Source organism: Euprymna scolopes, chromosome 25 (genome assembly GCF_053919585.1).
Source record: "Euprymna scolopes isolate OS-2025 chromosome 25, ASM5391958v1, whole genome shotgun sequence".
NCBI lineage: Eukaryota > Metazoa > Mollusca > Cephalopoda > Sepiida > Sepiolidae > Euprymna > Euprymna scolopes.
This window is the reverse complement of record NC_136506.1, coordinates 85,339,833-85,411,921: the sequence shown is the minus strand read 5'-3', so window position 1 is coordinate 85,411,921 and position 72,089 is coordinate 85,339,833. Positions and strand designations below refer to the sequence as shown.

The 72,089-nt window shown below is 34.8% G+C and overlaps 2 protein-coding genes across 2 annotated transcripts in view; one reads left to right on the top strand and one right to left on the bottom strand.

Moving 5' to 3' along the window:
* Positions 1 to 7,011, top strand: part of LOC145247476 (uncharacterized) — a 66,105-nt gene extending 59,094 nt beyond the window's left edge. The window contains exon 6 of the mRNA XM_080109274.1: positions 5,281 to 7,011. Coding sequence (XP_079965400.1) covers positions 5,281 to 6,570 — 1,290 coding nt within the window. The 3' untranslated portion in view covers positions 6,571 to 7,011. The remainder of the gene's footprint in view (positions 1 to 5,280) is intronic.
* A 24,894-nt stretch (positions 7,012 to 31,905) lies between these two features.
* LOC145247475 (sodium-dependent glucose transporter 1A-like) lies at positions 31,906 to 71,836 on the bottom strand. The gene is made up of 4 exons (XM_080109273.1): positions 71,697 to 71,836; positions 54,070 to 54,327; positions 48,040 to 48,325; positions 31,906 to 41,653 (listed from the first exon to the last, which is right to left on the bottom strand). The coding sequence occupies exons 2-4, from the start codon at positions 54,292 to 54,294 to the stop codon at positions 40,569 to 40,571; spliced, it is 1,596 nt and encodes a 531-aa protein (XP_079965399.1). The 5' UTR covers positions 54,295 to 54,327; positions 71,697 to 71,836; the 3' UTR covers positions 31,906 to 40,568.
* Between the last annotated feature and the right edge of the window lie 253 nt (positions 71,837 to 72,089).

Sequence of the window (72,089 nt, the reverse complement as noted above, 5' to 3'; positions counted from 1 at the left end):
TAATATATATATACTAGCAGGACCCATGAAAATTCCATGTAATAATAAAAAATATTTAAATCAATAAATATATTTTGACAGAGCCGATATTTTTCTGGATAAGACTACTCAACGATTGGTACTAATGTATTTCTTTCATTCAAAGAGTATAAAAATGTTTAGACAAAAACTTATTTTTTTTATTTCGCATATATTTTGAAAATACTAGGCGCTGTATGTTTTTTTTTTACATGGCCATCACCACTTATCAATGCCAAGAGGCCACTCGAGGATAAGGGTTAAAGAGTGTACAGTAGTCAATTGGACAATATAGTAACCGTTAGTAATGGAGATTCGGCAAATTTGTTAACTTATATGGAACGGCTCATCAAAAACTTGTCTCCCCTAATCGGGATATACATGCTGACTGGGTACTACATGTAAATCTGAGTTGTTCATTCATATAAAAAAAAATAACAAAAACATTTACGTCTTTATAAAATATATCTTAGTATAATTTAACTAACAGGGAGGATCCATTACATAACTAAATATAAGATAGATAGCTGATATAATTCTATAGATAAAAGAGTTATCTACTCCTGATATGGGAAGTACCTGGGGAGTTATCTGCTCCTGATATTATATATAGAGACCAGGTGGCAGCAGCTATTTGCTTTTTGAGTGGAACTCAACAATGAACTCTTGTACAACGTCTTCCTTACTGTAGCCAAGATCATTCAGCTACTACAAACGAATATAACCTTTTTGTGGTGCATATCAATATCCAATATCTTAACTGTTAAAATATTATTTTATTAAATATTTTGCCATTATATGATATAATCGCATTGAAACACCAGTTTTTCTTAGATCACCAAAGTTAAGCAACATGGAGCCTGGCCAGTACAAGATGGGTAATCATTTGGAAATATTTAACATTGTAAAGATCTCATATTCCAAAAATCATGTGTGTTTGGGTAGTAACTGTTTTATTTAGCTAGTAAATGAAAATATTTAGTTGTACACTGCTGGTTATTAAATGACAAAATAGTTTTCTAACGAATGATAAAAAATATAAAAATTGAATAGTTTTTTTTGTATAGTTTTCCAAGACTATATATATTTGTACCCAGAGGGTTCACAGGGTGTATATATTAGGTCGAATATTAAAAATGATTGTTTGCCTTAGATTAAAGTATGACAGGTTTTTGGCCTGCCCGACCCTGAACGCTTTATTAACTTGTGCCAATAAAAATACATGAATACAACAGAACTTTATTCTGATAATGCTTATGTCTTTTTGGTCAGTGCGACGCTTGGCAACAAATCAAATATTTGAAGTATTGCCGCTAAAACTATGCAACTATTTTTTCAAAATTACTTTTTTGTCTTTATATGTATATATTAGTGTTGAGATGATTAATCGGAATCAGAATCGGCAAATTCGGAGCTTTTTAGGGTATCGGTATCGGAATCAGGAAAATTTGAGCCTATTTTCCGATGCCGAAACCGATTCTTTTACTTATCCATTTTATTTGATTTTCGTTTTGTAAAACATCGTCCACTGCTTGTAGTAATAATAAAATAATAAATATTTCTTGATTTAAACTTCCAGTAGGACTAAAATCTCTAGATCACCACCTCACAAGTGTGTTTTTACATTTAAGATGTGTTTTTACAATAATCGTGAAAAAAAAAATTATAGTAAAATATCTAGAGATTTATAAAGAATCTGAATCTGAATCGGTAATTGTATCGGAATCGGAAAAAATATTATATATATGTATATATATGTATATATAGTCATCTGCATGTAGTAGTTTCGCTGTTTCACAGCTCATCAGTGAGGCTAGACAAGCAACTACCTCAAGCCAGGATCGAAACCCGACCACCCAAATGACAGTCGGAGCTTCTAACCATTGCACTATTCAGCTGCTGCTATGCGGGCAATGAATTAACAATGTTTTGACATTGTCCAAATACCTAAGCTCAATTTGTTTACACAAAGAGTACCGCTTCATACGCTAATAGTAATTTGTATATCACTTTCAAATATGCTCAACCCAAGATAGGGAGCATTATATATATATATATATATATATATATATATATATATATATATATATATATATATTAGTCATCCACATATAGTACTGTTTCACTTTCACAGCTCATCAGTGTGACTAGACAAGCAACTACCTCAAGCCAAGATCGAAACCCGACCACCCAAATGACAGTCGGAGCTTCTAACTGTTGTGCTATTTGACTGCTGCTATGCTGACAGTGAATTAACAATGTTTTGACATTGTCCAAATACCTAAGCTCAATTTGTTTACACAAAGAGTACCGCTTCATATGCTAATGGTAATTTTTATATATATATATATATTGCTCTATATCTTTTGATGTTTTGTTTTTTTTAGTTTTCGATTTTTGTTGTCCTCTTTTTTTTTTTTTAGTAAGGAACCTCATATTTTGAACGTGAGCAATTATATGCATCGTCTGGATGCAAGAGCTTCTTTCCTAGAACTGCCCACCTGTGGAACTAGAGGATAAAACTACCAACTATCAACTAAATGGTTGTAGGTTTGATCCCTGGTTCGGGATGGGTATTAATCTAGCTGCACTAAGGAGCTGTGATACAATGGAACAGTATGCTTGTAGATGGCCAACGCTGGTTGAGTATATATGGTGTAATATAGAGATCTAGTATTCACAAATCTACACATTAAATTAGGCTGTATTTTGGCAATAACGCATTGAATATTGTCTCCAAAGTGGTCTATTGTGTTTGGTTTATCAGTGTCGACTTTACATATCCACAAATCGCAAAGTTAAGGTGGCCAGTTAACAGTTTTATTTTGTGAAATTATTCGTTCATCAGATGTTTATCTTAGTGAATTACTCTTATTGCATGTTATGTAGCATGAAATAAAATGATAAATTGCCAAACTAAGTTGAACTCAAAGTATCCGATAGCTGCCAAATCTGCAATTAAAAAAGACAATTGTGAAGTTAAAGTTCGCCGTTTCTAAAATAAAAATACCCTATTCTTTTTCTCTTACAGTGATACTGAAATAAGTGGGCGGTGTCTACGTTTCTTGGTTGTGTGTTTCCTTCAGTTGTTATCCAATGCAACTTGTAATGTTGAATCAAGTATTTTCAAATAAATTCCTGTTGAGCCGTCCTCGTCCTCTTAAATAATTTAACCCCATCCAAGGTCCACCATTACTGATCATGTAGTTTGACCATCTACCTAACAATTAACCCTTATCCTAGAATGGCCTCTTAGCCTTGATAAGTGATGACCTCCCAAGTAAAAATAAATACAAGTGAATTACAGTTTCTAAGGCGATAACTAACGTTCTATTCGTTGTGTGACACGTGGCTCTATCCTGCTGAAACCAAATGATGAATTGCGAAACTGTTTTACAGACCTGGGTCATCCTGACATGTACTAATGTGACCCTGGTCAAAATTCATACGAACTAACTGCTGGGGACGCACCCCTGGAATAATGAATTAATCCATGATGTCACTTCCATCCATGACGTGACTTCCGGGTAACGTGGACCGGCAGTCAGTGACGGACACACGGAGAGTATGGTCGTCACTAACTAGTCCAGCAGTTGAGCAAAGATATTGCTCAATTTACTTCTTTTTTTTTTTTCATGTGTTTTCGTTAATACATATTTATTTAACTCTTACTGTGTTCTCCCTCGTTAATTAACACTAACTTAATTGCTGCTTACTTAGGGTCTCTTTAATAATTACGGATCGCCACACTATTTGAGAACCATTGCTGCAACCATTAAGCTACACGACTTGCCAGCGAGAAAATCCTGGACTAAAAATAACCTTCGATATTGATTATAACATATTTAGCAACTCTATGGCTTTTTTTTTTCTTTTTAGCATTTTTTCTGCTTTTTTTTTAAACTTTTATATTGTATGTCCTCATTTATTACGAATAGATGTTAGATTATTGTTGTTACTTTGTGTGGGGGGTGGGGATCTGAGACATTGTTTTTTTTGTTTTGTTTTTTTTTCAAGTTATTCATTATTATGGCGAAACCCGTGCCAAGGTTTGTACAAAGGTATTTTTGTACGAACTGTGCCGTCAGCTCATAATAATAATAATAATCATAATAATAATAATAATCATAATAATAATAATAAATGATAATAATAATAATAATAATAAATAATAATAATAATGATAATAATAATAATAATCATAAATGATAATAATAATCAATAATAATAATAATAATAATAATGATAATAATAATAATAATAATAAATGATAATAATAATAATAATAATAATAATAATAATAATAATAATAATAATAATAATAATAATAATAAATGATGGCTATCAATATCAATTTCAATGTTTTGTGACAATACTAGTTCACTATCTGCGCGTCGCGTCGCCCATCATCGGTTTTGGATTCCTGCCCAACTTGACCGTTTTCCAATATTTTTGTCCAGCTATTCCCTCCCCTTAACCCCAACCCTTCTCTTATTTACTATACAAAGTTAGAAAAAAAAAAAAAAAACAATGTGGCTATTCATCCTGCCACGGTTGTGCGATTCTTTTTATCGACAAAAAAAAAAAATAATAATGACCGCATGAAACTGCTAAAATTGCCTTCGTCTGCGGATACAACGTAAGGATTATAATAATAATTTGCCAGGTGAAAGAGAGTTCTTTCTTTTTTTCTACATTTATTTTTATATCTTTAATTAAAAAGCTGGCATAATGGTTAGAATATTTGCTAATGAGTCAGGAGACCGAGGTTCAATCAGTTGTCTCCAGATTTCTCCAGCCAGCCTGCACCTTGAACCAGACCCCAAGAACGTTTGCTCAACAAGAGCAGCAGCAGCAACCCCTGCCTTTGACTGAAGGAAGCAAGATGAAAAAAAAATCTTCAATGACTCACATACAAGTCTTCTTCATCTTAAGCACACATTCCTACACACTAGCGAGAGTCAAGCAAACAGAAACGAATTGCTACTCACAGCTATACATGCACTAACAAGAAAAAGGTAAACCAACGCACACACACATACACAATGCCACGCTGCCAAATACTCAAGTGCGTATATTACTTACATACGCATATCATTCATACAAAAAAGCTATAATGGCCGAAAGAATCGTTACAATTGCCTTCATATAACACTGTTATCATTATTCTAAACCTGCAGAAATTGTTATGGTTTTAGCAAGATGTAAAATCTTCACTGTGATATGCTATTGATTCTAAATATTTTCTGTTCTACATTTCAGGTGGAATATTACCATAATCCTTCACCAAATTCTGCCTCGTTCGACTATTCCAAAGAGTTTTGGATGCCAGCTCATTCCAAATCGGTGGTCATGGATGGCACTGCAGCCTATGGAGGATGGGTGGCCACTACGTCAAGTCTTGTTCATATTTACGACTCACTGGCTGGCTATGGACTGCAGCAACTTTTAAAAGAGAAAACATCTAGAACAATGCTTGACCGTCCGACTTACGAACATGGGCCAGAATGGTATGGACTCGGAATGGACGTAGAAGACAACGGCCTTTCTTGGAGCCATACTGGTGCCATGGAAGGGACATCTTGCACAGTCATGCATGAGAAGTCTGGTCTCACATGGGCATTGTATTTTAACGCGTGGTCAAAAGATATGGATTTAAACGGACTGGTTAAATATGCAATTAGTACTGTGTCGTCTTTGCCCTTGAGACAAGAGTCAATAAACTTGCCACATAAATATCTAAGTGTTATCAGCGAAGATCAAACCCAAGGGATTACAGTCATGTTACCGCTTATATACTTAAAAGAACACGTCCGTTTGATGAGCGAGGCTGGGTATAATGCCCAGTGGATTAACTGCTGTAAATGGAATGCTGAAAACCATTTTAATATTATCTGGAATCAAGATAATGAACACGGATCTTTCCACATCATGATCAACATAAAAAGCAATCGCTTTGAGGAAACTAACCAAAGACAATCAGAAAATGGGTATTTTATTAAGCATTTAGAAAACTATTCCATTGCGGATGAAGTATACTTTGCTATTGTTTTTAAAAAACAGCCCAACGTCGTCCAGAAAGTTTTCCATCATCAAAATCCTGAAGAACATCTTTGTCGGCTGGACAAGATGCAGGAGCACGGCTTTCACTTGGTGATACAATCTTTGACTTCTGTTAACGGTTCCTTGGTTGTCTCATCCGTGTACGAAAAAGCAGAACTCTCAGAGAAAACCGTTTCTTGGACTGCTATAACGGTGGACAATTTCCTCTTTGAACTAAACAAGCAGATACAAAACAATTCAAGTTTGGTGTATGTTAAATTCTTTAACGATGGTGAGGACCCTCTTGTGAGCGCTATCTGGAATTCAAAGACTAACAATAATTACTGGCAGAGGAATGGCGTTTCTCGTTATGGCTTCCTCTACGAATTAAAGCTGTGTGCAGTAAGAAACCGAAAAATGGACTACCTAAGTGCATACGTTGAGGATGGAGCGGTCAACTTTGCAGCCTTCTGGCCATGCAAGACTGACAGTACAAAGAGCTCATCTTGAAATGAGTGATCCTGCTAGTAATAGATATTTGATTAAATATTTATTACTAACGGGATCACCCGAAGTGGCTCGGGATTGAATGATGATCAACGAATATTTCGCACGCCCATATTTTTATTGTCATCGAAATTAGTTAAATCACCTATTTATCAATCAAATCGATTGATTGCCTGCTCTGGGGACCCATTGTGGTGCACTTGGAGGAAACTTCACATGCCCCTCTGCAGTGACTTAGTCTGCAATACATTGATATCTACATTGCACTGTAGAGAACAATGACTTGAATCAAAGTTTAAAATACAAAAGTCAAGTATCATGGTGCAATTGTGCTTTAAACAGAAACATTCATTTTGAATGCTCCCCCATCATATCAAGGAACCTACTGTTGATTTTATATGTCAGGTATTTTGGCTTGTGTGGTAATAAAACTTTTCAAACGCACTTGTGCTGTTAGGCTGTGTAAGGTGTTAACTTTAGTAAACATCGCCTGTTTTTTCATTCATCAGATTATTTTGATTATCGATTATCGATACTTATCGAAGACATTCCAATACACAACCTATCTAAGAACACTGCCAGGCACAACAAGTACCTTCGTGTGAAATTTCATAAAATTTGACCCAGTCATTTTCGAGTCCATAGGAAATGAACTCACAGACACACAAACACACATGCAAGCACACAAACACACACACAAACACACACGCACAAACACATAAACACACACATAAACACACACACAGACAAAGTTCCTTTTATATAGTACTAGAGGGTATACTGTGGTGACTGAATGCTAAAATGCAAATGGTTATAATTGCTAATACTTGTTTCCTTCTCCTTTTCTAGGAACTCGCTTTCTTTGTCACTCCTCCTAGCTAGTAATTTTGACATGGACGTTTGAGCTTAAAAGTATTTTCGGCCAATCAAAATGTTTCCAAAACTCAAAAAAGTTACACGTATACGTGAATGTAGTAAGTCAGTGCGAATTTAGAAATTCCTAACTCTTGTTTCCTTATTTTATTATTTAGTCCTCATATTCCATAAACGATATTTCTGACAAAGAAAGTAGAATTGCTGTTTTCTGGTTCAGAATCTATTCCACCGAACAGTGGCAAGTTTTGACCTTGAAGTAGTATTTTCTTCTTTCTTTTTTTTAGATTCTTACATTAAATGGCTTTGTGTTTTGTTTGGAGCGATTTTCATAAAAAATATCAGTTTTAGAGAGATCATTCAACAGCCGGTTTAACGAAATCAAACTCCACTCAATTCAACACTTTGGCTGCAATGGCAAGGTGAAAGAACTCAGATTCACTGTCCTTTCATCACCCACACACATATATACACACACTAACAAGCACAAAGGTAAACGCACGCACACACACACACACACACACACACACACACACACACACACACTGCCAAATACTACTATTCACTCAACTTTTTGACCAAAACACATGTTTGTATAAATAACTGAAAAATAACTTTTGCATTATTATTTTTTATATAAAAATGTTTTCTTATAAACTTTTTTTTTCTTTACAAAGGAGTCACCACGTATCAATGCCAGGAGGTCATTCGAGAATAAGGGTTCATGGGTAAACATAAGTAGTGGAAATTTTGTAAATCGGATTACTTCGGGGGATGGTTCATCAGGAACTTTTTTTTTTTTTTTTTTAATTTTCACCCCAAACAAGACACATTGCCACTTTGGTGTAGGGGGCTACTATCAGGGGAGACAGCTACTGGGGCACTATGAAGGGATTTGGGCAGCAAGATGTTGGTTCACGTTGCACTTGAACTTATGCATGTCAGTACAGTTGGGGAAGCAGTGACCTGGAATGGAATTCCAAAGTCTAGCGGTTCTGGGGGAAGAAACTACCGGAGTAGAAAGATCTTTTACATCTAGGGATCTCTACAGTGTGGGGGTGGGATTTTGCAGCTTGTCGGGTCTGTTGAGGGTGTTCACGTCATGGGGCACAAGTGCTTGCAGTTCATCAGAGCATTCACCATTAAAATACTTGTAGAACAGGCAGAGGGATGCAACGTTTCGTCGATGGGACAGAGGCTGAAGCTTAGATGCCAGTTCAGGGCCTATCAGATTTGCGACTCTCTTTTGAACCCTGTCAAGGAGCGAGAGACTAGTAGCCGATGCACCAGCCCAAATATGACAGCAATACTCCATACATGGGCGAATGGTTGCCTTATAGAGGTACAGGATACTTTCGGGTATTAGTAGTTTTCTAGCACGGTAGAGAGAGCCTACCTTCCTCGCAGCGGCCCTGGCAATGCCCTCGATGTAATTGTTCCAACTCATGTTTCCTGTAAACGTTAGGCCAAGGAGCTTGAAAGACGTACTCTCAGATAAAGAGTCGTTGGCCATTGCTATAGGTGGTAGAGAAGGTTTCTTGTAATTATTGAATGAAACCAGTTTAGTCTTGGCGGCATTGAACGTGACCATCCATTTTTGTCCCCATTCCACTACTGATTGAAGGTCATCCTCTAGTGTTTCTGCCATTACTTTAGATATATGTTCATTTGTTTTCCTGTCGTGCCTGCTATAGAGCGTGATGTCATCAGCATATATACCCATCTCAGAGGTAATTTTGTCGGGGAGGTCATTTATGAATATCAGGAACAGTAGAGGTCCAAGGATAGATCCCTGGGGCACTCCCGCATTTATATCATATTGTTTAGATGTCCGACGTTGGACTTGAAGATAATCAGACTGTAGTCAGCTAGAAAGCAGGCAAATGGAAGAGAGTTCCACAGGCGTGCAGTTCTAAGAAAGAAGTTTTGTGCATTGGAATCTATGTTTAGGTTTAAGCACAGATAAAGGGTGGGGGAAATTTATTATAGTGGTTTTGGCTAGACGAGTGTTTTTTGTGAACGTATGATGAGCGGGGGAGGGAACATAGATTGAAGCTCAGACGAGCATTTGCCATGAAAATAATAATAAAGTAGAGACAGGCTCACAACATCTCTTCTGTGGGAAAAAGGTTGCAGGGAAGAGAAAAAGGCATCCCCCAATAAGCTACGAAGTCTATTTTGAACTTTGTCAAAGCAGGATAGCCGTATTTCTCAATTTTTTATTCATAAAACTGAATTTATGTTTTAAGCAGCGTTGCTATCTTCTCTTAATGTTTCATTTTTATTTTATAAAGCATGTCTCTTATATATAATATATATTAGGTTATTAGTTGGTTGGATGACCGCGTCCCTTGTCAAGACATAGTAGGTTCATTTAACAGTCGGATTTTGGAGCGGTTTGCTTGATCTGTGTTGGTTAATAAGAGAAATTCTTGTGTGTGGGGCGTTTGCTCAGTTGGTAGAGTGTTTGCCTCGCATGCAAGAGGCTCGGATTTTGAATCCTGAGTTCGGATGTGTCTAACTGATGAGCCCAACTGAGGGTGAAACTCGAGTCTTGGACTTCCGGTTTGTTGACTATCGACGTTGTTTGCCTGTGGAATTTATTATATATATATATATATATATATATATAATGTAAATTATAAATTATAACTAATGATGGGGTATTATCACCATAAGTTTCTTTCATTTCATCAAAAGTCTCCTGTGGTGTGCGTCCTTTCAAATACAAAAACCGGATCACTGCTCGACATTCAACAGGCTCCATTTCACACCTGACTCAGTTCAAACACCTGTAAAACAGAAACCACAATTAGTTCACAGCTGTAATTTGTCACATAACTTGTACAGATATAAATCATTGCACATACAAAATTTCAGCTAGATCAGACAACTGGAAGTGGGTCAGGGGCATTACTTATTGCACGCCCCTCGTATATGTATATATATATATATATATACATATATATATATATATATATATATATATATATATATATATATATATATATATATGAATTATAAATAATTATTTGAATACTTATAGACACTAGTGTTTCATGCTTACGCAATCATCAGTGCAGGAGATGACAACATTAGTCAAAGGATTTGGACACCGCAATGAAGCCACCTTTGAGTTCATTAGCAAGGAACATAGCCCAGAGCCACTGTTCATCATCACGAAATAAAGAGAAAGTTTAACATTAATAATGCTTAACGTTTAATACGGACGATCTTAGGGTGATCAAGTAACAGCAAGTCACGATCTCGTACATAAGGCTGACCGACTTTTTCAATTTCCAGACAGTGTTCAACTCTAAAAATTTTTTTTAATTAAATGGGCGACAAAATATATATATATTTCTGTAGAAATATATTTTCTTATAATATATATCAATCCTTATTTAAGAAGCTCGATGTAATTACAGAGCAATATAGAGAATAAATGACAAAAAGTTATATTCCAAAATTCATGATGTTGACCATCTTATAATTTATTCCTTTAATTCAGTTGACTTATACAATTGAAGGAATAAATTATAAGATGGTCAACATCATGAATTTTGAAATATAACTTTTTGTCATTTATTCTCTTTCTCTCTCTCTCTCTCTCTCTCTCTCTCTATATATATATATATATATATATATATATATATATATATAAGACGAGGGGTGTGAAATAAGTAATGCCCCTGACCCACTTCCCATAGCAGTAGAGCAACGAAACTTACCACAGTTATTAGTCTTTCTCTACATAGGAACCACCCAGAGTTATGCATTTCTCCCATCATTTGATGCAGCTCTGGAGACCGTTTTTGTAGAACACCTCAGGTTGGTCCTTCCTCCAACCACAACGTGACTTCAGAAATCAAGGCTGCATCATCTGGGAAACGCTTTCCTTTCAAAAACAACTTCATGGCTGGGAAGAGGTGAAAGTCAGAGGGCGCAAGATCAGTAGAGTAGGGAGGATGGGGTAGGATTTCATAACCACACGCCCGTGCTTCTGATCTGGCGACATACGAGTTGTGGACCGGAGCGTTGTCTTGCAGGAGGATGGTACCTTTGTTGATCTTGCCCCGCCTCTTGATTTTGATAGCTTCCCTTAATTTCCTCAAAAGTGAAGCATAATAGGCTCTTGTAATTGTGGTACCCTTTGCCAGAAAATCTGTCATCACTTCTCCGTCCTGGTCCCAGAAGACTGTGAGCATGATCTTGCCAGCAGAGGGCCGCACCCTTGCCTTCTTTGGAGGTGGTGAGTCCAAGTGCTTCCACTGCATTGACTGAGCTTTGGTCTCTGGATCATAGTGATGGACCCAGGTTTCATCCTGTGTAATCAGTCTTTTGAAAAACTTTGACTCATCTTCTTGGCACATCTCCAAATTCATCCTCGAGCACTCGACGTGTTCTCGCTTCTGGAATGGTATGAGCAACCTGGGAATCCATCTGGCATACACCTTATGCATATGCAAATGGTCATGAATGATAGTTTCCACAGACCCTGTACTAATCTTGATATCTTGGGCTATTTGGCGAATAGTAATGCGCCGATCTTCCAAAATGGCAGCCTCAACTTGACAGACATGTGTTTCATCAATGGCAGAATCGGCCAGGTCTGGGAGCTGTTTCCACAGACTTCTGGCCATGTTTAAATTCACGATGCCAGCGTTTTACAAGGTCATATGATGGGGTATTATCACCATAACTTTCTTTCATTTCATCAAAAGTCTCCTATGGTGTGCCTCCTTTCAAATACAAAAACCGGATCACTGCTCGACATTCCACAGGTTCCATTTCACACCTGACTCAGTTTAAACACCTGTAAAACAGAAACCACAATTAGTTCAGAGCTGTAATTTGTCACATAACCCGTAGAGATATAAATCATTGCACATGCAAAATTTCAGCTACATCAGACAACTGGAAGTGGGTCAGGGGCATTACTTATTGCACGCCCCTCGTATGTATATATATATACATATATATATATATATATATATATATATATATAAATTATAAATAATTATTTTAATACTGATAGATACTAGTGCTTCATGCTTATGCAATCATCAGTGCAGGAGATGACAGCATTAGAGTGATCAAGGAACAGCAAGTCACGATCTTGTACACAACTGACTGACTTTTTCAATTTCCAGTGTTCAACTCTAAAAATTTTTATTAATTAAATGGGCAACTATATATATATAAATACACACACACACACACACACACACACACATATATATATATATATATATATATATATATATATATATATATATATATATATCTGTTCATTTTATTCCTTCAATAAAACAATGACTTTTATACCTCATATTAAATGTCAGTGTGGCTCTTGGCTATACACAAAATGACTATCATTCCCCAAAATGACCTCTGTTAAAGCCAATATTGTAACAAAGTTGCTGATATGTATTGACCAGCAGCGGCATCTCACGTATGCAAATAACTAAGCCATCACATGAGGTGACATCATAGCGATGAAAAAGGAAGGAAAGAAAAGCAAGAGAGAAAAAAGCATGTAGAAGTGACAGCAACTTTGAAGTGTATGCTTTTTAACCATGTGACAGCATGATAACACTTTCAAGCATATGTCGGTATGACAGGAACTTTTAAAATAAGATGGAATCCAAACTTTTAACAAAAATTGTTGGACGAGCATGTGTTGTGGAGCGAGCTGAAGATATAGCAGCTGGTTTTAGCTTCAGACTGGGAAACTGTTAATTGATCCAGAGAAGGAAAAGCTGGGATGCGACCATATTGTTGCTGGATGGGAAATGTATGTCAGTGGTTTTGTGTTGAAACGACCGTTAAGAAATGCCTTTCTTTCAACTTAAAATCAACTTGGGTCAAATTACATGAAGACTATCTGGAACTGTTACAATACTATATAGATTTTGGTTATCTTTCAGATGCAAGGTTCATTGTTTACTTGCGGTTTTAACGATGTAAAATTCCGTTGTACGGAAGACCAAATCGGCCAAAATGTCTATGATGTTTTTATTGGCGCTTTTCTTCGTATTTTTAATAACATTTTTTTGCACCATTTACAAGTTCTTTTTACAAATAATTTTTTTAATACTGTAATAGTAAAATAAAGATACATTTATTAATTATACGGAAAAAGTATCTCGTAATGTTTTCACACGAGATTTTTTTCCTGTTGATTTCTCTTTTTTTTTTAATATTAAAATTGATTTAAAGTGATTTTCAAGCCTTTAACATGACGGAGTTTATAATGAAAACCAAATTACCGTTAAATTAAAATAATCTTTATTAGAAATTTTTAACAAAATAACAAAATTATAAAACTATTAGATTAAAATTGAGAACTTAATTAAACAACGTGAACATTTTATAATGAGTGTTTTCATGAAATGTATTTTTAATAATAAAAAAAGTGAACTTTTTTTACTTAAACTTCATAAAAAAAACGTATCCAATATAGAATTTTACTAAAATAATTTTACTATTACAGTATAAAAAAAAGTATTTGTAAAAAGAAAACTTGTAAATGGTGCAAAAAAATGTTATTAAAAAATACGAAGAAAAGCGCCAATAAAAACACCGTAGACGTATATTAACATTTAAACAGTATATCAATTTAAATATTTAAATTCAGTAAATAAATTTAAATATTTAAATTATGGCCGATTTGGTCTTCCGTACAACGGAATCTTACATCGTTACAATCGCAAGTAAACAAGGAACCTTGCATCTGAAAGATAACCTAGATTTTTGCCACGGTTAAGGCCAGGCTTTTTTCACAAAAAAAAAAGAGTTCAAAATAGTGTTGGGTCGATTAATCGGAATTGGAATCGGGAATCAAAAAAATAGGAAATTTTGGGGTTATCGGAATCAGGATCAGAATCAGGATCGGAATCAGAAAAATTTGTGCCTATTTTCCGATGCTAACACCGATTCTTTTAATTGGTTTTTTTATTTGATTTTCTTTAACGAAAAATATTCTACTGCTGATAGTAATACTAAAATAGTGAATATATGTTGATTTTAAACTATTAGTAAAAATAAAATCGATAGATCATCCCTCACAAGTGTATCCTTATGTTTAAGAAAAGATCTGCACATTTCACATGTGTTTTTACAGTAATCGTGAAAAATAACAAAATTATAGTTAAATATGTAGAGATTTAGAAAGAATTGGAATCAGTAATTGTATCGGAATTGGGAATTTAATACAGAATCGGTAATTGTACCGGAATCGGTAAAAATACTGGAATCGTCCGATCCCTAGTTCAAAATAAATTTTAAAAAAAAAGGTTACCATAAGATAGAATACAGTCACCAAAGAAAGGATGAAACAACGGATCAAGCCAAGAAGAAAAAAATTAGAAAAAAAAACTCAAAAGAATTGCACCAGTCTTTACATAATATCGTTCATTTCTTTTTCTTTTCCGCTACATTTTCAAATTTTTTTCTCCTGTTTTGTTGCTCATATCTCATTATCACAATCTAAAAAAAAAAATTATTTTAAGTTTTTTTTTTTTTTTCATTATCACAATTTTTTAAATAATTTTACGGATTATTAAAGTTCTAAATCTAAAAAAAAAATTATTTTAAGTTTTTAAAGCGTTTCTTGTGCCTTTATTTTTTGGTATTTTGTTACTTGGATTCTTATCAATCTAATACTGAACACGGAAATATTAATCTTTAAAGTCATCTTTAATTTTAAAATGAATAGCAAGCAAAATTGCTTGGTGGCCAAGTAAGACACTTTACGTTAACTGAAAATTATTCTTTAATCCTAAAACTATCCTAGTTATTAGTATAAGATGCAGGAATTGCTGTGCTGCTGTGGTAGGAAAATAAGTGTCCACTAAACATTTAAGGTACTTACAATCCTTGGATACAAAATTAAAGGACGTGGATAACGACAAATATTTTTCTGTCGCCCACACTGAGGATTGAACCTTCAACCTTCATGAGAATATTGCTTTGCAACTGAATTTTTCCAAGTACTCTTGTATATTGAAGGGGACAGCTCATCGTTTTTAAGGAGAATGCTGAAATTGAACTCAGTATCAAAAATTAAAATGAATACAAACTGTCATTTAGATACGATTCCATGGATGCAGTGGAATTATCCATTATAGTTAGAAATAACTATAAAATAAAGTTAGGTTAGAGGAATAATAGACAATAAAATTAAAAAATATCTATGTGCAAAACTTGCATAGGTTTGGCCACGTTCTGATGTCACAAAGAAATATAAACTCAATATATACAGTTAAGTTAGGGTTCGAAATCAGAGTTGAGAGAGAAGAGACAGAGCAGTCAGAATTCAGTTGAGAGATGAGAGAAGGTTAGCCTGAGCTCCTGCAGGAACCAAAGTCGGGAGGAGAAGACAAAATTTAGAAATCTAACACGGCATCAGATTCTTATCATTCTCATCACCAGCTGGAAATAAATGTCTTATATTTATTATTTAAGTCTTTTGTCTTCGTTTGTCATCAATCGCAAGGTAATGTGTTTTCGTCTTCATTTTTTCTAGTATAATGAATTTGACTGTGTTCCTTTCATCAATAATCTATCTCTCTTAAAGGAGATTAAAGGAGAATGCTGGAATCGAACTCAGTATTAAAAATTAAAATGAATACATATTGTTATTAGATGCGATTCCATGAATGTAGTGAATTGTTCCTTATAGTAATAATAACTATACAACGAAGTTAAGTCAGAGCAGGTAGAATGGGACAATGGAAATTAAGGAATGTTCTTTGTGTTGACAGAGCACGTGTTGGAAGCATGTGCAATAATCCACGTGCAAAATAGGCAGATATTGGCCACGTTCTGACGTCACAAAGAAATATACATCAATATATACAGTTAAGTTTGGGTTCAAAATGAGTTAGAGTTAGAGCCAGCGAGTTAGCACTTAAGAAAAGAGAGAGAGAGTTAGCCTGAGCTCCTTCAGGAAGCAAATACGCAACTGGAAAAAATAATATTGTTTGAAAGCCTTTGTCTTCGTTTGTCATCAACTACGCTCAAACATTAATATGAGCATCACAGAAAACCATAGGAAAATAAAAAAAGCCGATATACGTACAATGCAACTGTTCATGTTTATAATAAGCCCATATTAACATTTGAACTAAAGTCGAACACATATCTGATGAAGGTAAATTTTTTCCGAAATATCATATGATACAGAACTTCCATAAGGCCATATTGACACACATAAGGACACAATGCGATGTACAAGTATAAAAAATACAATACATTGCATTAATATAAAGTAAATCTTCATAGATCATTCCATCTTAATTCCACTTCAGTTCATATTAATCCGTTACACATTTGCCTTCTAAAATTACCTCTATGTACACAGGAAGCAATGCTTCAAACGAACTATATTAACTTCTCATCCTTAGAAAAACATAATAATCCACTAATAAATCTTCTGAGAAACAAAAAGCACAGAAAGGGTAATGTGTTTTTGCCTTCATCGTCTTGTATAATGTATATGAAACCAATTCCAAAGTGTTAACTGTATTCTCCTCATCAATAATGTATCTCTCCTTTGTGTTTAAAGAACTGCCCATCACGTCTTTCTTCACATCTCTGTTTTTTTCTGTTTTTTTTTTTTACACAGTGATCACCACTTATCAAAGCCCGGAAGCCACTCGGGGATAAGGGTTATTGCAAGTACATTACGTTAGTGTGGAGATTTGATGAAGTGTTTACTTAAGAGGGCGGTTCATTAGGAATTTGTTAACATTGGACTTGAAGACATCCAAGTTATAGTCCGGTGGGAAGCAGGCAGATGGAACAGAGTTCCACAGGCGTGCAGTTCTATTATAAATGCCGTCCCTCCTGCTAGACAACACTCTAACCACTGCACTACGGGTTTTTGTGGACCAAAAAAAAATAACTGTGAATTACTGATGGCCTCTATCCAGTCATGGCTGATGGAACAAGGGCATACTAGTCCTGTGAAGTAAATAAAGGGTTCTATTCGAAACTCAGTGCAGATTCCCAAGTCCTGACAGAAAGATTCCTGAGTTCAACAAGATACACCTAAAGAAGGTCGGAGGTTGCATTGACTGAAATGTTGTTAAAAAATGAGAACAGTAGTTCAAAGAATCCAAAATAATATAAATAATCAATTTTCATCTAAAAAAAATCAGAAATTTAATATCTTCTTTTTTGGTGTCTATGCACCCTCCCAGCTCCCACGGGCAATACCGGACAGCCATGCTAGTACAGAGATAGATTAGGGTGAAATGTGAATCGTTTTATTGCAAAATATACTTTATTTATTGAGTGACCTTCGTATATATAAAAGCGTCACCTAGCAACGCAAATGGTCAATAATGAAGCTTATTTTAGCCTTGTATTGTTTGTGAGGAATGTGGTTTATGTAGAATAGTGAGAGTAATCCTCAGTATCAATAGCCAGACATGACAAATTGGAATTCCAAGTTGCGTTTTTCCATAAATATCTCAAATTACATTCATTCGTTTTTCCACACAAATACTAAAGTTATGAATATTAAAATTTGAAATCTAAGAAAACCAAAACGTTAAATGCTTTTTAAAAAAAGTTTTTTTTATATCTTTAGAATCGTTTGAGATGAGGCTTTATAATTTGTGTATCCAGTTTTTTTTTTTTTTTTTTTTTTTTTGCAAACTGTTATCTTCATCTTTATAGATGTTGTTGTTTCACCACGTTTTGGCCAACTTATCCTCTGGCCTTCTTCAGGTGATTAACCACTGCAGGATAAGAATGCTAAGTTTTCTAACTGTATCCCAAGTAATTACCGCCTTCCATAGTTGTTGTTTCACCACATTTTGACCAACTAATCCTCTGGTCTGCTTTGGATAGGATTGAAACCGTTATCTTCAGACAGTAGTGCAATGGATAGAGGCATTGTATCTCTACGGTTCCATGGGAGTTAGCTTAAACAATCCGGGGTAAATGCCGCCTCAAGACCGAGATAATATAATATTATAAGAAATAGGATGGCCTTTTTTTTTTCTCTTTTTTTTTTTAATATCGTTATGAAATAAATATAAAAAATTTTAAATTCAAGAAAACCAAAATGACATATGCTTTTTTTTTTTTGCTTGCCATATATATTTAAGGTAAATTATTGGAATCCTTTGAGATGAGTAATTTGCATATTTATTTATTTATTTATTCGTTTATTTATTTGTCGACTGTTATCCTCATCTTCATTGTTGTTGTTTTATGACGTTTCAGACAACTACTCCTCTGGCCTCCATCAGGTAGTTAACCGCGACAGGATAGGAAAAAACAAATAGCAAAAAATAAATAAATATACATATATATCTATATATATAAAAATGTAATTCTTGGTTCGTTCAAAGTTTATACGACCATATTTCTACATTACCAATTTATTTGAAATTTTCAGACAACCCATCTTTAGAGTCCAGGGATGTTTTTATGTTATTAAAATAAATTTACATCGCCAATTATTAAAATATTAAATAAAATAAATATATTCTCGTAAGCTGTAAGTGCGAACCTGTTTTGTTGATAGAACTGAACTTCCGGTTCAATTCATTTCACACCCACGAATTGACGAAACGAACTAGATTTCATTTTCTGTTTACTCGATAAGTAAAAAAAAACAACAAAAAAACATAATTCATTTGTTTATCTTCCAATTTTTTTAATTTAAACATTTTTTCTTTATTATATCAGGTAAAAAAAAAAAGTTTGTCGCTCGCTTTTTGAGTCGAAGTCGTTTTTTTTGTTTTTTGTTTTTTTTTTTGTTTTTGTTTTTTTTATTTTTCGATAAAAGAAAATATGAACTTTTTTTATTATTAACACTATAAATTGTTTGGTAAAAGTACAGTTTTTTTTCAAATAAATTTTACGGATTGGTAACTTGCTTAAATAATATTTGGTGCTAATGCAGAGAGTGGGTCCACGCTATTTTTTAAATCGCATTTCCAGTTTTAATTAAGCTTTTATTATATGTGTTTTTTTATTGAATTGTAAGGTTAAAATACAGATTAGGTACAAAACACCCTCCCCTCCCCATGTTAAGAATGGCTTTTTAAATAATAACGTTATTATTTCAGCACGGATCACTCTCTGCATGAGTACCATACTTTCACCTAACAATTTAATAAACAAAACATGGTACTTATGCAGAGAAAGTACCGTGCTAAAATAATAACGTTATTTAGAAAGCCATTCTTAACATGGGGAGGGCGTTTTGTAACTATTCTATACTTTCACCTAACAATTTAATAAACAAAAGATGGTACTTATGCAGAGAAGGTACCGTGCTGAAATAATGCTATTAAGAAAGCCATTCTTAACATGGCAAAGGGAGGGTGTTCTGTAACTATTTTATACTTTCACCTAACAATTTAATAAACAAAAGATAGTACTACCGTTATTTAGAAAGGTATTCTTAACATGGGGAGGGAGTTTTGCATCTATTCTATACTTTCACCCAACAGTTTAATAAACAAAAATAGATAGTACGTATGCATAGAAAATACCGTGCTGAAATAATGTTATTTAGAAAGACATTCTTAACATGGGGATGGTATTTTGTAACTATTCTGTCCTTTCACCTAACAATTTAAAAACAAAACATGGTACTTATGTAGAAAAGCTACCCTGCTGAAATAATGACGTTATTATTTAGAAAGCCATTCTTAACATGGGGAGAAGAGGGTGTTTTGTAACTATTCTGGACTTTCACCTAACGATTTAATAAACAAAATTTAAACTTAAGCAGACAAGGAACAGTACTGAAGCATTAACATTATTTAGAAAGCCATTCTTAACATGGGGAGGGAGGATGTTTTCTAACTATTCTGTATTTTCGGTACTGATGCAGAGAGTGATCTGCGCTATTTTTTAAATCGTATTTCCACATTTAATTAAAATTTTATGATATGTTTTTTATTCAATTGTAAGGTTAAAGTACAGAATAGGTACAAAACCCCCTCCCCATGTTAAGAATGGCTTTTTAAATAATAACGTTATTATTTAAGCACGGATCACTCTTTGCATGAATACCGATTAATGTTTTGTTCTTTGCTTTTTTTTTACCGTATTTTTTTGTTTTTTTTTAGAAAACCTTTTTTAACAAAACTTGAAAGTACACGTTTTTTCTTTTTTTTTTTTTACAGAAGTTGTTTTTATATAAGAAACGGCGGACGGAATCTCTAGTGCAAAAACGTTAAGTATTTTTTTTTTTTAACTAATCCTAAATGTTACCTTGTTTTTAAACTTGTTTTTCGTGTTTTATTTATGCATTTTGTCTGTATTCTCCTGTATTATCCGTCCCCCCTCCTGCTACAAAGTTAAACGATAAAAACAAACAAAATGCCGGCAACTAACGATAAAAGAAAAAATGCCAGAAATTATTCTCAAATAGAGTGGATAAAGTTAGGACTTTATAAAAATAAAAAAAGTTAGAACTTTTTTAACAATAAAAAAAAATGTAAATTAAATATTTTACACATCCGAACGTAACGACTTTTATTTTATAAATAGATAGGCACTCGACCAAGTTATCCGGAAGTAGAAATCTTCTTTCGCTCTAAAAAGACATATGCCAGCTACCAGTTGACAAAAAGACGGCAGACGGAATCTCTAATGCAAAACCGTTAAGTATTTTTTTTTTTTTAAACTAATCCTAAATGTTTTTTTATGTTACCTTGTTTTTAAACTTGTTTTTCGTGTTTTATTTATGTATTTTGTCTGTATTCTCCTGTCTTGTCTGTATTCTCCTGTATTATCCGTCCCCCCCCCCTTCATGCTACAAGGTTAAACAATAAAAACAAACAAAATGCCGGCAACTAACGATAAAAGAAAAATGCCCGAAATTAGTCTCTAATAGATTAGATAAACTTAAAACTTTTTAAGTAGTATACTTAATATATACTATTACTGCAAGCTTGCCTGTATTGAAAATGCTTGCTTCTTGCTGGCAAATCAAACCATCTAATATAGTTCGCCTTATGTTCAAGTACATTCGAAATATAATACAGTGCAAAGAAACAGTTACTCATGAAAACGAACCTCCTAAAGTAAAACCTTGAATAATTATCTAAACTCGAATGTAAATTAATATTACGCCGGCTTTACAAATTGATAATAGTTAATTATTGGATTATAATTAATTATAAGATGAAACTCTAATGATTTAAACTCGATAGATAACGACAAACTTCCACCCATTAATATGGGAGGGGAGATTATCATCAAAAGTGTCCTGAATTGTTAACTTAGCACCGGACTTAATACTTAGATATAAATAAGTCACTTGTCCCCATTCCCCCCCCCCCCGTTTTTTTTTCTTTTTTAAATGGAGAGTAGATAATACAGTGGATGTGTTATCGGCAGCTCCAGTAACTCTCGCTTCTCCTATTTTGCCATTCAGTCTTCATTCAATGAGTGATTTTTCTGACAAAGAGTGAAGAAAAAGCTGTTTAAAGGTCGGTAGTACTTGGTGACCAGTAGTCTGAGATGTCGGAAATTTTTCTGTCTCTGTCTGTCCTTGTGGCCATGTCACTAGTAAGGGTGCTGGAGGTAAACGTTTTGTCTGGGCTGACGTTATCCGCCTGATAGTCAGGGACCCGAACCTTGGATTAACCACTAAGGAGGCTGTCCTATCAGCAGGCGCAAAGTACTGGGACTTGTGTATTGCCATTTAGTGAGTGGATCTGGACCATGCAGTAGTCTCTGGTGGGCCTCTCGATGCCATACTAGTGGGTAATTGTTACGGCTTTTCCTTTATGTGTGCTACAAAAAAAAATTTTCCTGTCTTTTTCTCTCTTAGTTTCCCTCTTTGTACTGCTCTAACTAAGTATGCCGACCTATTCCACAAATCCCAAAACCTCAACATGAAATATCTCCAGAATAAAAACACGATTAAAACTAGAACCCCATCTTCCAACATAGACCCCTACTACCAGGTCTCCTTCTCCAACATCAGGGGTTTATGTTCCAACCTTCCAGAGGTTGAAACCCAATTACAGGAGACGAAACCGGACATATTATTTCTAAGTGAAACTGGAATAGGGCCGACCACTTCCCTAGATGAGTTCATAATTAATGGATACTCTAATTTAACAGCTAAATCTGACCCCCAAGTTCGCCATGGGCATAGAATATGTGCCTACATTAAGGATGGCTTCCCGTGTGGCAGGGATATCTCTAGAGAAGATCCTAATTTACCCTATATGTGCTTCAGGGTTGCACTTGCTTACACCACTGCATTTATATTTGCCCTCTATAGGCCCCACAGCAGCGGAGTTATTATCTTTAAGAGCATATCTGAGAAAATAGACCACATACTGTCTTCACATCCCTCGGCTAACATCCACATCTGTGGTGACTTCAACGTCCATAACGTGGAATGGCTGACCCATTCAAATAAGACAGATGATGAGGGGAGATTTTGTCATGATTTTGCCATTGCTTATGACCTCACTCAGATTGTTCACAAACCCTGCCGTGTGCCCAATACACCCGGTCAATATGCAAGCCTCTTAGACCTTTTTCTCTCAACTTCCCCTGAGCTATGTTCATATTCCGTTCATTCTCCTCTAGGATCCTCCGACCACTCCGTCGTATCAGTTAAGATAAAAACGAAATGTAAGAAGCCCCCAGACGTACCCCTCCACCGTACTGTATACCGATACTCTATGGCTGACTGGGATAGCTTCCGTACATTCATATCTGATTTACCTCTGCACTCCATGTTTAAAAAGGAAGTGTCCAGTATAGTATCAGATCTGACCGAATGGTTAATTGTAGGCATAGACCAATTCATACCATCTAAAAAGTTCCAACAAAAACCTAACAGCCAGCCATGGTTCTCCCCAGAATGTGCTGCTGCTATCGTGCACAGAAATCACTTTTTCCATAGCTACCAACGTAACAGATGCACTGAGACTAAAGCTGCTTTCAGGTCTGCCAGCAACCACTGTAAAAGAGTAATAAAAAATGCAAGAGAGCTATATGCCCAGTTTGTTAAATCCAAGGTAGCTGATCAGCGGCTTGGATCCCACCAGCTTTGGCAAATAACAAATAGGATCCTGAACAGAAGTGTGCATTCTATCCCAACCATTATCAATGGACCAGAGGTCATCTCGTCAGCGTCAGACAAGGCCAAACTATTTGCAAAGAACTTTGCAGCTAATTCTACCCTATGCGACGAAGGCCATCAACTCCCCATATTTCCTCCTATAACACAGAACAAGCTAAGTAACATAAAAATATCCGTGCATGAGGTCGCCAAGCTAATAAAGAACCTAGATCCCTGTAAAGCAACTGGCCCTGATGGCATTCCAATTATAGTGTTAAAAAAGCTTCAACCAGAACTTGCTCCCATACTTACAAAACTATTTAAGCGCTGCCTTAAGGAGAAGTGCTTTCCGACTCCCTGGAAGACCTCATCAGTTTGCCCTGTATTTAAGAATTCAGGTGATAAGTCAACTCCCTTTCAGTACAGACCTATAAGTCTCCTGTGTGTTATGAGTAAGTTGTTGGAATCCATATTAAATAGAGAAATAGTCAACCACCTCAGCAGGAATAACCTTCTTAGTGACACACAATATGGTTTCCGCTCTGCAAGATCTACCGCAGATGTGCTGACGGTTATATCCCACAGGATTAGTGAATCTCTTGACAAAGGCTTCCTTTCTAGGGCAATTGCTTTTGACATATCAAAGGCCTTCGACAAGGTATGGCATAAGGGTCTACTTCACAAGATTTCCAGCTACGGTATAACAAAATGTTTTCTCAATCATTAAAATCATTTCTCTCCGATAGGCTTATAAGAGTAGTGGTAGATGGACAAAAATCGGAGGCCTGCAATATAAATGCTGGAGTCCCTCAGGGGTCAATACTGGGCCCAACTCTCTTCCTGATCTACATCAATGACCTCCCTAAACACATACTTAAATCATTTGTTGACATCTATGCTGATGACACGACCATCTACGGCAACACATAAAAGGCTGTAAATGACAAAGTTCTCTCTGATTCTCTCTCCTCTGATCTCAAGCGCGTGTTCAGTGGGGGAAGATGTGGCTGGTTACCTTTAATGCATCCAAAACCAAACTCCTATCCTTACATCATCAACGCTCTGATCCCCAGCTGGCATCAATTGTGATGGATGGCTCTCGTCTGGGTGAGGCCCCGTGTTTTGACAAGCTTCTGGGTTTGACCTTTACTCCTGATCTGAAATCGAACACGTACATCAAGTCTGTTGCCAAGGTCGCTAGAAAGATGGTGGGATCCTTCTACCACTCCAGAAGATATCTTACTACTGATGCAATTCTCTATCTATATAAAAGCCAAGTACGTCCAAGGATGGAATACTGTTGCCATATCTGGGCAGGAGCTGCTAAAAACAGCCTATCCTGCCTTGACAGAGTACAAAATAGACTTTTTGGCTTAGTGGGAGATGCCCTTTTCTCTACCCTGCAACCTCTCTCCCACAGAAGAGACGTTGCGAATCCACTGTGAAAAATTTCCCCCACTCTATATCTGTGCCTAAATCAAAACGCGGATTCCATGAACAAAGCTTCTTTCTTAGAACTACACGCCTGTGGAACTCTGTTCCATCAGCCTGCTTCCCTCCGGACTACAACTTGGATGTCTTCAAGTCCAATGTTAACAAATTCCTAATGAACCGCCCCCTTAATTAAACACTTTATCAAATCTCCACACTAACGTAATGTACTTGCAATAACCCTTATCCCTGAGTGGCTTCCGGGCCTTGATAAGTGGTGATCACTGTGTAAAAAAAAAAAAAAAAAAAAAAAATGGAGCAAAATTCCCGAACTGAATTCTTCTTAGAGATTTTTGGTCACTAGTGCTGTGTGAGGATGACTTTCTTTTCTGCTGACTGAAGAAAGTCGTTTTCAGGTCAGCATTGGGTGAGCATGTTGCAGAAATATATGAATGATGCTTTTGATATAAAATTAATCAAAGTTTCTTAAATATTTCATCAGATAGACCCCAACAATGTACGTGTAAGTTCATCCTTGTTATTATTATTTCTGAATTCATCCAGTTTATTTTTTTAACATTTTCTACGCTACTTTTAACTTGGTTCGATAATTTGCTCCAAAAAGTATATGTATTAGTTTTTGCCATTTTAAAATGTCATCTTGAAAACTGCGTCTTTTTGAAAATCTTTATTCATAACAATAATGACCTTTGCTCTCTATAAGTTGATTCCTTATGTGTTAAGTGTTGAGATATTATGTTGAACAAAGATGGCAGTAGCAAATGAAATCGGCAAAGAATCAATGCAGTCACGGTCTCAAGTGTTGAGTAATTCTTAACAACAAAGATGGCGGCAAAGAATCAATGTAGTCATGATTTTGAGCGTCAAGTAATTCTTAGTAACAAAGATGGTGGCGATGAATTGATGCAGTCACAATTCAGTCGTTTCAAGACAAAGGCTGGCAGTGAACTATTTTATAACATTTGAAGATTCTGATTGGTTGATTTTCATAACGATGGTTATAAAACTGATCGTTGAAATCATTGGAGTCATACCCTCATAAGTAATCAAAAATATTTTAACAACGAGCTTATAAATGCGTCGCTTATAAAATTATTTAGGTTTTGATGTGAAATACGAATCTAACTCACGTTCAATCTCGTCATGTGATGTTAAGCTAAGACAATCTAAATAGCTTTGTAATCCTCGAAATAAGTGATAATCCGAGGGAGCTAGGTCGTGAGAATATGTAGGATGCGGCAAGATTTCATAACAAAATTCTTATAGGATATTTTAGTCAGTAGTGTTGTGTGATGACGAGCATTATCATGATGGAAGATGACTTCTTTTCTGTTGAAGTTCGTTTTCAGGTCAACATGGATGAGAATATTGTAGAAAAATATGAATGATATTTTAATCATCTGAATAAAAACGTTATAAATTATTACAATATGGTTAAGTTTGAATGATTTTTCTGACAAAAGGGGAATAATTGCTGTTTTCTGAGTCGAAATCTATCCATATAACACTTATAGTTAACTAGCTTTTGAACTTGAAGCTGTTTTGTTTTTTTTTGCTCCTTATATCAAGTGACTTCATGCCTTGTCTGGAGCGATTTCCATGAAAAAAATTGATTAAAAAAATAATAGAAATATGCAAATAAATTACAATTGTTACGTTGCCTCCTTGTGAAATTTTTAGGTCCAATGTGAAATACGTATCTAACTCATTTTGTAATCCCTGAAATAAGTTATAATCCGAGGGAGTTAGGTTAGGAGAATATGGAGGATAGGACAAAATTTCCCAACAAAATGCTCATAGAATATCTTTAGTCAGTAGTGCCGTGTGATGACGAGCAATTTTCATGATGAAATTTGACTAAAGAAATTCGTTTTCAGGTCAACATGAATGAGAATATTGTAGAAAAATATGAAAGATGCTTTAATCATCTGAATAAAAAACGTTATAAATTATTACAATACGGTTAAGTTTGAATGATTTTTCTGACAAAAGGGAAGAATTCTTGACTTCTGGGTTGTAATCTATTGGTCTAACATTTATAGTTAACTAGTTGTTTTTTTGTTTTTTTTTTGTTTTTTAGCTTCTTATATCAAGTGACTTCATACCTTGTCAACACCACTTAAAAAGTCTCTCGCTGCCACATGTCTATCTAGCCTGGCCATGTTTCTCCTTCCTTCAACCGCATGCCAGCCCATACTCGCCATCAACTTCACACATCCATTTTCTTCAACATGCACTTTGCTTCTCCTATGTTTCCTTTTTCTTTTCACACACACTTTCTAATTTGCATTTTTTTTTTAAATTTTGCACAAATATTAAACATGATATCAGTAAAAACATAACAGAACAGATTTTCCCCGGAAAACTTTGGTCGCCCCCCCCCCCAACTGATGTCTCCATGGTTCGAACGGAAGTCAAGAGCGATTAAATTAACTGAAGTCAATTCAACGGTGACTGACTTGTGAAAATGCTGGCAAAAAAAATCGACCCCCCCTCCTTGTACAAAACAGCCGAGTTTAAGGTGAAGGAATTAATGTTTTCAGCCAATTTTTCGATATTTATTATCCGAGATGTCAAGCTTCAAAACGATACTGATCTCATACATACATACATTCAGACAGGTGAGATTTATATAATAGATGTTTAACTACAATAGGCTTGATTGGGATGGGCTTTGCAGCTTCCTATGTAACATTCCATGAGTTCCTATTTTTGGTATGTCTTTGAATGAAAAAAAGTTACTGACTGGCTTCTCGTTAGAATTGACACCTTTGTTTCTCATCGTCAGTTTCAAATCAAACTTCATTCTCTTTACTGGTTTTCCTCTGTTTGTGCTTCTGCATCATAATCAGTATCGTCAGGATGGTTCTGAGGCTTCTAGACAATCTTATAGAAGAACTAGCAATGTCTGCAAGAGAGCAATTTTTTAGGCTAACTCTAGTTATTCTCAAAGGATTTATGGCTATCTCATCTCCAAAAGTTGGTTCTCTTGATTTTTGGAGAATCCATAATAGTGTTATTAATAAATAAGTGTTATTAATAAATAAGTGTTATTAATAGTAGCAAGTCTGCTATTCCTCTCCTTTTTAATGATCTTCAAATCATTTCATCTTTTATGGAGAAGACTGATCTCTTTGCTCGTCTTTTTTGCTGACAATTCTTATTTTCCTCTGAAAGCTGATCAGACTTTTGATTCTATAATTATCGCCCCAAAGATGGTTGCTAGAATCTTGACCAATCTAAGACTTCTGGTCCTGATTTAATTCCTGTTCTCAAATAGTATGTACCTAAACTTTCTTCTATCCTCTAGTAATTATTTAATCTTTATTTGTGTCAGTCCTTTTTGTCGGAAGGAATCCTCTGTTGTCTGTATCTTTAAAATTGCTGGTGATCAATCTGATCGAACTAAATATTGTCCTGTTAGTTAGTTATCTCTCTGTTATTAGCAAAGTTTTTGAGAGCTTGGTCAATAGCAGGCTTGTTCATTTTCTCGAAAGTCTAGGCTTCTTTAATGATAGTCAATGTGGTTTTCTTGGTTTTGGTTCAATCGCTGATCTATTAACTGCTGTAACTGATTTGTCAGTTTATGAAAAATTCAGGCGAGGCTAGGGTCATTGTGCTTGCCATTTTAAATACATTTGACAGCGTGTGGCATCCTGGTCTTTTACATAAACTTCAAGGTAATAGTATCGGTGGTAAAGTTTACAAGTACCTCTCGATGGAGTATCTTCATTTTCGTTTCCTAACAATTAAGGCCCTGTTATAGGCCCAACACGGTTTCTGTTCTATATAAATGACCTTCCAGAGAATATTATTCAGAAAATTAACATTTATGCTGATGACACCACCCTCTATTCTGGTATTGTTTCTCACCCATCGTACTCAGATCCGTTGAAATATGCAGTTGATCGAGAAGTTGATTTGGTTTTTATTATGGACTAGCGAGGGGTACCCGGCGTTGCCCGGGTGTTTGGAGGTGTGTGTGGTTTTGGGTAAATCAAAACTCCAGGGGAGGGGGGTTAAAATAAAAACAAGTTTTGGTAGGTAAGTATGAGGATCGAACCCGGACACTTGAGGCAAAGTTGGAAATTAAAGTGTGAAAAACAAAAACGTGTGACGTTAACCATTGCGTCACCGCGACATACTGACAGAAGCACATTTGAATTTATTTAATTACTTAAATTGGCAGGTGCACGTTTTAATGACTTAACGAGGTCAACTTTTGACTGTGGGGTAGCATTTCATTTAGTGCGGGAATGCTTTTTTATTTCCCCCCAAGACGTAGGGGGAAACATTATAGGAAAAGGCCTAACCTACATGCGGCGAGCGAAAACTGTTGAACATTTATCTTCCTGAAGTCGAGCAAATTAAATAGACAGGCGAGCTCCATTGTTAACTCTGGGATATTACGATTTACATGTGATATAAAAAGTTTTAAATAGTTGTTAGGCAACCGACCGCTTCTCTGAAAAAAAAACCTTTCTTAGACATACACAAAAAGCGAACATACATTTTCGCTTTTATATATATATATAGATTAAGATAAGAAATGACTTGTTTTGTTTAATCCTGTTAAGACTCAGCTATTGTTCTTCAATCACAAGCATGTCTCTTTCCTTCCTGAAAAAAAAATGGATGGCTCTATGCTCCATTGAATACAACATGGTAATCTTCAAGTCCAATGTAAACAACTTCTTGTTAAGCCATCCCCATGAATAATCAAATTCTACCCAATTTAAACCATTAACGATTACCAAACTACCATCTTACATTCATTCTTATAGATGACTTTGCTCTCGGTGAGAAATCGACTCTAAAACTTCTTGGTCTTTCTTTCTCATCAAATCTTTCTTGGAGTCCATAAATTAAATCCATTGCTCTTTCTGCTTCTCATAAAGTAAGTTCTCTCTATCACTCTAAACCCTTTCTGACATGCAAGTTTATTCTCTATATCAACAACTCTTGGGCTTGTGAATCTGTATCCCATTTAAAGATTCTGGATAAATTGCAGAAACATATCTGCAATTTGATTGGTCCCACACTTTCTTCTCCCCTACAACCTCTTTCTCACAGGCGTGATGTTGCTAGTCTCAGTCTTTTCAATGAATACTATTATGGAATGTCTTATTCAGAATTGTGTAATCTATTCCCTGCTCCCTTTGTTCCAGCTCATCTGACTCGTTGGTCTTGAGGTCTCCATCAATTCTTAGGTTTAATACAGTTTCCTGTTCCAGTAACTTCTTTCGCAGAATGGTAAGGTTGTGGAACTCTCTTCCTGCTCACTGTTTTCCTACATGCAGTCTTGGTCTTTGCAATAATCAGCTTTCGTTCTTGTTAGCTCCTTGCATCAAGTGGCTTCATGCTATGTCTCGAGTGATTTCCATAAAAAAAACAAAAACAACACTACATATTCCCAAACGGTCACCCATTTGGTACTGACCAGATCAACATTGCTTAAATTTTGTGATCTTGCAGGAACCAGTGTATTAACATAATTATAGGACATTCATTTTTAGCTGTTTTCTATTTCTTTAGAGCAAAGTTTTTTTGGGTTTTTTTTAGGGAGTACGGATGAGTCACCACTTATCAAGGCCAAAAGCCGCTTGAGGATAAGGGTTAACGAGATGGGTGTATTGTCAGTTTAATAGTGAATATCATGAAAGGATTATAAATGATGAATGGAACGAACAAAGTTTGTTTATGAGGAAGGGTTTATCACAAGTATTTGTTGTAATTTGATTTATAGACAGCTAAGTTGTAGTATGTGGAGAAGCAGACCCGTGTTAATATGTTCCACTGATGAGAAATTCTTGGTCAGGCATGAAGTCGATTCAGTGTGACAGTAATATCCAATTCTGGTACGAAAATAACCGATAAAAGATCTATTGAAATTCTTTGGTTGGTGTGTATTTCTACAGACTGATAAAAACTTCTGCAGCAACCTGATAGAAGTAAATGGTACAATGTTACTAGGAATCACAGCAAAGAACTTTTCTTTCCTCTTTCTGCACCAGAAACCATGTGGTACCTTCCATGAACAAAGTTTCTTTCACAGAACATCCCATCTGTGGCTCAAGATATCACGAGTCTGCTTTCCAACTGACTACCGCATGATCATTTTCAAGTCTAATGTGAATAAATACTTTCTGAGCCATCCTCTTAATTAATCTTCTCTCTATTTCATCCATGATTTCCAATCCCTGTATGACAGTGATCATTCTCATAACTAGCCCTTTTCCTAGATTCGCATCGTTTAGGATTATTTGGACTACTGCTCTCATCTTGAGTATAATTTTCACAATATTTCGAGCCATGTAATCTTTGGCCTTCTTCAGGTGTATCTTGTTGAACTCGGGAATCTATCTTTAGAATTGTCCTTAAAGATATGTGGTATAAAGTACTTGCTAAAATTCAGTTGTAAAATGACGCTTTTCTGGAGGTTGAAAGTTCAATCTTCAGTGCGGGTTACACTCAAAAATACAATTGCGAATTACTTGGGACTTATACCCAGTAATGGCTGATGGAACGAGAACATGCTACCCCAACTGATTAAATAAAGGATCCCGTTCAAAATTCTGTGCAGATTCCAGAGTTCAACAGAAAGATTTCCGAGTTCGACAAGATAATCCTGATGAAAGTATAATAACCCTTATCCCTGAGTGGCTTCCGGGTCTTGATAAGTGGTGATCACTGTGTAAAAAAAAAAAAAAAAAAAAAAAAAAAAGTCGCTGAGGGTACATTGATTGAAACACTATATGAACAACACTCAAGATGAAAACAGTATTCCGAATAATCGAAATAAAACAAATTATTGATTCTCATCTCAAAAATCCAGAAATGTAACACTTTATCCTCGTGTGGTCATCAAGCCTTGATAAGCAGTGATAAAAAAAATAAATAAAAAAAAATAACAAATCTCCATTACAAATGACAAACAAAAACAGACAATCGTTCCCAAACTATTTTAATTCATTTACTTATTTACATACGAGACAGTTTCAGGAGTATGCTCAACATCAAATTATTATAAAAAAACAAAAAAACAACAAAAAACTTGAACTCTAATATTAAATATTATGTTTTTATTGGAATTCTTTGAAATGAGTAATTTGCATATTTATCTTATTTATTTGCGGACTGTTATCCTCATCTTTATAGTTGTTGTTCGCTCACCATATTTCGGCCAACTCATCCTTTAGCCGCTTTCAGATAACTAATGGTATATTTTTGTTTTGATTCTCAGGTATATATCCATTGATATCTTATATGTTTTTATGTACACTGATGTGGTCCTCGATTGATTAATTGTGTCTGTGTCAGATATATACTCGAGAGTAAAAACAATGAAAAGAATATGCTGTTGTCATAGGCCTAGTAATTAACCACGACGGAATAGGAATACTGAGCCTTGTAACTGTACCCCCAGTAATTACTGCCTTCCATAGTTGTTGTTTCACCATGTTTTTCGTCAACCCAAAGCAGGCCAGAGGATTAGTTCGCCAAACATGTGGTGAGACAACAACAACTATGGAAGGCAGTAATTACTGGGGATACAGTTACGAGACTCAGCATTCCTATCTCGTTGCGGTTAATTTAAAAAAAAAAATTTTTTTTTTTTTAACTAAAACGAATGTCACATTTAAACAACACCATTATCTAAAATTCTATTTGAAGAAGATCAGAGGATGAGTTGGCCGAAACAACAGCAATTATGAAAATAAAGATAACAGTCTGCAAAAAATGAATACACAAAATACATGCTAAAATATTCTTTAGTTCTTTGTATGCATATTTCTCTTGTCCTCTCTCAGTCTGTTTTGTTATGACTTTTGAACACCTATTACAAACTTTTGAAACTCCCTGGAGAGCGTGGAGAAAAGGTACAAAAATAGAAATTGTCTCAGTCGTGAAGGATTTCTCCTCCACTGAAAGAGGACGAGAAATGGACGTGCCGCAGCTGAAGAACAGATACTACACTTTGAGGTATTGATTTGCTCCCCCACAGAGCAAATCAGGCACAAGGCCGATTTTTAATGTGAGGAATGAAGGGGAAATGGGGACCAACTCCCCGGGGAGTAGGGGAAATGGATAGTGACAATTGGTATGAAGGGTTGCCCCTACATTGACCAAGGTCTTATATGTGGAGTTGCCCCCACATATGGTCTTTGCTTGCAGTATCTGCCGGAACAGATGGTATTTATTTGCTCCCCCACCGAGCAAATTAGGCACAAGGCCGATTTTTAATGTGAGGAGTGAAGGGAGGGGGAAGGGAAAAAGGGGACCAGCTCCCGAGAGGTGGGAAATAGGAGCTGGTTAATGGTCAGGCATGTGGGGTTGCCCCCACATCTGGTCTTTGCTAGTCATAGCTAGTCATAGCTTGCAGCATCTGCCGGAACAGATGGTATTTATTTGCTCCCCCACTGAGCAAATTAGGCACAAGGCCGATTTTTAATGTGAGGAGTGAAGGGAGGGGGAAGGGAAAAAGGGGACCAGCTCCCAAGAGGTGGGAAATAGGAGCTGGTTAATGGTCAGGCATGTGGGGTTGCCCCCGCATCTGGTCTTTGCTAGTCATAGCTAGTCATAACTTGCAGTATCTGCCGGAACAGATGGTATTTATTTGCTCCCCCACCGAGCAAATTAGGCACAAGGCCGATTTTTAATGTGAAGAGTGAAGGGAGGGGGAAGGGGAAAAGGGGACCAGCTCCCGAGAGGTGGGAAATGGGAGCTGGTTAAAGGTCAGGCATGTGGGGTTGCCCCCACATCTGGTCTTTGCTAGTCATAGCTAGTCATAGCTTGCAGTATCTGCCGGAACAGATGCTACACTTTGATCTAGGCCAAAAGGCCAAGTAGTTCTCATACTACATGTATGTTAATTTGTTTTTAGTTAATGTAGGGGAAACCCTTCTAGACATGTGTAATTTTTATTTACTAACAGAGTGCTCCATTTTGAGGAGCTGGTTTTGCCTCCACATAAGAAAGGACCTTGTGCAATATTTTGCTTTCGTTGGGAAGCAAATAAATATCAATAGATTAGGGAGCTAAGACCCAAGTAAGCAGGACGATCACTGGCGTGTTTGTGGTATTATGATGACTGAGATCTCGAGCTAGGATTAGTGCACGCAAATCTAAGGTACAGTGATGAGGATGACCATAGATCTCTCCCTCCCCAATTTTTTTGATTGGCCTTATGCCCCTTTCTGGGGGAGCCGGTTTTCACCCACATTAAAAACGACCTTGTGTCACATATTGCTCTTGTGGGGGAATTGGCTGAAACGTATTGGTATAAAAAAAAAAAAAAGAGTGACTACTTTGGTGTTCAGTAAATTATCACCGGGTATCAGAAATGACAAGTGGTGTAATAAAAAAACATTTTTCTCTGAACGCTACACAGGTAAATATGTTTTTATTTCGAACAACACCGGGTAAACACAACAGATAAGTAAAAAAATTTAGTTTATCTCAAGAAAATAAAGTGGATATCAACTTCATCTGACAAGTTCAAATCATAAATACATTTTGAAATTTTTTTCCTTTTCTCCAGCGTTTTTTTGACCGAATGATGATTTAGCAAAAAATCAAAAACGTTTGTCATACATATAGAATTTATATACGTTTGATCAACACTGCTGAGAGGCATTATTTAATATACTGTTCTGTTTTAAATCCCCGAAACAGCGTTTCATGGCAAACAACTGATGATCCCCTTAAGAATATTGGTACTATGGTTTGTTTATGCAAGTAAAACTATTCAGCGATATGGGAAATTAATTGACTTAATGTTCCAAAGAAGGACAATTTTTTTTAATTAAATAGCAATAGAAAAAAAAGTAGGCTTTTAATATCAATGTCAACGTGACAAAAACTGAACTTTATACATATATAGATTACATCTAAGTGAAACTCATAATAATAATATAATCAATAATACCCATAACACCAACCCCACACCCATGAGCCCCTGGAGGGGCATAGGCCATCCACAACTTTTGTAGATGGTTTTGTAGCAAGGAGTTCTTTTTTGGGGGGTAAGGATGCTGGCCCCATGCCTAACCTTGCCAGAAGGTACATACAGCACCTAGCCTTCCCAAATGGTCACCCATCTGCTACTGACCAGGCTTAACATTGCTTAACTACAGTGATCTGGCGAGAACCGGTGTGTAAACGTGATTGTGCCGTACAATATAATTAATAATAATAAATATTAATAATTTAATAATAAACATAAATGCCAACTCCCAGTTCAATTTTTTCTTTCTGAAGATGAGGCATACTTTTAAAATTTGACAACTTAACACAACATCACCATTCTAGTTGAACACATTATGTTAGTAAATAAATAGTTTATTATTAATGAAATTTTGAAATAATTTTGACCTTATCTCCTACTTAACAGTACTTTCCTACAAAAATGCATTGTCATAGCCTTGCAAACTACGCACAATGCTTCAAGTAAACTACAACATCCTCCTCACTAACTAATATATTTAGCTTTTCTTGACATTTTACAGAGGTAGCTGTACTGAAATGAATACCGACGTAGACTGATGACTGTGATCTCTGATCTTCTACAAGTACATCTTTTCAGTTTGGAATCTATGTCATTTATTTCAGGGGGGTAGATTATTCTCATTCTGTTGGCTATGACAGAGTAGAAGTGTTGTTAACTATTTTTATGCTATACTCAATTATTATTGAAAGTAGTAAGTATTGAACCTTCAACCTCCAAAAGACTGTCATTCAAAACTGATTGCTAATGAACACATTGTGTCATAAGTGCAAATTGGTAAAGATGCTCCTGAAAAATGTTGGGGAACACATCAACTGAAACGTATTGGTACAAAAAAGAAAAAAAAAAAAAAAAGAAAAGAGTGACTGCTTTGGTCTTCAGTAATTTATCACTGGGTATCATAAATGACACGTCATATAATAAAAAAATTTTTTTCTTTAAACGCTACACAGGTAAATATGTTTCTATTTCGAACAACACCGGATAAACATAACAAATAAGTAAAAAAATTTAGTTTATCTCAACAAAATAAACGGGATACTAACTTGGACTGACAAGTTCAAATCATAACTACTTTTGAAATTTTCTTCTTTTCTCCAACGTTTTTTTGACATAATGATGATTTAGCAAAGAATCAAAAACGTTTGTGATACATATGGAATTTATATGTGTTTGATCAACACTGCTTAGGAGCCATGATTTAATATACTGTTTTGTGTTTGACCCTCACAACAGTGTTTCATGGTAAACAACTGATGATCCCTTTAAGAACATTCACTATTGTTTGTTCATGTAAGTAAAACGATTCAGCGATACGGGAGATTAACTGACAATGTTCCAACAAAGGACAATTTTTTATTAATTAAACAGCAATAGAAAATAAGCAGGCTTTTAATATCACTATCAATATGACAAGAACCTCAACTTTATATGTGTACAGATTACATCGAAATGAAACACATAATAATAATAATAATAATATAATGAATAATCCCCATATCACCACTCACATAGCCTTGAGCCCCTGGAGGGACATAGGCCATCCACAACTTTTGTAGCGAGGAGTTCTTTTTTCGGGGTGAGGGTGCTGTCCCCATGCCTAACCTTCCCAGAAGGTACATACAGCACTTAGCCTTCCCAGATGGTCATCCATCTGGTACAGGCCAGGCCCCACATTGCATAACTTCGGTGATGTGGTGGGAACCAGTGTGTCAACGTGATTGCGCCATACAATATAATTAATAATAATAAATATTAATAATTCAATTTTTTTTCTCTTCTTTCTGAAGATGAGGCACACCTTGAAAATTTGATAACTTAATGCTACATTAACAGTCTAGTTGAACACATTATGTTGCTAAATTTATTTATTATTAATGAAAATTTAAAATAATTTTGACCTCATCTCCTACCTAACAGTGCTTTTCTACAAAAGTACATTAACTTAACCTTACAAACTATGCACAATGCTTCGAGTAAACTACAGCATCCTCCTCACTAAGTAATATATTTAGCTTTTCCTGACATTTTACTGAAGTAGCTGTACTGAAATGAATACCGACATAGGCTGACGACTGTGACCTCTGACCTTCTACAAGCACATCTTTTCATTTTGGAATCTATATGTCATTTATTTCATGGGGGTAGATTATTCTCGTTCTGTCGGCTATGACCGGGTAAAAGTGTTGTTAATTATTTTTATGTTATACTCAATTATTATTGACAGTAGTAAGGATTCAACCTTCAGAAGACTGTTATCCAAAACTGATTGCTAATAAACACCTTTAACCATTGTGTTACAGCTGCAAATTCGTAAAGATGGTCCTGAAAATTCTTGGAGGATACATCGCCTGAAACATATTGGTATAAAAAGGGTGATTGCTTTTGTCTTCAGTAAATTATCATCGGGTATCATAAGTGACAAGTGGTGTAATAAAAAGATATTTTTCTCTAAACGCTAAACAGGTAAATATATTTCTATTTCAAACAACAGGTAAACACAACGAATAAGTAAAAAAATTTACTTTATCTCAAGAAAATAAAGTGGATACCAACTTCATCTGACAAATCATAAATACATTTTGAAATTTTCTTCTTTTCTCCAGCATTTTTTGACCGAATGATGATTTAACAAAGAATCAAAAACGTTTGTAATACATATGGAATTTATATGTGTTTGATCAACACTGCCGGGGAGCCATGATTTAATATACTGTTTTGTGTTTAGTCCCCCAAAACAGTGTTTCATGGTAAACAACTGATGATCCCTTTAACAATATTTGGTACTATTATTTGTTCATGTAAGTAAAACTATTCAGCAATACGGGAGATTAATTGACTTAATGATCCAACGAAGGACAATGTTTTTAAATTAAATAACAATAGAAAAAAAGTAGGCTTTTAATATCAATGTCAAAGTGAGAAAAACTCAACTTTATACGTGTATAGATTACATCTAAGTGAAACTCATAATAATAATATGATTAGTAATACACATAACTTCCCTTTCCCCATAGCCTTCAGCCCCAGGGGGGCATAGGCAATCCACAACTTTTGTGGATGCTTTTGTAGCAATTAGTTCTTTTTGGGGGGTGAGGGTTCTGGCCCCACACGTAACCTTCCCAGAAGGTACGTACAGCGCCTAGCCTTCTCAAATACTCACCCATCTGGTACTAGCCAGGCTCAACGTCGCTTTACTTCGGTGATCTGATGAGAACCGGTGTGTCAACGTGATTGTGCCATACAATATAATTAATAATAATAAATATTAATAATTTAATAATAATGAACATAAATGCTAACTCCCAGTTCAATTTTTTCTTCTTTCTGAAGATGAGGCATACCTTGAAAATTTGACAACTTAAGACTATGTTAGCATTCTAGTTGAACACATTATGTTGGTAAATAAATAATTTATTATTAATGAAAATTTGAAATACTTTTGGACCTCATCTCGTACCTAACAGTGCTTTTCTACAAAAGTGCATTGACATAGCCTTATAAACTATGCACAATGCTTTAAGTAAACTTCAACATCTTCCTCAATAAGTAATATATTTAGCTTTTCTTGACTTGATTTTACTGAAGTAGCTGTACTGAAATGAATCCCGATGTCCATGCTTCCGTTCAGCCTTAAAAGACAAAGGATACCCTTTAGGGGCAATAGCGCGTGTAATTGTGAGGCAAGGGTTGCGCAATCACAACCACATATCTCCTGAATCAGCACTGTTTTAATCCAGTCGCAAGAAAACCAGGACGACTGGAAACAATGCTGAGATAAGCAGAGAGCACATACAGCACCTGAAATTCCCAAATGGTCACCCAGGTTCAACGTTGCTTAACTTCGGTCATCCAGCGGGAACCGGTGTGTCAACGTGATTATGCCATATATCCAGATGTAGACTGATGACTGTGATCTCTGACCTTCTACAAGCACATCTTTTCATTTTGGAATCTATATGTCAAGAGTCTGTGCTTAATTTTGATCTGATCTCTTCATTTATTTTATGGGGGTAGATTATTCTCGTTTTGTCGGCTATTTCTGGGTGGAAGTGTTGTTAATTATTTTTTCGTTATCCCCGATTATTATCGACAATAGCAAGGATTACAACCTTCAACTTCCAAAAGATTGCCAGTCAAAACTGACTGCTAATGAACACATTGTGTCACAGGTGCAAATTGGTAAAGATGCTCCTGAAAAATGTTGGGGGACACATCCACTGAAACGTATTGGTATAAAAAAAAGAGTGACTGCTATGGTCTTTAGTAATTCATCACCAGGTTTCACAAGGGACAAGTGGTATAATAAAAAGACATTTTTCTCTAAATGCTAAACAGGTAAATATGTTTCTATTTCGAACGACACCGGATGAACATAACAAATAAGTAAAAAAAAAAAAATTAGCTTATCTCAACAAAATAAAGTGGATACAACTACTTTTTGAAATTTTCTTCTTTTCTCCAGCATTTTTGAACCCGATGATGATTTAACAAAGAATCAAAAACGTTTGTGATACATATGGAACTTATATGTGTTTGATCAACACTGCTGGGGAGCCATGATTTAATATACTGTTTTGTTTTTCAATCCCCCAAAACAGTGTTTCATGGTAAACAACTGATGATCCTTTCAAGAAAATTATTGTTTGTTCATGTAAGTAAAACTATTCAGCGATACGGTTTTCAAAGAATTTCTATCTCTTGTTTGAAACAATAAATGTTGTAAAATATAATATGCAAAATTATTAACTTCATCCATATGCCGATGCTTTATCTCGAATATTGAGCATTTTCAACTGGTTAGGATTTTCCCATATTATTCATTTTGTAAACTTTAATTTCTTAACCATATATATATATATATATATATATATATATATATATATATATATATATACACACACTATACTTTCAATTTGTCTTTACATAAGCAGTAATTTTTGCTACACAGTCATGAGCATGTTTCAGTCTCCTAGTATTTAGTAACTAGAGATCTCATTAGGCAACAACGCTTATATTCAAAAGCGGAATTCATAATGAACTACGAAAATCAACTTCCAGCAAAAGAAGTTTTTTTTGAAGACTGAAACATGCTCATGACTGTGTAGCAACAAATTACTGCTTATGCAAAGACAAATTGAAAGTGTAACTTGCTCTACTTCCATATTGAGCACTCTTGTATTAACCTTGTTATATTTTCACTGGTTGAAAAATAGCAACCTCAAATTATATATGTGTGTGTGTGTGTGTTTTTCTTTTTTTTTAAATTTTCCTTCCTTTGAAGATTGTAACGCTGGGTATAGGGCAACCAAACCAGCTGCCAACATTGCCCTGCTTTTTATTGAAACCAACCGAGAGCTCTTTTTAGTATCCTTGTTGTTTCCTTAAGTGCAATTGTCTGGATCTCTTTTGCACTTGGTTCACCAGGAACGTGTGTGTGTGTGTGTGCATGTGTGTTAAAAGGTAAATATATTGATAAATATACAAACTATTCTAAACTCCCATCTATATTAAGCACAATTGTTATATATATATATATATATATATATATATGTGTGTGTGTGTGTGCATTAAAAGGTAAATATATTGATATAAATATACAAACTATTCTAAACTTCCATCTGTATTTAGATCTTCAGGCAGTTTTCTTTTGTTTTGCCAATATTCTGATTTTGAGAACAACACCAACACTAAAAACAAAGCAGAACACGCAATAGATTCTCCGAAGATAATATAAAGATACCAACGCGCACTGTAGTTTTCCATCATATATCCGAGAAATAAAGGATTCAACGAGGTTCCGGCCGAGGAAAAGACCAATATGGCCGAGCATATTCGTGCAGTAACTTTAAAAAGATAGGTTTCGGCCCAGGTGAATCCGGTCGCAAACACACTGGCCATTGCAAATCCGCTGATCCCATAGAAGATCCAGACAAGGATTGGTAGTGATCTGGACCAGAGCAGTACAAAGCTGCAGACGTTCAACAGTGTAAAATCCATGAAGATCATCTGGTTAACATTCAATATTTTTAGCATGAAAATTCCGAGGAATCGACCAAAGGCGAAGCAGAGCCAAAAGACAAATGTCGCCAGCGACCCGTCTTGCTTTGTCCAGTTGAGATACTTCACTGTGAAACTGGTCAGGTAGACACTGATACCGTCTTCCATTCCGCAGTAGACCATGTAGATGAATAACATTAGCAGGAGTGGAAAGATGGACTCTTTTAATCGGAAAGGAACTTCTTTCTCTTGCTTCGCCGTCTGCTTGACTTTCCAGAACTTACCAAACTTAAAAACATTGAAACCAAATGGAACCGCGGTGATTAGAGTTATTATGGCTATGATTAAATACGCGTAATGTATTCGAGTTTTGTTAAGGCTCGAAGAATATTCTAGATGACTAGAATTCGAAGATGTTGCATTTATGATCAATTCTGTTGTCTGGGATAAAAGAGTTGATTCTGTTCTTGAAGACATGGTAGTGATCACAGAGACCGTTATGTTGGAACTGTTGTTTGTTGACATGTTCATTCTTGCCACGGAACTTGCCGGAGATATTTGCATTGGGCTGAGAAAAGGTTTTACTATTAATGGAGATATAAGGCCGCCAAGGGCGAAGCCAAGATGTATGGATTGCATGTATGGTCCGCTTTTCTTACTCCAGATTTCTACAACCTCTGTGTTACCCACTGAAACGAAAAATAAATTTTTTTTTAAATTATAAAAATCATTAATTTATTTGCACACTGTTATCCGCATCTTCATAATTCTTGTTAATTCACCATGTTCCAGCCAACTTTCAATAATTACAAGAAACCTTCTCTGCCACCAATAGCAATGGCCAGTGACTCTTTATCTGAGAGTACATCTTTCAAACTGCTTGCCTAACGTTCACAGGAAACATGAGTTGGAACAAGTACATTGAAAGCGTTGCCAGGGCTGCTGCGAAGAAGGTAGGCTCTCTCTACCATGCTAGAAAACTACTAACACCCGAAAGTATCCTGTACCTCTATAAGGCCACTATTTGCCCATGTATGGAGTATTGCTGTCACATTTGGGCTGGTGCATCTGCTACTAGTCTCTCGCTCCTAGACAAGGTTCAAAAGAGAGTCGCAAATCTGATAGGCCCTGAACTGGCATCTAAGCTTCAGCCTCTGTCCCATCGACGTAATGTTGCATCCCTCTGCCTGTTCTACAAGTATTTTAATGGTGAATGCTCCGGCGAACTGCAGACACTTGTGCCCCCACGACGTAGACACCCTCGACAAACACAACAGGCAGCTAAATCCCACCCCCACACAGTAGAGATCCCTAGATATAAAAGATCTTTCTACTCCAGTAGTTTCTTCCCCAGAACTGCTAGACTCTGGAATTCCATTCCAGGCCACTGCTTCTCCAACTGTACTGACATGCAGAAGTTCAAGTGTAACGTGAACTGACATCTTGCTGCCCAAATCCCAACATAGTACCCCAGTAGTTGTTGCCCCTGATAGTAGCCCCCTACACCAAAGTGGCAATGTGCCTTGTTTGGGGTGAAAATGTAAAAAAAAAAAAAAAAAAAAAAAAAAAAAAAACCTCATCCTCTGGTTTTCTTTAGGTAATTAACCACGACAGAATAGGAATGCTGAGTCCCGTAACTGTACCCCCAGTAATTACTGCCTTTCATAGTTGTCGTCTCACCATGTTCTGGCTAATTAAACCTCTGGCCTGCTTTGGGTAAGACTGAAACCGTTATCTTCAGACAAGAGATGTTGAATCTCTACGGTTCCAGATGAGCATTGTCTGAAGATAACGGTTTCAATCCTACCCAAAGCAGGCTAAAGGATTAGTTGGCCCAAACGTGGTGAGACAACAACAAATATGGGAGGCAGCAATTACTAAGAGATTCAGTTATGAGATCCAACATTCCTCGCGGATAATCACCTGAAGAAGGCCAGAGGATAAGTTGGCTGAAATGTGATGAAACAACAACTATGAAGATGAGAATAACAATCCGCAAATAAATAAATAAATAAAAAAATAAATAAATTACTCATCTCAAAGGATTCCAATAAAAAAATAAATAAATTACTCATCTCAAAGGATTCCAATAAAAAAATAAATAAATTACTCATCTCAAAGGATTCCAATAAAAAAATAAATAAATTACTCATCTCAAAGGATTCCAATAAAAAAATAAATAAATTACTCATCTCAAAGGATTCCAATAAAAAAATAAATAAATTACTCATCTCAAAGGATTCCAATAAAAAAATAAATAAATTACTCATCTCAAAGGATTCCAATAAAAAAATAAATAAATTACTCATCTCAAAGGATTCCAATAAAAAAATAAATAAATTACTCATCTCAAAGGATTCCAATAAAAAAATAAATAAATTACTCATCTCAAAGGATTCCAATAAAAAAATAAATAAATTACTCATCTCAAAGGATTCCAATAAAAAAATAAATAAATTACTCATCTCAAAGGATTCCAATAAAAAAATAAATAAATTACTCATCTCAAAGGATTCCAATAAAAAAATAAATAAATTACTCATCTCAAAGGATTCCAATAAAAAAATAAATAAATTACTCATCTCAAAGGATTCCAATAAAAAAATAAATAAATTACTCATCTCAAAGGATTCCAATAAAAAAATAAATAAATTACTCATCTCAAAGGATTCCAATAAAAAAATAAATAAATTACTCATCTCAAAGGATTCCAATAAAAAAATAAATAAATTACTCATCTCAAAGGATTCCAATAAAAAAATAAATAAATTACTCATCTCAAAGGATTCCAATAAAAAAATAAATAAATACATTAAAAAAAAAATCATTAAATATAGATAAATATAAAATTTTAAATAATAAGTAAAAAACCTGATTATATTTAACACAAGAATGTATGCAATAAATATCTCACTGCTGATGCAATTATCTACCTATATAAGAGTCAGGTACGTCCAAGGATGGAGTACTGTTGCCACATTTGGGCAGGAGCTGCTAGAAAGGACTTATCCTGCCTTGATAGAGTTCAAAATAAACTTTGTAGCCTCATAGGGGATGTCCTTTTCTCTTCCCTGCAACGTCTTTCTCACAGAAGGGATGTTGCGAGTTTGCTTTATCGTTATTTTCATGGCAACTTGAGTTCCTACAGCTATAATCAAAACTGAAACCAAAACTTATGAAGAATTCTTGATGAAATTATTTATAAAAAAAATAGATTACTGAAGTGCCATCAGCTATAATCGAAACCAAAACTTATGAAGAATTCTTGATGAAATTATTTATAAAAAAAATAGATTACTGAAGTGCCATCAGCTATAATCGAAACCAAAACTTATGAAGAATTCTTGATGAAATTATTTATAAAAAAAATAGATTACTGAAGTGCCATCAGCTATAATCGAAACCAAAACTTATGAAGAATTCTTGGTAAAATTATTTTTTTACAAGAAACGGAAATCTATAACAAATAAATGACAGTCACTCGAGTGTAAGCGTGACACACAAAATAAATAACACACACGCTAAGCATATTTCTTGACCGGGCAATGCTGGCAGGCCTACTAGTTTTATATTGATATATATTTTATAATATTATATTTTATGTTTATATTTAACTGGAAGCATCCTTGTCCCAGCATGGGTTAAATTAATTCTGCTAACAGAACATCATGATACTAACCCTTATGTCTACAGGGTAGAATGAGAAAAGTGTCTGCCTAAAGAAATCAACACTACAGCTTTATTTTAAAACTTTTATTGAAAAAAATTTACTCAGGTAACTTGATTATGTAGTAGAGCTGACACCTATTTAATGAAGCTGCCTTCAGCCTCAATCACCGATTTGATACGCGTCCGGAACTGGGAGCATGCCTTTTCCATAAGCGTACGGGAACTTGGCGAATACTCGGTGGATGATGGTGATCAGGCTGGCTTTGGTGTTGTGGGAGGTCATGTTGGTGATGTTCTCGACATATGAACAAACAAAGTAGACCAGCAGGTTCAATTCAGGGGAGGAAAGGGTGGGTCAGTGAGTCCTGCTACCATACCCATGGTCTGCCACCAGCCACCTGATTACACCAGGGATCACCACACTCTTCAGCACATCGAGGTACACCTTGATGTTGATTTTCAAGCCAACTTCGAAGATACGAAGTGGCATGGTGTGGCTATCATTTGAAACCACACCAAAAATCATAACCATGGCCAGAAACTTTGTTGAGCTGTGCTTTCAAGCGTTGAACAGTCTGGATTTTGCATTTTGAGGGTGCTGGCAATGGTCCTATTGTCATAACTTGGATCGGTAGAAAGCAGGAGTTGTACAGCAGTGCATCTCCGATCTCGCTTATTGAACATTGTGTCACTTTCAAACATGATAGAAAGCGTCTGTCGCTCTTGGGATTTATACACAACTAGCCAACTTGTAGATTATCTGCAACAATAAAAGAAAACCGGTTTTCATCAAATGGAAATGGAATCATGTCGTCTTTTCTAGTGCGACAATTTTATTATTCAACCTTGCCGGATCTTTATTCCAACTTTTGATCAACATTTTTTTTTTTTTTTTACATGATTTTAATTGTAGAAAATGTTTAAAATTTGATGTTCCTGAATTTTTGATTATGAAGATTGTATTACTTGGATTCTTTGGGCTACTTTTCTCATCTTGAGTATTATTCTCACAGCGTTTCAGTCGATTGACGGCTTAAGCTTCAGAAGAAACTGAAATTCAGGGAATCTTGTTTAATTGATGTTTAATGAGCATAGATCAAATTCAATACAAATATTTAAATTTTCTAAAGTTGTACCTATATCATGCTCCCTAAAACTCCTTCAAAATATTCCCTAGAAACTGGTAGTGTGAATTATTTATAAATTAATATCTAATACATATTTTTTATTTATCCTCATCTAAAAACAAATGTTATGTTGGTTGGTGGCTTTGTTTCGGGTCATTTAAGGGCAACTCAAATTTTATAAAAGTTGAACAAAAAGTTAAGAACAATTTAAACAAGTTTATATATTTAAATCAATACATTTAACGAATCGATACATTTAACACATTTATATATTTGCCAAATTCATATATTTGACGATCATCTTTAGTTAACTATTACGTGTAATTATATTCATGCAGATATTCTATATGATTTATATTTGCATAAAACGTTATAGTAAGCACAAACCTCTTTATATATATGTATATATATATATATGCGTATATATATATATTTGTTTTAAAAATTTTGCCTACCAAACTCCTCTGTGAGTTTTTGATCTACAGACATGAAACTTAATACATAGGATATTCTAACCCATATGAAACTTTATATTTGGGTTTTAGCCAAGGAAAATTTGCGAAAAAGTGTGAAAATTAAAAAAATGGAATTTGCTAGGTGACGATTGAACGACGCCATTACAAATATGCATGTGTAATGTAATAGGTATTGGTTCATGTTTTAATTTTTAGCCTTGCAGCAAACATGTCTTCATAGCTAAGGTATTAGCGTCAAAGGAAAAAGTAAATCATAAGCTAAACGTTTTGGTTTCAATTCTCGGTGGTGGCGCACGAGTCATTTTTTTTTTTTTAAACTTTAATTCATTACCTATATACTGGGTCAAATATAATAAAATAATAAATACGAAATTTGCATTAATCAAATTTAAGCGTATCATGCCCAGGCAACGCTGGGTGGCCTGCTAGTATACATCTATATGTGTATGAGCATGACTCAGAGGCTAAGGAATGAGAGTGGAAAGTTGTATGTTTTGGTTTTGATTCTAGCTGATGGCACCCAAGTCATATATATATTTTTTTAGTTTTGATCTCACTACCATATATTAGGTTCAATATAATAATCAATTGAGAAACGTCTCTGTAATAATAAATATGTAATCTGCATGAATTATACTAACATATTTAAGCATATCTTACGACCAGCTTACAAGTAGCCTGCTAGTATATATATATATATATATATATATATATATATATATATATATAACTACTTCATTTACTCACATAAAATTAATATACGAAAGTATAGATTTATGCGTAAACTTTAAGTATTTACTTCAAAAGTGCTCAATACGTAGGTAGAGCTAGTTAGTAATTTATAAAATATATATGGCGATTAAGCTACACTGAATATTCGGCGTTTCATCCACTATAGGATTCGTCAGGCTTATGCGTGAATTCTGTGGTTGTTTCTCGTTTTTATATATGTTGAGGATTTTAGTTAGCCAATCAGCTTTCTAGTATCCACCGCGTCCTTTCCTATCAGTCAATGGGCATGCATTTTATCGAACAAAGGATCTGTTTTAGAACTAGGTTAGTGGTTTAAGGCAGACGATTTTCCTCATTTCTGCTCTTTTTTTTATATATATTTAAATATACGTATGTGTACACACATACATGCACACATACATACATATATATATATGTGTGTGTGGTCGTTTATGTATATTCATGTTTATTTAATTCATTTATTTGTTTGTTTTCTATTGTTTTTGTTAGTTTTAAAGCTATTTTGTATCGCTATCCTAGAGTAAGTTTTATTTTGTGAACACAATTGTTTGCTATTTCTCGTCTACAGTTTAATAGATTTTGGGGTTCTTTAAAGTACAGGATAGCAAATTTTTCATGGAGGCATAATTTACATGGGTCGTCTAAATGTCTGCACGTGGTAGCTTGTCTTATTATTTTCCATTCGACTACCGGCGGATGTCCGCTTTCTTTGAGTTCCCAGTATTTATTCGCTAGTGTTGTTTTTATACAGTGTTTTTTTATTTTTGAATGTACTTTTGTGGTCATAGTATCGGTTTTGAAATGTAAGGAAGTCATACCTACGTAATATTTCTTGTTATTCGGGTTTTCTTTCGCAAATATTGTTGCTTGATAAACTACGCTTTTTGTTAGACATTTATTTTGAACTGGGCAAAGTATATATTCCGCATTTCAAAATGATCCTTGTCAAAATTCACACCAACTTAATCACTATTTTACTGGCAGAGGGTCCCTGCTATGTAACACTAAAATTCTAAAATAAAACTGAATAAAAAAGTCCCGTTAACTTACCTGTATCTATAATAGCACAAAAAAAACTTCGGCCAAAATTGAGGAATACAAGAAGGATCAAAGAAGGGGACCATGTCATTGAGATATTGAAAATGGCGCTCCCCACGAGAGAAATGAACATGAGCAGGTGGTTTGTGAAGGACTGCAAGAAAAGTCCAGTGCATACAGCCCCGGTCAAGTAACCTGCAGAACCAGAGGTGATGACGACCGAGCCCTTAGCCAAACTGCTGTTCGTCAAGGAGAGAAGATCCAAAAATGACGGACCAATCTCGGAACTCATCAGACCCTAAAATAAAAACCAAAATTTTATTTCTTTGTTTTCATTTAAAAAAAAAAAGAAAGAAAAAAAGAACACTTTAATATTGTATTTTCAAGTTATCTTCTATCAAGGGCAGTTGTGTGTGTGTGTGTGTGTGTGTGTGTGTGTGTGTGTGTGTGTGTGTGTGTGTGAGCGTGCGTGCGTCTGGGTGTATGTCTGCATGTCCAGTTAAAAATCAAAAATAACAAAACAAACAGCTACAAAATTGATATATTATTTGTTAGAATTGCTCTAAATGAATAATATTCAAAATTTAGAAAAAATATTCACTCGTTGATCCTAAACTGGTACAGATTTCATCAAGAGTGGATCGGTTTTTCAACCATTTTTTGTACTGAAGGGAAGTAACTCATAGTTTTATAAAAAAGTTACTTCCCTTGTATTGACTCATTCCTTGAGTAATCTATATAAAAAAAGTCGTGTGTGTGTGTGTGTGTGTGTGTGTGTGTGTGTGTGTGTGTCCCCAGCAAAGGGAGAGAAAGAGGGGTTGTAAGAGGGAAAGGTAGAAAGATAGAGAGCAGTTTTACTCCAGGCAATGTCAGGTGGCCCAATTAGTCGATTATATGAAGGGCAAATTTCTGTGTTTTTGTATCACTGTGTAAAAAAAAAAATGTCTGTTTTTGTCATGCGCATCGTACAGGCCCAACACGACATCGTTAGAAAGAGGCATTTCTCAGACAAAAAATACTGAAAATTTGGAAAAAAATTGTCCATCATTACGTGTAGCAACTCCTATTTTTATAAAAAAAATTACTTCCTTTATACCGACTCATTCCTTGAGTAATCTATATAAACATAGTTGTGTGTATGTGTGTGTCCACCGAGAATAATGGGCTGAGTAGAGAAGAGAAAGAGGGGTTGGAAGAGGAAATGGTAGAAAGATAAGGAAAGGTAATGAGAGAGCAGTTTTAATAGGAACATGTGACACTTTTACTCCAGGCAACATTGGGTAGCCAAACTAGTCTATTATATAAAGGGCAAATGTCTGTGTGTGCGTGTTTGTATGTCTGCTAAAAAAAAAAAAAAAAAAAAAAAAAAAAAAAATGCCATGCACATCGTACAGGCCCAGCACAGCATCAAAGTACGTTTGATTTTGTTTTTATAAATCTCCTCCTCCAAATGGATAATATGATGTTGCTTACAGTTATATCTCATAGGATTGGCGAATGTGATGTTGGTGCCATAATTGTGAAGATCAACACAATGCAACAGCATTGCACGTACATTGTATTACTTTATATTTCTTTTAGTTCATGTCTGTCTACACATTCCACTTTTTCTCAGAAACTACTGGACCGATCTGGATGGAATTTTGTACAGACCTTTGTTATTAAAAGGTGCAGTGAATTAAATTGTATGGTATTTGCCCACATTTAATTTTATTCTAAAATTATCAGAACTAATCTGTTTTTGACTTGAATTACACCTTCATTGTAGCATTTTCATACCATTTCTCGCCATGCAATGCATGTCCTTAACCCACACTAACTAGGTTTCACTTCCACACATTATTATGCTTCGCACGCATGCCTGATAGACTCTTCCCTTGATCAACAGTAACAAAACTCTGCTTACCAAGGCATGGCTTTTAAAAATTGACTTCCCAACTAACCTATCTCTGGCCAGGTCTTTATTTACTCCTTATCACTTACTTTCATATTTTCATTGGCCTTCCCTAATTTTGTTCCCTCAATTATTCTACTGACCCAACAACTCTCATTTATTATTTCAATGTGACCATACCATCAATATCTCCTGTTCTGCACACATCTCCCTTTCCCGTTCAAATTAAATAATACAATGATTGTTTTTCATTTTATCATTTTTCAACATCTGCTAACCCCAAAACTCTAATCCATTCTCTCAATGTGCCCATACCATCAAAGTCTCCTGTTCTACACACATCTCCCTATGCTGTCCAGATTTAATCTTCCTTTGGGCTCATTACACATCAATTGTATTATTTCTCCTACTAGCTGTACCCGGTTACACATTGCTGTGGCTAAGTTCGTTTAAATAGAGATACAATAAAAAAATAAAAATGTACTGTAAATTTACTGCGTATATATATATATATATATAATTTATTTATCTCATGGAAAGTTGCATTCTGCAATGTTTGTATACGTCTATTATTTCTTTTGGAATTGTTTTAACAAGAAAAGTTTTTTTTTTAACACACACACGCACAGACTATAATAAGAACCATTAGTGACGCATGTTTTTTTTTGTTTATGTTCTCAATACTTGTGGATACACAATATTTTGAGACTTGTTAATGTTTATAGCAAATGCCTAGCGAATTGTGAAGTGCAACACACGCAATACACACACACAAGGCAGTAATGACCTCAACATGAAATGAACTTGAGGCTGTGCGAAGTAATATGTCTCTTAGTGACACCATATTTAATTTTAGTAACTGTTCGTTTATGAAGCGTAGAATTAGATTCCGGAACATGAGAATTATCAAAGCTCAGCCAATCAGAATGGATGGAGTTTGGAAAGGGAGCCATTATTATTTATGAATCGGAAACTGAAGATTAAGTTAGGTTTACATATTTATTAGCCAGTTATGGGCGGTGAAAGCACAGAATCTGTGGAAAGTGTAGAATTTGTTCTGGTGACAACTGGGAGTAGTGATAGGACTAAATATTTAGAGAGAAAATTAGGGACTTCTTCCTTTAAATATGTTGCGATTGTGATGGTGTTGCTTGTAGGATGCAATGTAGCATTTTAATATAACGGCTGAATATGTATAAAACGGTGTTCATAAGCTATATAAGATAGTGGCTATTAGCCAAGACGTATTGAATTTGTATGTGGGATCCGTTGTTGCAAGTCTATAATACTTTGGTCCAGAAGGGAATTTCTGCAGTCATTTTATTATATAGGAGATAATTTATCTCCATGCAATGCATGTCCTCAATCCTTATTTCCAAACATCACCACACTGTATACACATGCTTCATATACTCTTCCCTTGGTTGACAATGGTAGCGCTTTGCTAGTTAGTAATGGTAAAAGTTCTTTAAACATACCTAAGCGCCGATATAAATAAATTTAGGATGATGCAAGGAGAGATAATGACCCTAACCCATTTCCTAACCATTTTTAATGGTTAAGAAATTCATGCATGGGGAGGGGATTTACACTTTCAGGTTGGCTTTCTGTGGTGTCCTAACTACTCAGCACTATGCCATGCAGCATCTCAAAGCACTTTTGTGCAGCTAACAGTTAGCCTGTCATAAGCCACTTGAGAATAAGGGCTAATGAGAGTCAGGTAGAGACAAGACAGTGATGATTTTTTTTTTTAGGGGGCCCAATTCTTATCAAGGCCCAAAGGCCACTCGAAAATAAAGGTTAACAAGTGTGAGACAACACCGTTATGGTCAGCAAGAGTGGAAATTGTGTAAGGTTTGATTATTTAAGAGGACGGCTAAACAAGAACTTATTTACAATACTGAAAACAACCATGTTATAGTCAGTTAGCAAGCAGCTCCATGATATTGTGTTTCAGAGACGAGTGCTTTTCAGAAAGAAACTTTGCTCATGGAATTTTTGTCTAGTTTTAGGCACAGAAAAATTGTAGCCTATTTTTTGATTCTAAAACAATTATTTAAATTTTCATTTATTTGTTGTTTAAAACTTAATTTTCATTTATTTGTTGTTTAAAACTTAATTTTCATTTATTTGTTGTTTAAAACTTAATTTTCATTTATTTGTTGTTTAAAACTTAATTTTCATTTATTTGTTGTTTAAAACTTAATTTTCATTTATTTGTTGTTTAAAACTTAATTTTCATTTATTTGTTGTTTAAAACTGAATTTTCATTTATTTGTTGTTTAAAACTTAATTTTCATTTATTTGTTGTTTAAAACTTAATTTTCATTTATTTGTTGTTTAAAACTTAATTTTCATTTACTTGTTGTTTAAAACTTAATTTTCATTTACTTGTTGTTTAAAACTTATAACGTGGCCTTGCGATTTGAACTTGTTTATTATGGCTCTAACAGTGGATTTGGGAAGGTTTAGCTTCTTTGAAATCTTATCATAGCCCTCCCCATTGGTATGGCATGCTACAACAAGCTTCCTGACGTCTTCGCTGTGTTCCTTAGTTTTAACCATGGCGATTGAAAATTATAATTTAGTCACTTATAATAGTTTAAATAAATCGCTATCTAAAAATTATCTGAAAAAAATTATTCACTGAATTAGCGTTAAACAAGCATAATATGGCTATAAAAAAGTTCAGAAAGCACGTAAACCGGAAATTGATTGATATTATACTGATACTAAAAGAAAAACAAAGCCGTGCCAATAATTTTGAACAAGGGTTTTTTGCAATTATGTTTGTTGTTCCTTTGTTATTTATTTTTTCTAAAATCCGATTGCTGCATCGGAAAGGCCAGTTAAAAATACATAATATACTTTGTTATTTTCTTTAATTTAATCCCTTTTTTAGAATTTATTAGACAAAATTTAACTTTTATTTTACCGTGCCAATAAATATGATCATCACTGCATATTAATATCAAATTAAGTTAATTATGGCACCAAAAGAAATGGTAAAATAGCACAGGAAAAATTGTCACAAGTGAAAAATACAGATGTAAATCTCAGGAGTTTATCCAATCATTATTTGCAATCAATTATGAGAAAAAAATCTGAGGCAAAAATAGAAATATCAACTAAGTTTATTTTCACTTTTGCGATAATGTATGCATATGTTGGATTTGTTTTTATGGTAATATGAAAATAAAAGCAATTCTATTACTAAGTATTTAGAAATTGTTTACCATTGGTAATTTTATCAGAATCCGGAATTTTGAAAAGAATTGGTCATTTTATCAGAATAAGGAATTTAGAAAAGAATTGGTAATTTTATCAGTATAAGGAATTTACAACAGAAGTGGTAATTTTATCAGATTCAGGAATTTACAAAAGAATTGGTAATTGTATCAGAATTGGGCATTTACAAAAGAATTGGTAATTTTATCAGAATTGGCAATTTACAAAAGAATTGGTAATTGTATCAGAATTGGCAATTTACAAAAGAAGTGGTAATTGTATCAGAATTGGCAATTTACAAAAGAAGTGGTAATTGTATCAGAATTGGCAATTTACAAAAGAATTGGTAATTGTATCAGAATTGGCAATTTACAAAAGAATTGGTAATTGTATCAGAATTGGCAATTTACAAAAGAATTGGTAATTGTATCAGAATTGGCAATTTACAAAAGAATTGGTAATTGTATCAGAATTGGCAATTTACAAAAGAATTGGTAATTGTATCAGAATTGGCAATTTACAAAAGAATTGGTAATTGTATCAGAATTGGCAATTTACAAAAGAATTGGTAATTGTATCAGAATTGGCAATTTACAAAAGAATTGGTAATTGTATCAGAATAAGGAATTTACAAAAGAATTGGTAATTGTATCAGAATAAGGAATTTACAAAAGAATTGGTAATTGTATCAGAATTAGGTATTTACAAAAGAATTGGTAATTGTATCAGAATTAGGAATTTAGAAAAGAATCGGTAATTGTATTGGAATTGGAAAAATTTTGGCATTGTCTCATCATTTGTTTAGATCATAGCCAAACCCAAGAATTGAACCAAAGGAGCGGTTGTTTGTATCTTTGAGGACAAGACAGATGGTAAAACTGAAAAACTATTGATATTTCTTGATTGAGTCGGATTCTTACCAAAGCTACGAACGACCAGAATATCCATACGGTGAGGAGCACTCTGGTCTTGTAAGATTGATTCTGTACCACAATTTCAACCTTTACGTCGGAATCATCTTTGGTTTCTTCAGGAACTTCAGAATCACTTCTCGTTCCAAGGAGCTGAGACTCGGACTCTGCCGTATTTTCTCTGCTGACTGACAGAATCTCTGAACGTCGAGGATTCTCATCATTCACGGTCATCTTTGAGCATCACCAAGATCGTGATCTCTTCTCCTGAAAAACAAAAAAGAAAAGGAAAATATTTATTTATATTTTTAATAATGAGTAAACAAATCAAGGCCAAAAACCACTCGAGCATAAGGGTTAATGAGATCAATAGTGTTGCGACCTAGCAGATAGTCACTTTCGATTTCAGCGCTGACATTAGTAGGCAAAGAGAAAATGGTTAAACAATTCAACTCAGGCGAAACTTTGGAGGGAAGGGGCACAGACTACTTATCAGACGAAATCACATAGGAGGTAAATATTTATATGTAGCTCATTCTGCTGAAATCATAATTGAAAAGGAGTGTATTGTATTGTTTATTGTACGTGTGGACATGAAAGTGAGACTAACCTTAGCTCTTGACGTAAGAAGGTTCGTTTGTGTCTGGCATGCAGGGCAGTAATTGATCCGAAGGAAGAAACACTGCCATTACGGTGAGTTGGTCTTATGGGAAATGCGATCTCATAGCTGCGAGAATCGGCGAGAGGTGAACTTGGTCATATGCAAATTGGTTGGCAATCGGTGGCATATAGGTGACGGTGGGAGACCACTTGGCAGATTTGGTGTAGCAAACTATTGAGTGCTAAGATTAGTGGAGTTTTGCGGCGATTGTTTCTGTAACGAACTAACAAATTTGTGAGGGGTGGGTTTTCTTTCTTCTTTTTTATGAACTTTGAGGTGTTGTTGTCTTCACTGGAAATTGTGTCCTTTTTACTGAGAACTGAGGCTTTTCATATCTAATATAAAGTGATTCCATCGAACTGTTCAGCACGTAATGTGCATTTCAATAATTCTTTAAAAAAGCGCAAAAAGTGTTTTTAATAATTCTTTAAAAAAGATAAAACTAATTTCAACAATTCTTAATTAAAATAAGACAAAAAATTTGCAGCAGAAACAAATGAAACTTTTTTCTTTTAACGAATCGATGCCTCTCCCCTATGCTATTTGGCCACATACTGAACAATCAGGGGTACGGCACATTGATCCTTCCTATCCCCTAAGGAAATCGACCAGCATCCGGTTTGAAGAAGAACAACTCATCCTTACTGAGAGAGACACCAAACAGAACAGACCTCCCTTTTCTTCTCTCTCTCTCCACCTCGGTGATTTCTAACGGTATCGACGATTCCACTGGGAATAACTACCGCGATAGCACCAGATAGCCGGAGTCCAGCTTTTGACAAGGAACATATCACGTTCTCCTTAATAAACTTTTTCTGTGTTACATTTTATGAAGTTGTGTTCGTCATTGCAGAAGCTTGTATTGAATTATTTCTTTTATTATTAGGTTGTGCACTAAAAGCATTTTAAACCCTAAAATTTTTTCAATAAAAAAAAAAAAGAAAAAAAAAAAGAATGATCAGAAAAACGTAATAAAAAAAAAAAAGAGTACATGTACAGGGAAGATATAAGCGTAAGAGAAAAAAATGAAGAAACTAATGTCTTATCACCACTTCCGGTAGCAGCCATGCCGGAAGTTAGGAAGTACCTTAGCTGACTATAACCCATTAACTAGATCTGTATTATTTATTTTTATTTATGCTTTTAGTTGAAGGATTATGTGGATTATTTCTGTCTACTGTTCTCAGTTTTTATCTTTATACTAGTCTACCCATTGGCCCTTAAAGGGTAAGATGAAAAATGTTCAAAATAAAAACTGATTTTGAGATTATATCGTCTTTTATTGTCTTGAGAAAACATTTTTTTTTCAGTAATGAGTGAAAAAAATAAAACTCAAGAAGCCTCCAGAGCACTACTGCAAACACTTATCAAAATTAAGGAGGCCCTACTAAAACCAAGTTTCTACTTCCCCCCCCCCTCTCTCCTTGAAGATAAACTATTGGTACTTGATAGGTGTGGACCCTGCGCAAACGTTTGCTTTCTATGAACGGCTCCCTTACCGGACATGCGCAGAAGGTTTTCAGTGGTCTATTTAGCCATGAAAAACTTTTTCAGGCAAAAAAAAAAAAAAAAAAGGCCAAAGAAAATGCCAAATTGATTTTAAACTCCAAATTGTTACACATACCAAAAAACAAATCAAAAAAAAAAAAAACAATATTTATTTCATGTACCATTGTGATAGATGAAGCAACACATTGTCTAAAGCGCACGAAAAAAGTTAAAGAAATTTAGTTCAGATATAAGTCCGATATAAGTTAGCTGTTGCTTCCAATTTGTACTTGAAGTAATTCAATGGCTAAATAGACCACTGAAAACCTTCTGCGCATGTCCGGTAAGGGTCCACACTCCTCATTAAGTGCCAAAATATTTTCTAAGGTCAAAAAAAAAAAAAAAAAAAAAAAAATCGTTACAATTCACAGGAGCGCTACTTAAAACACTAAACATGGTTATAAATCTGATTATATTTATATATTGTATATTTATATTTAAATCAGTTTTTTTTTTTTGTAACTCAACAGGGTTAAATTACATTTATTTGTAAGGAAAACACGTTAATATAAGTTAAAACAAAAAAATACTGTTACCCTTGTGTATGCTTTGAATAGCAGCAGTGACTTAATATCGGACTTAAGACATGAAATAGTAAAGCAGACCGGAAGTCACAAACCACAGGGACAATTTAAACACTCAAACAAGCAAGCTGATCTGAGTCTAATAATTATATAGATTCACAACTTTCCGGCCGATGTAAACTCCGGCCAACTTCAGGTGTATCTTTTCTTTTAGGGTTATTCCTTGATAAAGTTGGGTTAATTAGAACCAGAGGTAGGATACAGAATTCTGATATTCTGCCGTTTGAGGTCAAGTTTCCCCTTTTGTTGGGAAAATATCATTATTTATCAAAACTGGCAATTAAGGAAGCGCATCTTAACTGTTGCCACACGGGGGTTAATTCAACCTTCAGTAAGTTAAGGCTGTCTGGAGTTTGGATCCCTCAGGGGAGACAAGCCGTAAAAGCCTTCGTGCGTACTTGCACTGTATGTAAAAAAAATAAATGCTCTGCCTTGTAAGGCACCTGCAGGGCCGATATTGCCTGCTCATAGGGTGAACTTTGTTCGCCCATTCAAACAAATCGGTGTGGATTTCACCGGCCAATTTTCTGTTACGGTTGAAGGGGTAGAAGTTACTCTTTACATGCATGAGCTTGTGTGCAATTCACTTAGAATTATTGCCGGATAGGAGCACCCGCTCGTTTATGCTGGCCTTTGTAAGGTTTATCAACTTATTTTGTATCCCTACGCATGTATATTCCGATAACGCAAAATCTTTTGTTTCGTCCGAAATATTGCTATCGAACGTGCTCGAATCGGACGAGTTGAAGGACCAATTTAAATCCATACACATTGTCCATTGAACAATTCCCCTTTACTCTGCCTGACAGGGGGAAGCCTGGGAGAGACTTATTAAAACAGTCAAACAATGTTTGAGGAAACTGTTGGGCAGAAGAAAGTTGGATTATTTTGAATTTCTGACTGCACTTTCTGATGTGCAAAAGGCAATAAATGACAGACCCCTCACTTATATTGTTTCTGCCGACAAAGACTTTAGTATTTTAACTCCGAATCATTTTCTTCAAACGGGATATCAACCTCATTTGCTTATCAATAAGTATGATGCTGAATTATGTCCTGACCCCCCAAATAGGACTGCCTTATTACATTCCCTCGAAATGAGGAATAAATTTGTTGAAAAATTCAATCGTATCTGGCATAATGATTACCTCTTGTCATTAAGAGAAGTTGATGCCAAAATTGGGAGCAATTGTGCTCCCAAGTTATCTGTTGGAGAGATAGTACTTATTAAGACTCCCAACAAAACCAGACAATTCTGGAGTCTTGGTAAAATAATCAAATTAATTACTGGAAATGACAATAATGTTCGTTCCACGGTTGTTCTTAAGGATGGGTGCAAACAGGTCCATTCCTTAAAAAACTTGTGCCCTTGGAAATTAAGGGTAATGATGATATTGCATCAACTGAGTTTATAGAAGAAGGAGGTCCCTTTTTCTGTCCAACCTGTTCTGTTCCGAATGATGGAACATCACCAATGGTGTGCTGCGATTCTTGTGACAGCTGGTACCATTTTAGCTGCGTATAAATTGATCATCAAGATACATTAGGGGAGTGGTTTTGTCCTAATTGTAAGTGTAACATCCCTTCTTGAGGAGGTGGCTAGGACTCTAGATTCTTGGCACGTGTCGTCTTGGAGGTCATTACATAACCTGGTATGCTGGAAGCGAATATCGAAGCAGCAGGCAGGAAGAAAGACAAACGCTTGTAGTCTATCTACAGAAGCTTAATTCTCACAAAATTATGTACAAATGTTTTTACAATTCTCATTCAGATTTTGTAAGTTCTTTTCAAAGTCTCAACTCTCTTCACAGACAGCGACCGACGAATGGATGAGGTGGGGAGGGGTCACGTCTCTTCTCTACTCTGATCTGAAAATCTGTTCAGCTCAACTATTCTCAAACTTCTCATTAATTTTCGCACGACAGTCGTATTTATAGTAAGGTAAGTGGATGGGGTAGTGCTTCTCCATAGCCAATAAGATTTCGCCACGAATCTCCACGAAATCCTAAGCCCCAGAGTTTTGCATGGGTACAATTCCCACACTGAATCGAAGTATAATTTTCAAGGACAGATGTCAATTCTGACCTCCGACCCTGGGGTTCATCTAAGGCCAGACAAGGTTCTAAGTGAAATTTCCTGTTGTCAACTCTTTAGCCATAAAAATACATTTCTCTGATTTTCAAACAATATCTATTTTGACCTGAAATAAAATATATATATTTATCTTCTCTATCTTAAATCTTCGGGGTATCTGGCGTCACCCGGGAATAAAAAACTACCTCAGCGTAGTTCTAACGCTTCTCAATGGAAGATTACGTTACATAAGGATGAGGCTCCTCAGGTCGGTCCATATAGTGGAAATTAGCTAATGTCTGGATGCACGAAAAGTTGAAGTTTATACTGAAGATTGATAACAGACAATGGCACACATTAATATTAAAAATTTTTTATTGAATTAAAGTTGTAATTAATTTGTATTATGAAAAAGTAATGATTATCCATTACTTTTTCCTCTCCTCCTTGGCAGTGTAATATGAAGAAGTTAACTGAATTCATGGCCTATTATAATAATACGGCCGTATATGTCACACTGAGAGGCAATTTTTTAAGAGGCCATTCAAACTAAGACAAAGGGAGGTAACTCAGAAATTGTTTTCTATTCAAACTTTATTTCAGATGTTAATGCTTAGATAATTAAATAATTATTTTAATATTTGAAATAATGCTTAAATGAATTCTACTTACATATTTTACTGTTATCCTGTCCAAAGTAAAATGTTTCCATTAATTAGATGTATTTTTCCCTTTTATTTCTTTATAATACCCAAAACAAAAACTAATTCATTTTGAGTTGTCTCCCCTGACCTTTCCAATAATTTTGTTGTTTATAAATATGAAAAAAAATGCTTTGACTTCAACAGGTCATCTGTTTTTTTAAAGATTTTATTAGAATATTTTTTTTTATAAGAATATCAAAATATTTACAAAGCACATGAATATAAAGATTGGAAAGGAAGTAAATTGTTTATCACTCTGTTACAAAATTATCAAATCATTAACTGCCATCTTTCTTACAAGAGGAATTTTAAAGTGTCTTTACAAAGCACAAGAAATTCAATATAAATTGTAAAGGTAAATTTTCAACAGTAAATTTCACTTTTATTTTGATATTTGCCGCTTTTTAAAAAGTTTTAATGAATCTTTTCTAATTTCATCTGAAGAAAGTTTTTGCTTGTTGTTATATTTTTGTTGCAAATTTATGTACTTTTTCAATGTGTTTCTCACATGTAAATACATACTTTGGCGAAGAAGTTTTTAAAATTATTTCTGCAGACTTCCTAGTTGTAGACTGACAATGTTTTTCAGTATCTGTGTTAAATACAGAAGTAATCAACCATCTCAACAAAAATAACCTTCTTAGTGACACTCAATATGGTTTCCGTTCTGCTAGATCTACAGATGTGCTTACAGTTATATCTCATAGGATTAGCAAATCTCTCGACAGAGGCAACCTTTCTAGAGCAATTGCTCTTGACATATCAAAGGCCTTTGATAGGGTATGACATAAAGGTTTACTTCATAAAATCTGTAGCTATGGTATAGCTGGAAATGTCTTCTCAATTATTAAATCATTTCTTTCTGATAGGTTCATAAGAGTAGTAGTTGAGGGGCAAAAATCAGAAGCTCACAGTATTAATGCCGGTGTCCCTCAGAGGTCCATCCTGTGCCCAACTCTTTTCCTGATCTACATTAATGATCTTCCAAATCACATCCTTATATCATTTGTAGACATTTATGCTGACGACACTACCATTTATGGTAGCACATCTAAGACAGTAAACGACCAAGTTCTCTCCAATTCTCTCTCCTCTGATTTTAAGCACGTAGTACAATGGGGAAAGGAGTGGCTGGTTACTTTTAATGCATCTAAAATCAAGCTTCTCTCTTTACATCAACATTCTGATCCACATCTGGCATCAATTGAAATGAATGGCTCTCGTCTTCAGGAGGCCTCAAGTTTTGACAAGCTTCTGGGCTTGACCAATACTCCTGATCTTAAATGGAACACGTACATCAAATCTGTTGCCAAGGCCGCTGGAAAAATGGTGGGATCTTTTTATCGATCCGGTAGATATCTCACTGCTGATGCACTTCTCTATATAAGAGCCAGGTACGTCCAAGGATGGAATACTGTTGCCACATCTGGGCAGGAGGTGCTAGAAAGGACTTGTCCTGCCTTGATAGAGTTCAAAATAGACTTTGTAGCCTCGTAGGAGATGTCCTTTTCTCTTCCCTGCAACCTCTATCTCACAGAAGAGATGTTGCAAGTTTGTCTCTGATGTATCGTTATTTTCATGGAAAGTGTTCGACTGAGCTTCAGTCTATGGTCCCCCCTCGCCTAACTTTCACAAGAAACACTCGTCTAGCTGTAAACAATATCAATAATTCCCCACACTCTTTATCTGTGCCTAAACCTTAACGTAGATTCCATGAACAAAGCTTCTTTCTTAGAACTACACGCCTGTGGAATTGTCTTCCGTTTTCCTGCTTTCCGGCTGACTACAATATGGTTGTCTTCAAGTCTAACGTAAATAAGGTCTTGATGAGCCGTTCCATATAAGTTATCAAATTTACTAAATTTTCATTACTAATGATTACTATATTGTCCAATTTCTACTGTACACACTTTAACCCTTATCCTCGAGTGGCCTATTGGCCTTGATAATGTGGTGATGCCTATGTAAAAAAAAAAAGAAAAATCCAAAATTGCAAAGCAAGAACAAATAAATTAAGCAATCTGAGTGGATGGAATTGTCAAACCTCCTCGAGATAATAAATTAAGATAATGATTCTCAGTGATCTCCGTATCATTGCCAACCATAAAAGTAGAACAAATATCACAGCTAAAGCGCTTTAAAAGTTTTTTTGCAACATAACCAGCAATTGAATATGTTACTTCTTTGCTGTCAGGTGATAAACATAGTTCATTTATTTCTGACTCATGTTTGGACAAAATATCCAGAATATTATTAGAATTTTCATTCTTTGACAATGGATTGAGGTTTTCCTGCCAAATGTTAATATTTTCTTTTAAAAGGGATCTACAGATTAAAATCTTTTCACTACTGTAAATCTCACGAAGACCCACTAAAAATCTCCCTCCGCTCATTTGACGATACTGTGAAAATCGCTTTTCAAGGGGATCACTTTGAAATCTGTGAGTGAGAATATATTCATACTCATAATTCTGCAGTTCTTTCATAAGCATTGCTTCTGCATTGTGACAAATGCTTTGCTAGTCTGTGCAGTGAGGCAAAAGTCAGGAATTTTTTTACCAAGACTCGATCCAGTTAGAAAATGTTCAGTAAAAGTTGATTTTATCATCACTTGTAGTAACAGCATTATTCAAAAAATTAGGGGTAAATCTTTGATTAGAATTGGCTATAGTCCACCAGCACTAAATCAATTTAAGAAAATTTGCAATGTCGGTCCGTTCTGGAAAGTAGCTTTTACAAGCAGCAATTGTTGTCTCGTGGAATACAGCAATAGCCAAATTGACACTTTGCTTATTGTCACCAGGATGTAATGCCTTGAAAGTTAGTTTTGGTGCTTTTCGTAATGTAGTATCCAAAACCCTGTCCTTGTCATTTATTTTATGTATATCAGACCAAGATAAAACTCCTGACTGGGAACACAAATGAAGGTCCAAAATATTGAAATTGAAAGAAGGAAACACAAACTTGCTTTTGTTTAGTAAACTGTTTTGAATGTTCTTCAACAAATGAACAATGTCAAAAAAGAAAAAAATTTCTTTGGAGAATCTGGATAAGTAATAAAATGCTTTTTATCTCCTTCAAATTTGTTTAATAAAATTTTAAAGGCATTTACATTTACAGAATGGTTGTCTGCAACTACAGTCCTTATATTAAATCCTGCATTTAAAAGCTGTACAATGCATACAATTATCTCCTGAGAGAGCCAGTCACCAGTAACAGTCACTTCAGGACAGACTTTAACTACAGTTGGCACTGTCTCCTTCAACCCTGAAATCATAAATATCATGATACCTTTATATAAGTTGCCAGTTTTATCAGCACCAACATACTTCCCACCATGAAACTGAGTTCCCTTTTGAAGGTACATTTCATCCAACATCAAGATACAATCCTGAGAAAGTTTACCTTTTCCCAAGAGAGATTTTGCAGCAGATACATTCTACATCACATTTTTGTATTTTTTCTAATGAAGAAAATGAAGGAAATGGTAATTGCTCAACCAGTAGTTTATATGCTTGAGAAGTATAGCGCAATAATAAAGAGAATCTGATTATTTCAACAGAAAATGAAGGGCGACCCTTAGGTTTAAAATGTTGAAATTTGTATAGTTCTTTTAGAATGCAATTTTGAGGTTCTGCTACAATGCTTTGAATATAAGAGGGGAAATTTTCCAACATGCTATACCTTGTAAGTTTTGCATTGTGACCCTTCACAAACCAATGTGGTAATGGTATTGGATTTCCATAATACTGAAGTTGAACGTGTAAATTGTTGTCAATCCAAATGCACTATTTCAGTAATGGAAAATTTGTCTTAAAATCTATCCGGAAAATCCATACATATTTTTCATTTTTTTTAAAACTGAAACCAGTGGGGCAACACTTTGTTTCTTCCAAATCTTCAAAACTCATAATAATATCTGCTGAAAGAAAATTTGGTAGTTCATCATCTTGGTAATTTCGATCCTTTGAGGTTTTTCTCATTGTGTTTGATGTCGGTAGAAGAGATGGCTTAATATTCACTAACGGTGAATGAATTGTTGGTATTGGCTGTAGAGACCAATTTAACTTATTTCTTTTCTCTTTTAAAATAAATTTTTCCTCAAAATGTTTTATACATAAAACTGAATTTTTTGTTGCAATCCAAGTAGCACGATTTACAAATTTTGTCCATTTTTCAAACAGGTCGGGTTTGCCATGTGGAAAATGAAAAGTTGATAGATTTTTGTGGTTTTTATAACCAGTTTTGCAGCCAAATGCAACGCATTTGTTCACCATTTTGTTAAGCAAATTATAACAAAACTTAAACAATATTTAAAAAAAAGATAATATATATTTTTTTACAATAATTAAAACGGGTAGAAAAAATTCAACAAGTAGAGATCACAAAAATGGTTGCAAGCATAAAAATGGCTTACGTCTTTGAAAAAAATCAAGGGAGGTTACTCTATTGTACTTTCGTTCTGTAAATTAACATGAATAAAAGCGGTGAAAAACATTTTATATGGATAAAAACATGTATTTTAAGAATGAAATAATATCAAAATATTTAAATAAACGTTTATTATTCATTATTTCAAAAGTTAATATAAACTATTTTTGAGTTACTTCCCTTTGAAATTTTCAACGTTGTATGCGGCTCGAGCTTACACAGTTTTTCATAATAAAAACAATAGCCTCTTAGAAACGTGGCCTCTCATGTAACATACGGGGCCGTATGTATAGTAGGGCATGCTGAATTAAAATTATAGTTTTAAATCTCAATTTGAATTTTCAAAAATAATCATATTAGGTTAATAAATTTAACAACAAAAAAAAATATTGTAATTATAAAATTGTCAAAGTTAAAACTTATGGTTTATTGGATTAACTTATTATTCGTCGTTTATCAAACCGTTTTATTAATTAACTTGTATTGGGAAAAAAAGTAATGATTATCCATTACTTTTTCCTCTCCTCCTTGGCAGTGTGTGAGAAATTCCATAACCAACGCCATTTTGTTTGCCCGCCTAACATGATTGGTTCAATTTGAATGCGCCAGTTTGACACCAATTTTGTATTACATGTACGTTATTTTTCAGTCTGACAAATGAACACGGAACGGTAAAGACTCACACAGCGGTGCTCTGTTATAGAGTGCCAGGATTTACCTTCATTGGACACCATGCAGTGGGTGGACGAAGTACATTACTCTAAATACAAAGACAACATATTTGCTGAACTTATTTTACCCAATGAGGATATTCTACAGTGTTCGGCTTGATATATTTGATTATGGGAAATTATTCCAGAGACCTCGAGGTCCCAAAATATGTCATATTGGGCAACAACATTCCCGCCGTGTTCACCATGTACAACATGGATTCTTCTAAAAGGAAACCTGTTAAGTTTTGAGACATTGTGTTGAACAAAGATGGCGGCGTAGTTCAGATCACTAACCAAGATGGCGGCCAAGAATTAAATGCGGTCCGTGACGTAGTAAACGGCGAACTGATTGAACCCAAAATTCGACAATTTTTATAATAATTTTGGGACGTTTTCATTGGTTGTTTAGCACAGCCGTTAGTTATAAAAATGATTGACGAATCCATTCGTCTCACACCCCCATCACAAGTCAAAAACATTCCCACAGAGGAATCTTAACTAACGGCTCCATTGCAATAGCTAGCAAATTCAGCCACTGTATTTGCAAGAACTTACCATTTTGCAAGGACTTACCATGACCAAAGAACTTTTATTTCTGATACATCTTGAATAAAATTTGAGTTAAAGGTATGTCTTTGTTTGTGGAGTTTCATTTGCTATCTGCAGGGAGGAAATTGGGTGTATAGGGAAGAAATTTCTTAAATTATTTCATGCTTCGGCCATAGTTTAATATAATGATTTTTCCCCTAAATTTGGACAGCAGGTGCGTGAAATAAAATGACGTCTTCAATTTTGGCAATAAAGGGTAGAAGCACCAACAAAAGATACTGTAGAAACTGAATTGAATTTGAAAATCTTATCTAAAAAAAAATAAATAAATAAATAATAGCTCAGTCAATCCGTATTCTTCGTGAGTACTTTGGTATTATTTTACTTTAAGGCCCGTCTCACATCTGTATATAACAAAATATTTTTTTTGTAGATTTCGGTGTGCGAAAAACGAATCTGAAAACCGTTTCCGTCGCAAAAAAATAGTTTTCATGATATGCAGAATTTACTTTTTCGAAAAGTGGGTGATCACTTTTCCATGTAAATTTAACTTAAAATGAACACCCACTTTTTGGCCACTTGAGAGAGGGAGCATTTTTTGTGTGTTTATTGGCTAAGAAGTTTTTTTTAATTTCTTTTGCATGGTATTAACCCCTGAACTGTGGGACTATTTTCCATTTCACACCTTATCCTTCGTTTACGCTACACGCGAGCATAAACGAAGGCTGTTAAATGTGCACTCGCGTACCAAACTGCCTTGTCACAATGTAGTATTGGCGAAAATTTAAAATTAGACGAAAAACAAGAATTTTCCAAATGTTGTAGGCCATGTGCGTGCGCTTGCGCATACAAAATGGCCACTCGTGATAGCATATAGAATTACATGGTTTAATATTTGGAAAACTACTTGTTTTTCGTGTAATTTTAAATTTTCGCCAATACTACACTGTGACAAGCAGTTTGGTATGCGAGTGCACATTTAACAGCCTTTTTTATGCTCGCGCGTAGCGTAAACGAAGGCTGGGCTGTGAAAAGGAAAACAATCACAGAGCTAAGGTAAAACGGTAAATTTGTGATGGAAACGGTTATCATATTCTTTTAAAGGACACAGAAAACTACAAAACACTATTTTTTTTTCTATACAAATGTGAGACGAACCTTAAAGTAAAATACCGATTTTTCTTTATTTTTAGATTTTTTAGCCAGAAAGTGGGTACTCATTTTAAGTTAAATTTACATGGAAAAGTGATCACCCACTTTTTGAAAAAGTAATTTCTTCATATCATGAAAACAACTTTTTGCGACGGAAACGGTTTTCAGATTCGTTTTTAGCACACCGAAATCTACAAAAAAAAAATATTTCGTTATATACAAACGTGAGACGGGCCTTAATGTAATTTTACCCTTTAATTTTTTCCCCCTAAAATTGTACCTATTTACTATGCCTCCCCACGGGACAGAGTTAGACACCAGGGTCGTTTTTTAACGTGGAGAAAAGGTACAAAAATAAAAATTGTCTCAGTCGTGAAGGATTTCTCCTCCACCGAAAGAGAACAAGAAATAGAAGTGCAGCATCTGAAGAACAGATACTACACTTTGATCTTGTCCCGAAGGCCAAGAAAATTCCCCTAAAATTGTTGTCTAAAACTAAAACGTCTTCAACAATAATCTGCATTTTTTTTTTTTACGAGAGTACCCAGCATAGTATAACCCCTCTCCCACCTCCCCATGTTAAGAACGGCTTTCGAAATAAACATCCCCAACCTCGCCTTGTATGCTGAGTTAGGTCATAAAAAAATTGTTTGTTTTTTTAATTGGTACTTCTGCAGTTTATGGACGGTGCTATTTCTTTAGGTGTCATTTTCAATTCATTGATGTTTGTTAAGATATAGTCGACATATAGTTTTTCAGCAAAAACAATATAACATACTTAATTGTCATGTCAGAAATAGTAATATATCCAAATATATACGAAAATTCATCCAGTAGAACAACTTATTGTATTTTTAGTAAGATAAAATCTATCGCTTTAGACAACAAATATTGCAGGCATGACACAAGTAATTTAAAATATTCGTTCAGAATTATGTCCCCTGAGAGTAGACTTTTACCGCCTACTTTATAACGTCTAAGAAAAATTCGATTTTACCGTGGCTACCGAGCCGTGACTTTACCCAATTTTCTATAAATAACTTTCTACTCAATGATTTTTCGTAATTTTTGGATATATTACTATTTTCGGCATGAGAATTACGTACGTAATATTTTTTGGGGCAAAAAACTTTCTGCTTAAAGCGAAATATTTTTTAAAATCGATCCGTCGACTGTAACTTAACAAGCCCGAATTCGTTTATTATTGTAAGTGTACACCTTTTGTTTATTGAATTACTAGCAGTTCAATAGTTTATCCCGGCTTTGCTGGGGCCCTATGTACTGTTTAAAACTTTATGTGCATATATATATATATATATATATATATATATATAGTTGGAATTTTTTTTGTACCAATAATGGTGCATCCCCCCCTGTTTACGTTTATTATTTTTATCTGGTTCTTATATATGATTTTTTGTATTTTGTATCCATTATGATTTTAGTTTCATATATTTTCGGTTTGTACGAAACTCCCTTTAATTTGGAGAAAAGGGAAATGCTAGCTCTGTAATGACGTCACGAGCTCAGCGCGTATTTTGTTCTCTTTTGAAATTCTGCTGTCGTGGAGAGTGAACGTGTTCATTGCCCGGCGCTGAAAATGGAATTTTGACGAGCCCTCCTTCAAAGAAGTAAACCCGGCAAGAAATTAATACCCGGCTGTGACGAGACAGACTTCTGGAAACTGACTACGGTTTTGCACGTATTTATTTTACAAGGAGTTGAATTTAAAGAAAATACCTTTTACGTGACAAGGTATTATGGAATTTCCTATCCGGACAAGCGACGAGGTCTTGCTCCTGTAATACATGTGTGTCTACGGTTTTCACGCAGGGAAGGAAAATTCTCAAAGAACTTTAAACAAAAAAAAGAAAAAGGCCACTTGCCTGACAGGCTTTCAATTGTGAGTACGCTCCTGAAATTAATTTCATATGCAAGTGTGATTAGGAGATACTATTTTGTATATTCTTGTTGTATTCGTTAATGGATACACACAACTTCTTTATAAGAACCAGCAGTGTTGTTATTTTTTCATTACATGTTACTTTTTTCATATGCTACCTTGGCGTTTAAGTCTAATGCCCGCAAAGGGAAAAATTTGCAACTTATTGTAAATAAAGTTCCTTCTTTGTTTCAAATCAAGACCTTTATATTTTATTCTTTACCCCCTCCCCCTATTTTGTTTCATGCTTTTTTTTTTCAGCTTAGTTACTTTAGCGTCGAATTTATCTGGAAGCAAGATAAATTCCGACAAATATATATATATATATATATATATATATATATATATATATATATTAACAAGTTGGTACTTGTACAGTTTAATCAAGACATTAAAAAAATGAAAATATCGAAAAAAAAAAGTTATATTGTACGTATCCGTTTTGGACTGAAGATCTCTGAAAAAAAAAAATTTCACTTAATTTGATCAAGTAGATTTTTTTTTGTTTGTTTTTTTTTTTTTTTACAGCGGAAAAACAGGTTTTTATGAGAGCGCGTTGAAGTCAGGCATTTTGGATTTGTTTTAAATTTTTGTTTGAATTTTAGAAACGCCACGGGGAGATAATTCAATGTAAAGCGCCGGCACTCCTTCCCCATCTTTAATACTAGCTTTTCTTCCTAAAAATCGAACCCTTTTCTTGGTATCATAACAAATTGTTTTTTCGCTGTAAAATAAAAACTATTTGAAATTAAGTGAATTTCTTTTTTTTTCCGGAGAACGTCATTCCATAACAGATACGTACAATTTAAACTTTTTTCGATATTTTCATTTTTTTTTTAATGTCTTGACTAAACTGTACAACTACCAAAAAGTTTGGTGCTAGTGCAGAGTCTCTGCAGAGAGTGATCCGCGCTATTTTTTAAAATCGTATTTCTAAGTTTAATTAAAGTTTATGATATGTTTTTTTTTATTCAATTATAAGGTTGAAGTATAGAATAGGTACAAAACACCCTCCCCATGTTAAGAATGGCTTTTTAAATAACGTTATTACTTACGTCCGAATCACTCTCTGCACTAGTACCAAAAGTCTGACTCATGTCCAGAACCTACATCTAAAATTTCAAGTGTGTAGACCCAAAATTGGTGAAGGAGTTTGAGTTTTCAAAGGTAAAATCGTTGGACTTTGACAGCCAAATTTCTGACCGAAAACCGATTAAAAAGACTTCCCCAAATCTCAATACCACTTATGTCAAATCTCGAGTCTGTAGACTGAAAATTGACAGAGTAGTTTGGTAGGGAAATGTACACATTAGGCACCGCCAAAAATGGCCGCAAAATCAAGTTGTTGTTTTTTAAAACGAAATTACATTTATTAAAATCCATTATTTCTGAGTAACTTTTTTTTTTCCAGAAAGATAAAACCCTGAATTTTATCATATAGAAAACAGAATAATGTAAAACTTTTTCTACTATTTTTAATTCAATTTTAAATGTTAAATTTTCCCAAAAAGTTAACAATTGACATTTTTTGTCTTGCACAAAAAACGTACTTAAATATTTAAAAAAAAGGGTTTTTGAAATAATTAATTAATTTATTTATTGTCTAACTAAGATTTAGGATGATTTTCTAAGAGAATATGCAAAAATATTATAATATAAGTACCTGAATTTCAAATAATTCCACTTATTCATATAGGTAACCAGATATTCGCGTTGACGTAGAGTTCAGATCGACTCTGTTTACGTTTTCGTCTGATAAAAAGCAAACTATGGAAGACAAAACAGGCCAAAAAAAACTTATTTTTCAGTGACGAAAATTTCACTGTATTATTAAGCTGAGGCTGGCCAGTACCAGATGGGTGACCATTTGCATGCGTTTGGTTTTTAATGTGTATGTGTTTGGGGGCCAGACTCCCCAAAATGGGGGGGGGGGCAATTTAAAGCAGAATAAAAAAAATTATTTCAGCGCGTTTGGTCCACCATAGTCGAAAGGCGGCAAACGTTTTCAAACGGGATCGAAAAAAAAGATGCTATTTTTAACACAAAGGGCACAATATTTATCGAATTTTTTTTTTTGGTATCGATTATTCAAAGCATGCCCTGTTTAATAATGGTCATGCATTATTCGGCTCGCTAAAAAAAAATTGTTAATTTATTTATCAAAAATTTTAAAATAGCTTTTTTCGTATAAATATTTAAAAAAAAATTTTTTTGTTTTGCTTAACTTAAATTAATTATTTTACTTAACATATTCACCGAATTTCACACTTCAAAACTCAAAAGCGGGATAATTAAACACAATCGAAGTTCTGATATTCAGACGTCAAAATAAGGTATGCAAACAATTTTTTTTTTTTTTTTTTTTTTTTGGAATCTATAATTCTGTCCCTTACAACACAATATGTTGATTTCAGTTTCAGATGATTATTTTAAGCATATTTGTTCCCACTTCAAAACAAGGGGGGGGGGTTGTAAGCAAAAAAAATATATATATATAAATCGTTTATGAAAAATAAGTACACTGTTATAAAGTTCATTCTTCTCCTAATAATCGCTGAAAATTTCGTATTGATCGGATAATTACCTGATTTTTGGTAGATTTTTAAAAAGACGGTCCGTCAAAAAGTACTGACCTGCCCCCCCAGTTTTGGCGGTGCCTAGTACACATGCAGACGGACAATTTCACTTTTATAGCTATATAGATTATATAAAAAGGGTAATGTGGATACATAGACGTACAATGTCGACACATGCAATGCGAATGCAGAATAGTTAACAAAGCCCACCTCCCTATGTTAAGAATGGGTTTCTAAATAATAACGCGGTAACTTATGCATATAGTTACCCCGCTGAAATTATAACGTTATTATTTAGAAACTATTTCTTAATATGAAGAGGGAAGGGTGTTTTGTAACTATTCTGTACTTTCACCTAACAAAAAAAAAAAAAAATATCGTAAAAATTGAATTTAACTGGAAAATACTCTTTTTAAAAATAGCTCGGTAACACAGATGCACAAGCGTGAATAACGGTTTTATTTTAGCACGGTCCATAAAATGCAGAAGTAGTTAGATTTTTTTTTTCAAGTCCCCACCCCTAAAAGAAGAGACGACAGTAGATTAAAACGATTTACATTTTTTTTCTTTCTTTTTTTTAACGCTTGAGCTGCGTGCGTTGATAAAAATAGGATAATTTCACTTTCGCCACGTGGATACTTATAAAAGTAAGAAAGGACTACATAAATATAACTAAAATAAATAAAATAAAATCAATCCAGACCTTTGATCAGTACTTATCAAATTAAAAAATAAGTTCCATCCGTGAAAAATCCGTCATTTTGGAGAGACGCTTGTGTATAAATTACATGCTACTTCAAAAAATGTAATTTTTAAGAAGGGACATGTTTTACTGTGCACCGACTTCAAATGAATTAGTAGTATCTAGGCGGTGAATTATTTTTATTTTTATTTTTATTTTTTAAAACTACTCAGCGTAGCCCGGGAGTCTTTTTTTTTGGGGGGGGGGATTATAGAACTTGTACAACATTTGACAGGTGACTGCTTTTGCAATTTAATTTACCATTTTTCCGTAAGTAACGCCTCCCCCCCCCCCAATTTACCGTAACGCGCCGACATACACCGAGCAGAAGAACTGTTTAATTTTTCATAAAAA

Excerpts from the sequence above, each read along its gene's own strand:
- LOC145247475 (XM_080109273.1), bottom strand. The coding sequence starts at position 54,294 with ATGACCGTGAATGATGAGAATCCTCGACGTTCAGAGATTCTGTCAGTC. Across the intron at positions 48,326-54,069 it reads TCTGGTCGTTCGTAGCTTTG|GGTCTGATGAGTTCCGAGAT; the intron begins GTAAGAATCCGA and ends TTTTTATTTTAG. Across the intron at positions 41,654-48,039 it reads TTGTGCTATTATAGATACAG|TGGGTAACACAGAGGTTGTA; the intron begins GTAAGTTAACGG and ends TTTTCGTTTCAG.